The 69,927-nt window shown below is 56.6% G+C and overlaps 1 protein-coding gene across 1 annotated transcript; it reads left to right on the top strand.

Annotated features, from left to right (window-relative positions):
- The first annotated feature begins 19,840 nt into the window (after positions 1-19,840).
- SLC15A1 (solute carrier family 15 member 1) lies at positions 19,841-44,019 on the top strand. The gene is made up of 22 exons (XM_055127717.1): positions 19,841-19,846; positions 20,785-20,866; positions 20,950-21,091; positions 22,831-22,947; positions 23,768-23,867; positions 23,985-24,075; positions 28,050-28,133; positions 28,897-28,979; positions 30,519-30,605; positions 31,273-31,362; positions 32,818-32,862; positions 33,009-33,041; positions 33,125-33,213; positions 33,752-33,833; positions 35,817-35,933; positions 37,067-37,216; positions 38,227-38,276; positions 39,223-39,330; positions 40,199-40,310; positions 40,933-41,073; positions 43,067-43,174; positions 43,828-44,019. The coding sequence occupies exons 1-22, from the start codon at positions 19,841-19,843 to the stop codon at positions 44,017-44,019; spliced, it is 2,109 nt and encodes a 702-aa protein (XP_054983692.1).
- Positions 44,020-69,927: the final 25,908 nt, after the last annotated feature.

Here is a 69,927-nt window from a genome sequence, read left to right as displayed (position 1 = left end):
GGGTGGGGGTTTTAATTCTATTCTTTTTTGATTGAGTCCCTGTGAGATACAGTTACAAAGTTGCTTGTGATTGCAGACGTGCAATGTTCCAACGCCCGTCCAGTCGCCAGGGTACATTCCCCACCACCAACGGTCCCGGTTTCCCTCCTATCACCCAGTTTCCCTCCTATCACCTCCACCCCCGCCTGCCTTGATGGCAGGCACTTCTCTCCCTCTTTTTTTTTTTTTTTTTTGGTTTTTGGGTCACACCTGGCGATGCACGGGGGTTACTCCTGGCTCTGCACTCAGGAATTACTCCTGGCGGTGCTCAGGGGACCATATGGGATGCTGGGATTTGAACCCGGGTCGGCCGCGTGCAAGGCAAACGCCCTACCCGCTGTGCTATCACTCCAGCCCTGCCCTCTTTTATATATAAACTTTTTAATGGACTCACCGTGAGATATACCACTAGAGCTGTTCATGATTGGGTTTCAGTCAGACAATGTTCCAGCACCCAGCCCACCACCAGTGTCCCATTTCCTTCATGCCACCCCCCTCCCTACAGCCCGCCTCTGTGGTGGCAGGCACTCTCTCTCTCTCTCTCTCTCTCTCTCTCTCTCTCTCTTCCTCCCTCCCTCTGTTTCTGTCTCTCTGTCTCTGTCTCTGTCTCTGTCTCTATCTCTCTCTCTCAGTCCTTCTCTGTCTCTGTCTCTCTGTCTATCTCTCTCTTTTTCTCTTCCTCCCTCCCTCTGTTTCTGTCTCTCTCTGTCTCTCTGTCCCTCTGTCTCTATCTCTCTGTCTTTGTCTCTCTGTCTCTGTCTCTATCTCTCTCAGTCCTTCTCTGTCTCTGTCTCTCTATCTCTCTATCTCTCTCTCTCTCTGTCTTTCTCTCCTTTTGGGCATTATGAGTTACAACACAGCTACTGAAAGGTTATCATGTATATCCCTTTACCCACTTCACAAACTGCATTGTAAATCACGCCACCTCCATAAAATTAGGAAAAAGACATAGTGCCTCTGAACCTGACATTACCCCCGACCACAGGAAAGCGATCGCCAAAGAGGTAAGGGTGTGGGGAGACCAACCCCGGGTCCTCCCGGCAGTTGGGGGGCACCGCCAGGCAACTCCTCAAACAAGGAAGGGCCAAGCTTAGAGCTTGCACTACCAGGCCAGTGCGTGCGGCCAAACAGGGCACCTGCACCCCCAAATTATGCCCTTTGCTATTTTTTTTCCAGAGTTCGGTGCTAGTTGTTCTAGAACTTTCTGAAGCAGCCATGGTCAAGATGGGGCACCCATCTCCCTGTGTTTGGAGGGGTCTCCCAGGTTGGCTGCTGTAGGAAGCCATATTTCAATCCTGGCTCTTATCTTCAAGTAAGGCAGAGCCTGGCACTTCTCAAACAGGGGCCTAATTAAAACTTCTCTAACAAGGTCGCCGTTACTGACCTTACTGACCTTACCATTCCACTAGCTGACACCTGTGCCTGACATGATAGATGAACATGTCACAATCTGTGATTGACTACTGTTTGTACGGGGTCCGGGCACGCATACCACTACCTGCCTCCCAGCAGGCAAGTATAAAATGCTGTAGCTGCCAGTGAATAAAGCGCTCTCTCTCCTTTTCTCCTCCTCCCTCTGTCTCTGTGTCTGTTCATTCGGCTGCGTCCCCTCCTCAGCCCCACAAAGGGTCCTACCTGCTGGACAGGGCGGGGCCCTCACACCTGGCGCCCAACGTGGGGCAATAGGGGATCACCGAACACCCGGTCAAGTTCACTTTGGCCGACGGACTCACGAAGAAGTGAGTATCTCTGAGGGTCGCCTCTCTCTTGGCGCACACCCTGGTTTGGGACCGGGCTTGAATACAGTCTCGTCACACCCTGGCATGAGACCAGACTTGACAGTATAGTGTTAAGGACGAGACGGTCACTGGCGGAAAGTCTTGAATTCCCTTGTCTTGTGTGTGTGTGTGTGTGTGTGTGTGTGTGTGTGAGTGAGTGATTGTGCAGTCTTGGACGTCCTCGTCCTTGTACTGAGTCTGTGGCTCCACGACTTGGCATCCTTAAGATCCCTTTAAGGTTACGGAGTCCAAGTGGGCTGTCTGCGATTCCACGAGGAACATATGGTCTAGGGTGGTGCTGGTTTAGACACCGGCCGCAAGTCACATCTCAGGCTGATCCACTATGGCTAAGTTCCTCACTGGCCAGACATGCATCTGAGTGGTTTGTTATGAGTGCCCCCGTCCCCCCCCCACCCTTCTTGTGCCTTTTGTGCTTTCATTTCCGCCGAGTTAGAGAAACAGCCTGCCAGTGACCATTTCTTTCTGTACTTTAATTTCTGTCGAGTTAGCTCAGAAACAGCCTACCAGTGAAGATAGCCACTGGTGGAAGGCTTGAATCTCTTTGTCCTATGCTTTCATTTCTGTCTAGTTGGCAGAAACAGCCTCCCAGTGAAGACAGTCACTGGTGGAAGGTTGAATCTCTTTGTCCTATGTTCTCATTTCTGTCTAGTTGGCAGAAACAGCCTCCCAGTGAAGACAGTCACTGGTGGAAGCTTGAATCTCTTTGTCCTATGTTTTCATTTCTGTCTAGTTGGCAGAAACAGCCTCCCAGTGAAGACAGTAACTGGTGGAAGCTTGAATCCCTTTCTCCTGTGTTCTCATTTCTGTCGAGTTGGCAGAAACAGCCTCCCAGTGCCCCTTTCTTTTTTCTCTTCTTGTTTTATGGCCTGCTTATCTTCTGTTTCCTTCGTCTGTGTTCACCCCTGGGAAATCCCTGTTATTTGCATCGTTTTTCTCACTATCCTTATTTTTATTACTATTTGCATTTTCGAAAGGTGCTTTTCCCGCTGATAAAGATAAATTCCACTCCCTTACTTCCTAAAATTATGGGACAAACACTCTCTAAAAAGGAGCCCTTTGTCAAAGCCCTGAAAAACTTCCTTAAAGACCGTGGAGTAAAAGTAAAGAAAAAAGACCTAGTGCAATTTTTTCTCTTTATAGAAGATATTTGGCCCTGGTTCCCTCAGGAGGGGATTATTAGTGAAAAGAATTGGGCCAGAGTAGGTGATTGTATGGAAAATTATTATGAACAGTATGGTCCTGAAAAAATCCCTACTTCTGCCTTTTCTTATTGGAACTTAATAAATGAGACTCTTAAGAGGCAACAAAGACAGCCAGAGACTCAGCACCTTGTTTCCGAATGTGAGACTTTTTTGAGGAAAAGGTATAAGAGTTCTAAGGCTCCCTCAGTCTGTAGGAATGAGCCCCCCCCAATGCAGGAGGCTGACTCCTCAAATTCCACCACTATAGACTCTGACCATCCTGCTCCCCTATCTGAGCCCTCCCAAGCAAAGGCGCCTCCGAGACTTTATCCTGTGATTTCTGGCATCTCTGATCCCCCCCCTCCAGAATCCGAATTCCTGCCCCCGGAGGATGGGGCTATCCTGGAAAATGAGGTGGCGAGGTATCAGCCCTCAGCCCCTTGGCCCCCATCAGGAAAACAGCCACCCCCTTATCTGTCCCACGCCACTGCCTTTTTTAATTCCTCCTATGACACCAGTGAGACAGTCCGCCAGCTTGCCCGGGACACTGCTGCTTTACGCGCAGTTCTCCAACAGAAGCAGGAGTATGTCCAACTTTTGACTCAAATAAGGCAGCTGGATAAGGAACTTGTGAGTGCCCTGCAGCCTTCTACTCTCTCTCGAGGACCTAGCCTTTCTCAAGGGCCTAGTAAGAAAAGCTCAGTCTCTCCTTCACCCCGCCACACTCTAGTTTTAAAACCCGTGGCTGCCTTCCCAGTTACCAGGTCCCATTCTCAGGCCCTCAATTACCCCACCTCCTTCACGGCTCGACCCGATGATGATTCCTCAGATAGAGAAGCTGAGGAGGCCTATCAGCCTGAGGAAGGGGCACATCCTGAAGAGGTAAATCCCCCTCAGGACGTAACTCCTCAAGCACCAATCCGCCAAAGCTACAATAGATTAAAATTCGGGGACCTGAAAGATTTAAAGGCTGCTGTCTCTTCTTGCGGCCCCACTGCTCCTTTTACGCTTGGCCTCTTGGACTCCCTTAGTGAGGGATGGCTCACGCTAAACGACTGGTTCTCAGTCGCTAAGGCTGTCCTGAGTAGAGGAGACTATCTCTTGTGGAAAACAGATTATTCTGATCAATGCCAAGACATGGCACGCAGCAATGTCACGGCAGGAGGCTCTTCCTCATCCTGGGTCTTTGCTAAACTTCAGGGCCAAGCACCCTTCGATTCTAATGAGGTGCAGGCTCAATTTCCCCCAGGGCTACTTGCCCAGATACAAACGGCTGCCCTCCGGGCCTGGAGGAGGCTTCCCTCTAAAGGGTCAGTCGTAACATCCCTAGCTAAGGTTCTTCAGGGAGCTAATGAGCCCTATAGTGATTTCATAGGGCGCCTCACGGAGGCAGCTGAAAAACTTATGGGAAGCGAAGAGACAGATAATGAGTTGATCCGCCACCTGGCCTATGAGAATGCTAACTCCACCTGCCAGGCCGCACTCCGCCCCCATAAGCGTGGGAAGACTCTTTCAGAATACATCCGGCTATGCTCAGATGTTGATCCCACCACCCAAAAAATAGGGCTTGCTATAGGGGCTGCTTTCAAACAACTTGCCATTCAACCAGCGAACAGCCAGAACAAGCTGTGCTTTGGCTGTCAGCAGCCTGGACATTTTTCAAAAAACTGCCCCAATAAAAAACCGCAGCCCAGACCTAAAACTCCTTGTCCTGTGTGTAAACAGGGTTTCCACTGGATGTCAGAGTGCTGCCAGAGGGCCGGGCCGGGAAACTGGATTCGGGGCCAGCCCCAGGGCCCCCAATCTGCTCCCCCTCCCATGACTGGGGCTCCTCAAAATCATGGGCCGTTCAGCCTATCGGCGTCCAATCCATTTGCAGAGCCATCCCCTACTCAGCCGGATTGGACCTCTGTGCCACATCCCGCACAATATTAAAGAACAGGGCCCGAGAATCCCTAGTTCTCATAGAAAAGGCGATTGAAAATCATTTTTTTTTTTTTTTTTGCTCTCTAGATTACCAGCAACCCCATTGTCAGGGGGATAAGACCAAAGATAATGTGGACATCTGTAGGGCAGGTTCAGGAATCTCAGTGTGAATGTGGTGAGTGGGGTGTGCTCCCGCGTGAAAGAAGGACCCGTCCGAGCAAGTGCAGGAGTGTGCTTTGTGTGTGTGCCTTTAATGCTTGTATTTGTCTCATTATCTTTCTCTTAGTTCTGCTTATTATTATCAGCAGAGAAGGTAGGAAAATGTAAGATTATGTGGTTAAGTGTTTAATAATATCAGGAATGAAAAAGTATATCACTAAGGTAGCCTATCCCCAAGTTTGATAAGAAAATACTAGTTCCCCACCTCAGAACTAATCTTGACCAAGAAAGAAAAATGCTAGCATCTGACCACCTTAGGTTTCAACAATTTTGAAAAGGTTTTGCCGGCTTATATAAACAAAAGCGCTTTCTAGACCCATTTTTAACAGGCAGGGAACTGGCTGGTCAGGCAGGGAAACGGGGAGCAATGTTCCCAATCGGCCGACAGGGCTTAACTTTGCCCTGGGGACTGCTCCTTCCTTTCTCAGTCTGTCAGTTTTCTCCCTGCCATTTCTGAAGGGTCAAATCGATTGATCAACTGCAGACGTGTGCACATGTACGTGTGGTGTTTTTAGTGAACTTACTGTCTGTCTGTTTGTCTGTCTGTGGAACACTTGAGTGTTAGAGCTAGTTTGAAGCCAGTAATTATTAGACCTGGGCAGACAAAATCAAGGGAGATCAGAGTGATATGAAGCCCAGCAATTTAAAAGATCTAGGTATCTTTGGAACTTGTTAGATCAGGTTAAACAAAGATTTCTAATTAGAATGTGGCGCCTACAACGAAATTGAAATTTTTAGTCTAAATTTCTTATTGGAAGAACATTAATAGTTATTAACAGTTGAAATTCTTTTGAATTCCAGTATCTGTACTATCTAGAAAAAGCTACAGAACTAGAGCCAGAAAACTAAAAAGTGAAATAAGAATTCAGAGAGTGCAAGGCTTTATCTTACAAGCCTCAGTCAATTTTAATGAGGAATTTAGCTGTTTTTCAAGCAACAGAGGTACAGAAACCCTCAAAATAAATAAAGTTTTCTTATGTTTCCATAAACATTGACAGTCCAAATGTTTTTTTCTATGCTATTATCAAAGTTTGGTTAAAAAATATATATATATATACCCAAAGGGCTCTTTCTGTGTTTTAAAGCATGTTTGTATTGTAGAATTGTTAAAGTTAGAAAGCTCATGATTTGAACTAAAGTACAAAAACTATCAAAATTAAGTCAAATTAGTTTTTACCGTGTTTCACAAAAATTGATGGTCCAAAAGTCTTATGCTATTATACCAATGTATGTATTTATATCTGCACTGGATTAGAATTATTTGACCTAGAGAATCTTGTGAGTTGAAATAATTGTGATCTATGAAAACAGGTTCAAAGAATAATGCTTCAGTTTAAAATATTATTTTCTAGAGTTGCAGAATTGGTTGAAAAACTTATTGTACCTGTGTTTTATTTGATCTCTGAGACTTCTGGTAACTAAAATTTTTAAAGCTACTTAGCTCAGGATTATAAGGGGTTAATCTCAGTTGTCACTTTGGGAATTTTTAAAGATTTTCCCTGGATCCACCCATCCCCCTGCATTCCCAGCTCAGCAAGCTCTGCCTCCGTCAGACTGGATATGCAGACCCTCCCTAACCTCAACAGTGAATTCTTTTTTTTTTTTTTTTTTTTTTTTTTTTTGCTTTTTGGGTCACACCTGGCGATGCACAGGGGTTACTCCTGGCTCTGCACTCAGGAATCACCCCTGGCCGTGCTCAGGGGACCATATGGGATGCTGGGATTCGAACCCGGGTCGGCCGCGTGCAAGGCAAACGCCCTACCCGCTGTGCTATCGCTCCAGCCCCTCAACAGTGAATTCTAATCACACTTTTGCTCAGCAGATAAGACTTGCTAATTTACTTTGTTAACTCTTCTAGGTATCTGGCTCTTGCAACTTTGTAAATGAGAAAGGGCTTGGGAAACAACTGATCCTTATATTTGCATTAAAATCTGACGAACACACAAAAAAGAAATGGTGGGAAACCTCCTTGTAGGAGGAAAGGTCTCTGCTTATATTTTAACAGATGACAGACCTACTAATCCATTCTGGATCCTGCTACGGCCTCATCTGGAGTAAAATTCATCCTCCTGGCTCAGTCTCCAGACCACCTGAGACTCCAACACTCCAAACTTCAGCCCAGAGCAGATCTCAGCTGGAAGTCACAAGAAAATCTAAAGAAGACTCAGCAAAACAGAACCCAAATGGGGAAGCACAGGCTGAATTGGCTTGAGGACTTAGTCTGGGATTTACGGTACCAACCTAATCCTGAACTTCAGAGAATTTTGTACACCAGTGTAGAATCCTTACTGTTTCATGGTAATCTATGAGTGTTTTAATCTTAAAAAGTGTTCCTAGAAATCAGAATTCTAAAGATGTCTCCAGGTTAATATATGTTGTAAGAACTTTAGTTGTGAGTATCTTTAAAACTTTTTGAAAATCTATAAGAACCGATATAATGTTTGTGACTACAGAGTAGTTTTGCCATGTTAAATAAGATGATTGTCAACTTGTGTCCAAACTTGTGAGATCATGTTGTACCAATTTCAGTGAGTTTAAACTTGTGGGATGACTATAGATGTATGTCTTAAGTCAGAAAGATAATGTATGGAGATATCATCAGTGAAAAGTAGAAAAGCAAAGTGTAATTGTTTTTTTTTTTTTTGGCTTTTTGGGTCACACCTGGCGATGCACAGGGGTTACTCCTGGCTCTGCACTCAGGAATTACCCCTGGCTGTGCTCAGGGGACCATATGGGATGCTGGGATTTGAACCCGGGTCGGCCACGTGCAAGGCAAACGCCCTACCCGCTGTGCTATCTCTCCAGCCCCCAAGTGTAATTGTTTTTGAAATGGAAAAGTTACAGGATGTAATGGATGTAAAGGAAGTTTGAGGTTGTGTTTTGAGGAAAAGAAACTAATCAATCTATATTATTGTAAAAACTGTTTAAATATATCTGCAGAATTGTTCTAGTACCAAGACTCCTGTTACAGTGCTCTTAGATCATGGAAAAATCAATGTTTTCAACATGGAACTATATAAATTTTATGTGATGGTCACTGTACTTCCCTGAATCCTATACTATGAAGGAGATTCTTTATCCCCACAGGTAACCCATCATCCCATTCAGGAGAGGAAGGTGATATCCACTCTAACCATAGCCACGCTGTTTGGAACTGGACTGGCAGGAGCTGGGACTGGTATCAATTCACTCACAACCCAACGGAGCAGATTCTCATCCCTTCGAACAGCTACTGATGAGGACCTGGAGAGGATCGAAACCCCATCAGTCATCTCGAGACATCCCCCAGTTCCTGTCTGAAGTGGTGTTGCAGAACAGGAGAGGACTGGACTTATTATTGTTGCAACAGGGGAGGATTATGTGCTGCCCTAGGGGAGGAATGCTGTTTTAATGCTGTTTTTTAGTTTTTTTTTTTTTGCAGATCACACAGGAGTGGTCAGCGATTCCATGACTAGCTTAGAGTAGGATTTAAGGTTACTTACTCCCCTTGTTGGGTCCACTGTCAGCTGTATCATTGTTAGTTACTGTTGGCCCTTGCATTTTTAATCAAATCTTGGCTTTTATTAGACAACAAATTCAGCAACTAGAAGCCAAGCCTATACAGGTTCGTTATCATTGGCTTTGATTTGCAGAACACTGACGCCTCTGTTCAGATTCATACCTCATCTTCCCCCAGTTCTCTACCTTGAAGGATGCCGGGCTCCCAAGGATTTCTTCTAGTGGATCAGGTTGCCAGGCAAAGCACTGCAAGGGAGGGCTGATACCCGGGCCCGGCTCCCTGTGAGGTATTCCGGTATAGCATAGAGGTTACTCCAAGACTAGGGACTGATGGGGCCTTTGAGGAGCCCCCTGCATAGACCCGATCATCCCTTCCCTCCTCTCCCTGCAAAAATGGAGTTTTTTTGTCACAAGGGATACCGGACAATGCCTCCCCTGACCACAGTTAATTTAAAACAAAACAGGGGGAGATGTAGGAAGCCATATTTCAATCCTGGCTCTTATCTTCAAGTAAGGCAGAGCCTGGCACTTCTCAAACAGGGGCCTAATTAAAACTTCTCTAACAAGGTCGCCGTTACTGACCTTACTGACCTTACCATTCCACTAGCCGATACCCGTGCCTGACATGATAGATGAACATGTCACGATCTGTGATTGACTACTGTTTGTACGGGGTCCGGGCACGCATACCACTACCTGCCTCCCAGCAGGCAAGTATAAAATGCTGTAGCTGCTAGTGAATAAAGTGCTCTCTCTCCTTTTCTCCTCCTCCCTCTGTCTCTGTGTCTGTTCATTCGGCTGCGTCCCCTCCTCAGCCCCACAAAGGGTCCTACCTGCTGGACAGGGCGGGGCCCTCACAGGCTGCAGGGTCAGTCCTTGGCCTCTGTGTCCGAGGACCCCTGCAGCTTGGGGGTGACCCATGCCGTGCTCTGCCGTGCGGTGCGGTGCGGGGCTGACTAGGTGGAGCCATGTCTCGCATCAGCTCCTAGCTGCAGGAGGACAGTTGGTTGCCACCGTGGGATTTCTGGGCTGTCGGGTGTGGGAAGGGCTGGAAAGAGGAGGTGACGGTGTGTGACGCGAGAGGGGCCATCTGTTCTAGGTCAGATAGCACCAGACTTCCAGAGGCCAGCCCCGTCCTGCCGAGGCCCCTGTGTGTGTGTGGGGGGAGGTTTCCTGCCGCCTCCTTTGACCTTCACCCTGTGCAAGGGATCCCGCCAGGCTTCCAGAGAGCTGACGGCACATGTTCAAGTTTGCAACTCCCCACACGCCCAGTCGGTGGGGGGTCCTGTCCTCGAGAGGCAGAATGCCACTGGAAAGCTTATCCGGGTCAATTCCATCACTTCTCTACAGCATGCATGCACCCTGGGCTTTTTTTTTTTTTTTTTGGAAGGAGGGAGGCTAGGAGTTTGGGGCCACATGTGTCCGTGCTTAGGGATCACTCCTGGCAGTGCTCAAGGAGCTATGCAGCACCCCCCCCCCCCCCGTCAGCCAAACCTGGGGTCGGCTGCCTTGTCAGGCAAATGCCTTAACCCTGGTCCTATCTCCCGGCCCCAGTATAAGTTCTTTTGCAAGACACCTGATTTTTTTTTTTTGCTTTTTGGGTCACATCTGGTGATTTTCAGGGGTTACTCCTGGCGTTGCACTCAGGAATCACTCCTGGCCGTGCTCAGGAGACCATATGGGATGCTGGGAATTGAACCCGGGTCAGCTGCGTGCAAGGCAAATACCCTACCTGCTGTGCTATCGCCCCTGCCCCGATACCTGACTATTGAATCCGTTAAATGTCCGGACATTTATTTAAATGACTTAGTAAGGCTTGGAAGTGACTCCGTGGCAAAGCATCTGTCTTTCATGTGTAAGGCCCTGGGTTTGATCCCCAGCACTGTGGAACCACCACCATCACCAAAACCAAAGCCAGACCTACTTCCTGTCTTGGTAAATGATCAATTTCAGTGCTGGAACAAGAGGAACAGAAGAACACTGTGTTTTTTCATTTAAAATGGTTTTTTTACTACTTTTTGATTGAATCACAGTGAGATACAGAGTTACAAAGTTGTTCCTGATTAGATTTCAGGCATACAAGGTTCCAACACCCGTCCCTTTACCAGTGCACATTTCCCACCACCGATATCCCCAGTTTCCCTCCTGCCTGCCTCCCCACAGCCTGTGCCCGAACACTACATTTTTTTTTTAAGTAAAATAGTTTTATTTAGAAAATAGGTGAGAGAGAGAGAAGAGGAAGCACATAAATCAATGGAAGTTCTCAATTTCCAAAACAGAATGCTCCTGAACATGTGTTCTTTTTGTGTTGCTTGTGGTTTTTATTGGGGGAGGGGGCACTACTCCTGGCTCTGCACTCGGGGGTTACTCCTGGCAGAGCTCAAGGACCCTGTGGGATGCTGGGGATCGATCCCAGGGCGGCCGCGTGCAAGGCAAACCCCTCCCTGCTATCATTTGCTGCAGCCCCCAAACCCCGTGTTCTTGCAGTGGCGGTTTCTGGGGGACCTAGCCCTCTCCCCAATTCATGTCACAGGGCTGACGCCCAACTCCCGCCCTCCCACTTGTCAGCTGGGTGAACCGGGTCATTCCATCACCTCCCAGACCTTCCCACCCTGATGGCAATTCTGCATGCTCAATTCTAGACTGGGGGTCATTTGGGGAAACTGGGTCCGTGTACCCCTACCCACCTTGTCCGCCTGAACACAGGGCGTGCGACCACATTTGAAAAGGGGCCTTTGCAGGGGGAGGTAAGGAAAGGCTCTTGGGGTGAAATCATCCCGGACCTTCAAGCCAGTATCCGGTGTCCTTCTGAACAAAGGGGAGGTGGCCCCATGGAAGCCCAGAGGAGGGGGTTGGGGGACAGGAATGCTGGGAGCCCCCGGATAGTGAGGAGGCTTCTCCCCCATTGACTCTGGAGCACTGAACCACCAGTAGCTCCTGAGCACTGCAGGGTGTACTCCCCCACAAAAAAATGACAGAACAATCCATCCAAATTCACCTTTTTTTCCCCCTCTTCCCTTAATGTGGGGGGGGGGTGTTGCACTCACTTCCTGGCCCCTCTTAATGTTCCTCTCCCTCTTTCCAGAGAACAGCCTTGCACAGCTCCCCACGCCCCCAAATGAGACAAGTGAGGGGGCACCCCACTCCTCCAAAGCCCGCCCTGCAGCACTCTGGGCACCCCCTCCCCACGTCCCGCCCTGCCCCTGTTCTGAGATAACGAATCAGGGCTCCAGAAACGCTCTGGGTCTCCCACAGACCCCCACCGCCCCGCCCCCCAGTTCCCTCCCGACGCAGAAGCGCTTCCCCAGCGCGGGCCTTTCCAAACCGAGGGTCCGGGGAGGGCTCCCGGCAGCCGCACCCCTAGGGGCCTGTTACAAATGCAAATGCCCTCCGGAATCGGCGAGTTGGGGGTAGGGGCGCGCGGGGGAACCCGCCTTCGAACCGGCCTGGCCGGTTGGCTCCTCTGCCGGCTGGCCCCGGGGCAGAACAGCCCGCGGTGACCGGGGCGGTGGCCGCGACAGGTGTCCCCTCGCCAGGGCGCAAGGGGCGCTGACCTCAGCAGGTGCCCCCGCCTCGGAGGGTGGAGCCGGGCCCCGCCCGCACACCTTAGGCTCCCAGGTGCGGGCCGGCGCCGGGAGACCCAGCCGGACGCGCGCCACGTCGGGTCCCCTGCGGGAGCTCCGGGAGCGGCGCGCCATGGGTAGGTCGGGGACGGGCGGGCCGCGCGCTCTCCGGGAGCATAGCCCACGTGGGGACGCGCCAGGCGGGCGCTCCGTGCCGCCGCGGCCCCGGGTGCCCGCGGACGGGGGTGGCCGCCTCCTGCCGCCGCGTCGTGGCCGCGCGGGTGCCCCCCGGGGGGCGGGCGCGGGGCCGTGAGCGGCCAGGCGGGACCCCAGAACCTTTGGCACCCGCAGCCGCGGCACCCCGAGTTTGGGAGGGAGCGGGGGTGGCGCGTCGGAGAAAAAATGAGATTTCCCCACACACACACCCGTCCATCTACCATGTCCGCGGGAGAGAGGCTGGGATCCTGCCGAGGGCCAGGGTCCCCGGGGAAGCAATGCGACTTAAGTCCCCGGGCGCCTGGAAGTACCGAGCTCGAGCCCGAGGAAATCTCTGCACCCCGCCCTTGGATGGTGAAAGAGGGGGCGGCGCCCCTAGCCTTCTTCCTGCTGTCATTCTGGAAAGGGGCTCAGCGGGGAGGCCCAGAACGTGCTTACGGACCCTGCAGAGTTCAGCCAATGGCTGGCTGGTCCCCCAACACACACACACACACACACACACACACACACACACACACACACACACACACACTCAGGGACCAATCTACCAATCGCAAGGAGCCAGTCCATTCTGGACCAGGTTCCTCTAGCCAGCGCTGAGCTCATTGACTCACAGGTTCATTCACAACAACCTTCCCCCTCCCCCACTGCATCCCTGCTAGAGTTCCCAGCACCTGCGAGGGACCACCACCGAGGGACCACCGCCGGCTTAGCAGGATGGGGGGGGGCCTCTGGAGACCAACACCAGGAATGCGAAGCTGCTCCCTCCCGGGAACTTTAGAGAGGAACAAGTGAATAGAACAGGGGTGGTGTGTGTGTGTGTGTGTGTGTGTGTGTGTGTGTGTGTGTGTGTGGTGTAGCTTTGTGTGAACTCAGCGTGTGTTGCTCGGGTCCTGAATAGGCAACATCTGTGGTGAGAGTCCAGGACAGAAACCACGGGGTATGGGCTTAAGGGCAGGGGAGATGATTCCAAGGATAGGAGCAGAAGCCCCTGTGGTCCCCAAACCATGGCTGGGAGTGACCGGCGAGCACTGACCTAAGTGGAAGTGGGACACCCCACTTCCTAACTGTCGCCGGGAATGGAGGGGCGGGAATGGAGGGGCGGTCTGTGACTGAGCAGCAGGGTTCACAGTAAGAGGAAACTCTGGCCTGTGGGGCATTTCTCAGCTGTGGTCACACGAGTGAGCAGCACCCACAAAAACGAATGGCCCTGAACGTCCTATTTGGGGGGACGGCCCCATGTCTGCTTAGAACCTGGGACCACAAACCCTTGCTTTACAGGGAGGACCCCCTCCTTTCCCACAGAGGACCAGGGCGCCAATTATTTCCCGCTTGGGGGACCCTACCTTCAGGGGGAGTGTTTAATTCCCGAGGTGCCGTTTGAAGCAGTAAATGAATGTCCCAGTCAGATGCTTCACGGAAACTGGAATTCCACATAACCACCTGGACCAGAAAGCCTTGGGAATTCTTTCCACAGTCCTTTAAGGAATGTAAAAAACTTGAGGCTGGAGCCTTAGTCCAGCGGGAAGGGTATGTGCCTTGCTTGTGGCTGGCCCAGGTTCCGGCATCCCCGGCATCCCATGGGGTCCCCCGAGCACCACCAGGAGTAATTCCTGAGTGCAGAGCCAGCGTAATGCCTGAGCATCGCCGGGTGTGATTCAAACACAAGCCAAAAAAAAAAAAAGTGAAAAGCTTTAGATGGTGCTTATCTTGCTTTTCTATGACTGACTGAACTTTGGTCCTTTGGCACCCCGTAGGGTCCTCCGAGTGCCACCAAGAGTGATCCCCGGGCACAGAGTCAGGGGTTAGTCCTAGCATTCAGGTGCGGCCCAACAAACAAACAAACAAACAAGCAAGTCAGAACGGCTCTTAGCCTGCAAACTGGACAATAGCAGGTGGCGGGCTGGACCTGAGCCAGAAGCAGCAGACCCAGCACTCAAGGCAGTGCTCAGGGCTTGCTCCTGACTCTGTGCTCAGAGGCCACTCCTGGCGGTGCTCAGGGCACTTATGGGGTGCCCGGGACGGAACCGTTTGGAGGTGTGCAAGGCCAGCGCCCTACGTGCCGTCCTGTTGCCCCAGCCCCCTGTGGATATATACCTCGAAATAGTCAGCAACTCCACAGGGAAGAGGCCCCCTCTGAGGTCATGGGTGGAGGGGGATGCGTCAACACTCTCCAGCATCTGGTCTCTCCGCCCCTTCTGTTCTCCCCGAGCACCAGAGGATGGAGTAACCTTAAGGTGGCTTCGAATCTGACCATTAGAAAGTCCTTGCACCCACTGCCTTTTCTTTCTAGAAGCTTCCGGGAAACTGAAGGTCCACGCTGGCATCCAGGGGAAGAGGCTGGCCTTCCTCCCCAAGGCTGTGGGTTTGAGCTACACCTGGTGGCCTTGGGCCTCTGGCCTTTGGGACAAACTTCTCCCTCCTAGAGAGCACGGAGAATGTTCTCTCACCCGGAGAGTGTTCTCTCACCCAACCTTCTCTCAACCTGGGGATGGGGTGGGGTGGGGGTCGGGCGGTGGGGGGCAGCCTCAGGCTCTGCCCCCGCATGGCCCGGGCCCCGGCTTGTCCATGACGATAGGTTAGGTCACTTCCTAGCGAGAGTTGACACAAGCTGGATGAGGCTCATTGGCGGGCGAGACTGGGGCTAAAGCTGGGTCTTGCCTATGTGAGACCCTGAGCCACATCGGGCCCTGGCTCTCTTCACGAGCCAGCTGATGGGCCCGAGAGACAGACCAAGGCGGGAGACACTCGCCCTGCCTCTGACCAGCCGGGGTTTGATTCCCAGCCCTGCATGACTTAACGAGCTCTGCCCTGCGTGTCCCAACTCCCTCCCCTCCAAAAGGGATCAAAGTAACCAGAGCCAGTGGCAGGGACAGGCTGCACTGGCCACAATGTATCACAATGTATCGCTGGCCACAATGTATCACACTGTATCGTCTGGCTGCAAGAGGCTACTGAATTCCTGCCTTCCGGAGCCTGGTCTCCAGGGCTTGGGGAATCAACGAAGCCAGCCTTGAACCCACCCCCGTTCTCCGTGCCCCGTTCTGATCGGGGAGGATAAAGATAAAGACCGCTGAGTTCAGAGCCTGCTGCAGCCCCCGCCACCCCGGCTGACTCCTTCACAGGCCCATCATCCTTCGTCCTTGCTCTGTCCACTTGTCGGTTACAAGTTGCGCGGGGTTGGAGAATGATGACTCACTTGGCCGGTAGCTCCCAGGAGTGTTCCCAAGCCTCAGACGTCCTGTTCTCGGGTGGGGCCAGGACTGCCCGGGCTAGCTGAGGTGTGGGGTGGGGCAGGGGGGGGGTGGCCCTCCCGGACAGGACACAATCACATCTTGGTTCGAGCCTGGCAGGAGGGAAAGTGGGCAGGAGCCCGGGGGAGCTGATAAGGAAATAAAAACAAGGGAGGCGGGGAGGAGAAGGCGGCGGTGTTCTCCCCGCCGAGGGGAAAGAATGGGCACAGTGTTGGCACGGGCACGCGGCCCCCTGAGTCATCCGCGGGGGTGCCACCATCGGGGACCCGGGAGGCTGCTCTGGCGTCACCCCGGCCCCGGGGGGTGCGGGGCTGCACTCGGCTCCCTGAGACGCCTGCACGCCCGGGTGAGGTGGAGCCACAGGGCAGGGCAGACGGCCACGGGTCGCTGCCACGGAAGCACCATTCAGTGTCCAGTGGCTGCAGGGCCCCGCAGGTCACGGGAGGGGAGCAGAGGGGAGGGTCACCAGACTCCTAAGGAACAAGATCTCCTCCTCCCACGGGGCAGCCTCGGAGGGTGGTCTTGTCTCCCTGGGGGACATGAGTGGGCGGGCCTGTGCCCACCGGTTGGGAGGTCAGGGGTAGAACCTGGGCCAGCTGCGTGCGAGGCCAGCGCCCTCCCCACTGTACCACCGCTCCGGCCCCTAGGGCTGGGTTCCTGAGGTCACCCTCAGCCTGAGTTGCTCCTCGGAGTGGGGAGGGGGGGTCTCCTGGACATTGCTCCAATCTGAGAATCTACTTTCCTCTCTACCCGGTGGTCCTCAGGGCCGACTCTGGCCCTGTGCTCAGGGGTCCCTCCTGGCAGGACTGAGGATTGATGGAACAGGGTGCAGCGGCTCATACAGGAAGCACCCGAATCCCTCAACTCCCCCTCCCGCCCTGCCCTGTCCCGGGATCGTTCATAAACAGAATAGGATTGTGGAAAACATCCCTCTCTTAGTGACTCTGTGAATCAGCCGTGACCCCGCGGTGCCACGGCCATGCGTGATTTCACTCTGATGAACTCAAAAGCTCGTGACGGTCTGAGCTTTGTGGATCATGTTCTGTGACAATATGTGTGATGTTTCCGGGCAATTTTGACCACCAAGAGCAGCTAACTTTTCTTTTTCTTTTTTTTTTTCCTTGTCGTTTCTTCCTTCCATCTTCATCTAAAGTTACAGACTCTCCCCCGCCCTCACCCCCCCCCAAAAAAAGCACCTCACAGCTCTATGGAGAATTGTTCGGCCGTATCTAACCACACACAAAGTGAACATAATAGCTGACCAGCCTTCTAGAAATTTCTTTGGTGGACAGGGAGTTTGGACCGTCGAAGCCAGGTCTTACCCCTGGGTCTATGTTCAGGCCTCTCTCCCGGCACTGCTCGGGGGGACGTCAGAGATTTTCTGAAGCCACAGGGGGAATTTCAGCAGCCTCCTGCCTGCCCCTCCTCAGTCTCTCAGGGGAGCAGGGCCTGGCTGTGCCCGCCCGAAGCCCACCCTTGTGCTGTCGCAGCCCGGTGCGGGCCGGAATCTGGAGCTGCACTTCTCCTGGTGCCAAGAGAAAACAGAACCCAGGGCCAAAGGGATGGTACCTGGGGCTGAGCACGGGCTCTGGAGGCCAGAGACCCGGTCCTGACCCCAGCAGCTCATGGTCCCCTGAGCACTGGCAGGAGCAATCCCTGAACACAGAGGCTGGGAGGGGCGTGGCCCCTAAACACGGCTTAGAGCAAAATGATTGAAAGGGTGTTTTCTTTGTTTGTTTTTCTTTGGGTCACACTTGGCGATGCTCAGGGGTTCCTCCCGGCTCATCACTGAGGAATCACTCCTGGTGGTGCTCGGGGGGACCATCTGGGATGCCGGGGATCGAACCCAGGTCGGCCACGTGCAAGGCAAATGCCCTCCCCACTGTACTATCGCTCAGGCCTCTGAAAGTGTTTATCCAACAAGTAAGGCCTGGTAGGAAGTTCGAGTCTAGGACGCATGTGGAGGGCGGGCAGGGCACATACTTACTCCGGCCAGGGTGCCCCCGGCTTGCATGCTCCCTTCGCCACTTGGTCCGCAGCTGCACACCGCACTGGGATTTCGTCTTCTGATTCTAGAATGTTCTCTGGGCTGAGCTGTCAGAGTAGGGCTTTTTACTGTTGTCTCCCAGAGCTGACATTCACGGAAACGTGCGAGGTGCTCTTGTCTTAGCTCTTTAGCAAGAAAGTTCAGGGGGATTCTGTGGTGGGGGAGGGGCACTGTGTTTAACCAAACCTGCTTATATTTGTATTTGACCAACGCCTCAGATGTGTAAAAGTCTAATCCAACTAACACATTTCTCTTCACGTCTCCTGGGTCCAGGCAGTAAATACGGCCTCGCTTTCCGTCCACGAGGCTGTCAGCCTCCCGACCCCATGCTTTACGCTCTTGTTTCTGTCTCTTTTTTTTTTTTTTTTTTTGGTTTCTGGGTCACACCGGGCGATGCACAGGGGTTACTTCTGGCTCTTCACTCTGGAATTACCCCTGGCGGTGCTCAGGGGACCATATGGGATGCTGGGAATTGAATCCGGTTCGGCCGCGTGCAAGGCAAACGCCCTACCCGCTGTGCTATCGCTCCAGCCCCTCTGTCTCTTTTCTTAACCCTCCCGGTGCCCCTGCTCCATGGCCAAAGGAAAGCCAGAGCGTTTCTGGACGGAGCGTAGCCGGGAGGGAGCCGCCCAGGTCAGGAGGGTCACAGGCCTGTTATCTGGGCCGCTCCAGCAGGACGATTAGATTTACGAGCCCCCGAGATTACCGTCCCGTGACAGCTGAAGTTCAAGAGCTTTCTAAGAACGCAGCCTCAGCGACACGGGAGCCACCGGGACCTGCTGACCACAGCTTTCGCCCTGGACTCCCTGCGGCGACCTGTGCCCTAGTGACAATGGTCAGCCTCTGCGCCCACGCGTGCCTTCAGAGCCGTGGAGCAGGGCCAGGCTCGCGCTGCGCCCGTGTGAACCTCCGTGTCTTCCCGGCACTTCCTGCTGGGGCTGGCGAGGGGAGGGCCCTTTCCTCTCTCCCGCCTCAGACCTAGATAAGCCCTGCCATTAGCCTTCCCGCACAATCAGTGCCGCGTACCTGGCAGCCAGGAGATCAGAGGTGCTGCCCGGAGGGCAATGGTTTGCCTCCAGAGACAAACTTCTGAGAAGCAGGAGATAGTGGGGTTCCTGGGTATTTCTAGGGTGTGTATGGGGGAGGGAAGGGCCATAAATGCCTCCTGCTGTTCTCGAGAAAGTCCAGTGCCAGGTCAGGGAATGAGCTTGTGTGCTTGTCTGCGTGGAATGTTCCAGAAGGCCATGTCCTCACTGGGTAGCCACACTCTTCACGGCCTGAAGATTAAAAAAAAAAAAAAAAAAAAAAAAACCAGGCTGGTGGGCCCTGTGCATGCTCTGGAGACTAGGAGGTTAGAGAAGGCTCCATGAAGGAGCATGGAGTACTCCTGACAGGGAGTATTCGTGGTGGCAGGGAGTATTCCTGACAGGGAGTATTCGTGGTGGCAGGGAGTATTCCTGACAGGGAGTATTCGTGGTGGCAGGGAGTATTCCTGACAGGTAGTATTTGTGGTGGCAGGGAGTATTTGTGGTGGCAGGGAGTATTCGTGGTGGCAGGGAGTATTCCTGACAGGGAATATTCCTGATAGGGAGTATTTGTGATGGCAGTGACTATCTGTGATGGCAGGGTGTATTCCTGACAGAGAGTATTCATGATGGCAGGGAGTATTCCTGAGAGGGAGTATTTGTGATAACAGGGGTATTTTGACAGAGAGTATTTCTGATGACAGAGAGTATTAACCCAGGCACCAGGTAGGCCTAAGGGTGACTCCCTGACAGGGAGTATTTCTGATGATAGGGAGTTTTCCTGACAGAGGAGTAATCTTAATGATAAGGGAGTCTTCCTGACCGGGTTCTCAGTTAAGACAAACCCCTGGAAACCCAGTGTGTCTAGCAGTTGCCTGTGAGGGATGGGGGAGCCCAGGTACCAGGTGGCCCAGGCACTAGTTGGGCCCAGGTACCGGTTGGACCCAGGCACAAGTTGGGCCCAGGTACCAGGTGGGCCCAGGTATCAGATTACCCAGGTACCAAGTGGGTCCAGGCAACAGGTGGGCACAGATACCAGTGGGCCAGGCACAAGGTGGGCCCAGGTACCGGTGATGCAGGTACCAGGTGACCTAGGTACCAGGTGACCCAGGTACCAGGTGGGCCAGGTACCAGGTGACCCAGGTACCAGGTGATCCAGGCACCAGGTGGGCCCAGGCACCAGATGACCCAGGTACCAGATGGGCCCAGGTACCAGGTGACCCAGGTACCAGGTGACCCATGTACCAGATGGGATGGGCTCAGGTACCAAGTGACCCAGGTACCAGTTGACCCACATACCAGGTGTCCCAGGCACCAGGTGTCCCAGGTACCATATGGACCTGGTGCGTGGGTGCCCCTGGTGCCACCCTCCAACACTTCCTGTGCCCTCGTGGACCCCTGACCAAAGCCCCAGGACGATGGCCACTGGCAGGGCCAGCAGGACGCAGGCTGGCGGGGGAAGTGGTTAGGGCCTGCCTTCCCAGCGGGTTCCCCGTCCAGCGGCTCGTGGACTCCCCGGGAGCGCATCCCCAAGCACACAGGTGCTGTTCCACACGCCGTTCTGCAGAAGTGGGGCGCGGGGCTGGGCCGGGGTGGCACGGGTGCCGCCTGCTGGGGTGGCCAGCTCTAACCCTGGCCTCTGGTTTCCTTGCAGGGTCGTCCAAGTCACGCGTGAGTGTCTCACTGTCCTCGCAGCGCCCGTGTGCAGCCCCTCTGCCAGCCCTGCTCCGGAGGCCCGATGCTCTGTTCATGCTCGTCCCCAGCCCCTGTGGTGCCCCCGACCCCAGGGAGGGCCCCCCAAGATCCCGTGCGGTCCACCCTTGCCGAGGGGCTGCTACATGGAGACCACCTGGGCCACGGGGCCCAGCCCTGGCTCCAATTCACGGGGTCTCTGTGCCAGGTTGGAAATCCAGACCGTGGCGTCCCCGCGGTGCCTCCGGGCTCCACACCATGTGCTCCCTGCCTGCCCCTTCCCTGCGGGGCGCCAGGCTGAGCCCCGCCTGTCTGTCCCCCGCAGAGTTGCCTCGGGTACCCCCTGAGCATCTTCTTCATCGTCATCAATGAGTTCTGCGAGAGGTTCTCCTACTATGGCATGCGAGGTGAGTGCCCACACCGGCCCGTGTCTCGGGGGGTGCGGCCACTTCCCTGCCCGCCTGACTCCCGTGCGCCTCCCCCTGCCCAGCTCTGCTTATCCTGTACTTCCGGAACTTCCTCCTCTGGGACGACAACCTGTCCACGGCCATCTACCACACCTTCGTGGCCCTGTGCTACCTGACGCCCATCCTCGGGGCCCTCATTGCCGACTCCTGGCTGGGGAAGTTCATGTGAGTCGTGGCGTAGGCAGGAAGTGGGGGCGGGGGAGGGGCTTCCGGAGAGCGGGGTGCCGACAGGAGCTGGGGTCCCCGGAACCACGAGTGGAAGTATGAGAGCACGAGCGTGATGGCAAGTCGCAGGGACGGCTGCCCCTCCTCCAAACCACGCCCTTCGCCTGCCCTTAAAATAGCAGCGGGGGGCTGGAGCAATAGCACAGTGGGTAGGGCGTTTGCCTTGCACGCGGCCGACCCGGGTTCGAATCCCAGCATCCCATATGGTCCCCTGAGCACAGCCAGGGGTAATTCCTGAGTGCAGAACCAGGAGTAACCCCTGTGCATCGCCGGGTGTGACCCAAAAAGCAAAAAAAAAATAAATAAAATAAATAAAATAAAATAGCAGCGGGGGCCCCGTCTGTCCCCGCTGATAGTGTGTGAGGCCAGAGTCAGGGGCCAGGGGACCCCCAAGATGACCCCCAGACCTGTTCTGCAGAGAAAGCTCATGCTCCTCTCTGCCCGCTGCTGGGCCCTGTGGGAGTTGCTCCTCCCGGTCTGGGAGTTTCCGAGGACCGAGCGAGGGAAAGGAAGGTCCTTCTGGGCCAGAGGCATGACGCGGACGGCAGGAGAAATGGGCACGGTCTCGAAATAACATGACAGTGTTCGACAGGAAACCTGCCAAGGGTCCCCACAGGCTCCAGCGCTGGTGACCGTCCCTCTGCCTGCAGACCCAGCACCAGCGCTGTGGTCGGGCCCAGCAGGAGTCCTGCAGCCCAGCTCACCCCGCACCCTCTAAAGGCCCCCGCCCATACACACCCCGTATCTCTTAGGACCCAGCACTTCACTACTGACAGCACCCACCCTGTGACCAGTGAGGAGCCTGTGTTTTAGCTCCACATGGTGGATTTTCTTTCTCTTTTATGGGGGTCACACCTGGCGATGCTCAGGGGTTCCTCCCAGCTCTGCACTCAGAAATTACTCCTGGGGGCTGGAGCGATAGCACAGCGGGGAGGGCATTTGCCTTGCACACAGCCAACCCGGGTTCAATTTCCAGCATCCCATATGGTCCCCCGAGCACCGCCAGGAGTAATTCCTGAGTGCATGAGCCAGGAGTAACCCCTGAGCATCGCCAGGTGTGACCCAAAAAGCAAAAAAAAAAAAAGAGAGAGAGAGAGAGAGAAAGAAATTACTCCTGGAAGTGAACAGGGGACCCTGTGGAGTGCCGGGGATTGAACCCAGGAGCAAGACAAACGCCCTTCACGCTTTCCTGTCGCTCCGGCCCCCACATTGTGTCCCAAGCGTCCCCAGCCACGGGAGCCACAGCAGAGACCATGGTCGAAAAACCAGAGGGGAGAGAGCTGGGAGGGGGGATGGGGGCTGAATTGTCCAGTCCCCTGTTGACTAGACGGACCCGCAGTCCCACATCCGGCCTGTCTTCTGTGATGCAAAACCCCGTGGGCAGCATCTGTGTCACGACAGCCCCTAGACGTCCACCAGGGGCGTCCACATGGTCCGACGGGTCATCCACAGGCAGCGAAGTTGCCGCCATCTGGTTGCACTGTGGCTCTTTCCCGGCTGAGCCGGCTCCGTGGGCCCCCTCTGGCCCCTGCTCTGCTCTCCCAGCGGGCCAGCCCCCAGCTCTCCAGCAGACGCCTATGCTCTGGCTTTGAAATGGGAGATGGGGTCTTCGGGAGGTGCGGGGACCCCTCCATCCCTGCCCCCGCTCATCTGGACGCCTTGGACCCCTTTGACGGCAGGACAATCGTGTCACTCTCCATCGTCTACACCATCGGACAGGCCGTCACGGCGGTCAGCTCCATCATCGACCTCACTGGCACGACCAATAATCAGCCTAACAACCTTAACGTGCACGTGTGAGTGACCGCAGAGCCCGCCCTCTGCCACCTCTGCCCCCTCCCCCTGATCGTCCAGCTCCTGCCCTCCTCCCGACCGGCCCAGGCGTCCTTGGGACGCTTGGTCTCATCTCAGTGCCGCTGATGTGGCCTCACCGTGGCCCCGTCCCGAGTCCCCCCTGGAAAGTGCCGATGCCAAAGTCTCGTCCATGGTGACGTTCCCTTCCGCCACGGCCGCGTGGTCGGGCACCCCTGCGTGAAGAAGCTCTTTGCTGTTTCCTGTCCTTGCACACCCCCCAACACACACACACCCATCCCCGGGCGGGCCCAGCTGGGCTCCAGGCCTGGTGCGAAGGTTAAGGCGCTGGCCGCGCAGGCAGCTGTGACACGGGTCCAGTCCCGGCACCGCCTGTGGCCCCCTGAGCACAGCTGGGTGTGGCCCCCCCAACACCTTTCTTACTCGGAGACTCCTCTGATCGTGCCAGACAAAACTAAACCTTTCACCTGCTCATTCTTTTTGTTTATTGGGGGGCGGGCTTGGAGCAACCGGATGGGGTGCTGGGGATAGGGGCCGTGTGCAAGGGACGCGCCCTCCCGACTGCCACCTGCCGCCCTGGCCCCTCGCCTCCTGTCCGCTCACTGACTGAGGCTGTCCGCACACCCCAGACGGCAATCTGCATTCCCCGCCGGAGCTCTGCTTATCACTTGCAGCCCGGGTGTCCTGCAGGCGGCATTCCTGGGAGTTATCTGCTCCCTACACCCCCCCCCCTGCCTCCTTCACCTGGCTGGGTGCCCTGAGGGAGGCCCCGCTGTTTGCAGGAACGCCCCCTTCCTTCCCTAGGGCCCTCTCCATGATCGGCCTGATCCTCATCGCTCTCGGGACGGGCGGCATCAAGCCCTGCGTGTCGGCCTTTGGTGGGGACCAGTTTGAAGAGGGCCAGGTAAGATCCCGGCGCCCTAAAACCAACTGAGGGGCTGGAGGCCCCAGGACTCCCAGCGCCCGTGTCCGTGCCCCCGAGCCCCCTCCCTGACCTGAGGCCCGTCCCTTCGCTCGCCAGGAGAAGCAGAGGAATCGGTTCTTTTCCATCTTCTACTTGGCCATCAACGCCGGGAGCCTGCTGTCCACCATCATCACCCCCATGCTCAGAGGTGAGGGGCAATGGGAGGGGACCCCGGGAATCACCAGGGTGACCGGGGTGTCCCCGAAGCTTCAGAGGCTGAGTCGCCTCACACCCTCCGGCCCTCGCACAGGACCACCAGCCTGAGTGGCCGGGAGCCACCTTGGGGCTCGAAGGCCTCTGATACCCTATTTGGAGGCGCCTTCTCCCCCCCGCCCAGATGGCTGTAACCCCTGCACCCTGCACACGCCCCCCCCCTCCCTCCCCTGCCTCTAGCTTCTGCTGCGGTATGTCCTCTGCATGTTGCCGTGAAAGCATGTGTTTGGGGACAGGGAGGTGGCCCAGGGGACTGGTGCCTTGCATCAGGAGCCCCTGGCTTAGCTAGCGGACCTACCCTAGCCAGGAGAACCCCCAAGCACTGCCAGGCATGACCCCCGAACAAACGAAATATAACGTGTGCGAGGGCCGGAGGGATAACACAGCGGGTCGGGCACTTGCCTTGCATGCAGCTGACCCAGGTTCAATCCCCGGCACCCCAGAGTCCCCCAAGCCCCACCAAGGAAGGATCCCAGAGTGCAGGGCCAGGTGTGGCCTCCAAACTCCCAAAAACATTTTAAATAAGTAAATTAAAAATAATAGCATGCTGGGGCTGGAGCGAGAGCACTGTGGGTAGGGTGTTTGCCTTGCACGCGGCCGACCCGGGTTCGAATTCCAGCATCCCATATGGTCCCCTGAGCATGGCCAGGGGTAATTCCTGAGTGCAGAGCCAGGAGTAACCCCTGTGCATCGCTGGGTGTGACCCAAAAAGCTAATAATAATAATAATAATAATAATAATAATAATAGCGTGCTCAGGGGGTTATTTTTTGAAGTGAAATCCTGGCCGTCAAACAGATACGCCAAGTGTGAGCACATGCCACGGGGTCTACCTGATGCAGGCTCGGGCCATGAGACCCGCCCCTCCCGGCCACCCTGCCCGGGAGCCCGCTCGGCTGGGCATCACTGCCCACTGTGTGAAGGACACAAGGCGCTCCTCAAGCCCCGTCCTCCCAGTGGGCACTGCGAAACGGCCAGGGAAGCGAGTCCAAACCCCTTCCGGGGGGCTGGGCAGGTCGTCCAGCTTGCCTTGAGGGCAGCCCCCACGGCCAGCCCTTACCCCTGAGCCCAGAGCCTGCAGGGAGTCCCAAGCAAGGAAGCTTCTGGGTCAGGCTTCCCGGAGGCCCCAGGGTCCCACTGGAAGGATTTCCAGGAATCTCTCCCTGGAATTCCTTTGCTCTTGGTGCCAGCCCTGGAGAGTCTGAGCTTGCTGCGAGCCCAGGGCCAGGAACGGGCGACCTTTGCCATTGGCCACTCTCAGGACCCCAAACAAGAACTTTCTTTGTTTGATTTTTTGTTTGTTTGTTTCTTCTCTTTGTGTGTGTGTGTGTGTGTGGTGTGTTTTGAGTCATACCCGGCAATGCACAGGAGTTGCTCCTGGCTCTGCACTGAGGAATTACTCTGGCGGTGCTCAGGGGACCATATGGGATGCTGGGAATCGAACCCGGGTTGGCTCTGTGTAAGGCAAATGCCCTACCCGCTGTGCTATCACTCCAGCCCCTTTTTAATGACTATTTTTTAAAACGTTTTAATTGAATCACTGTGAGATAGACCCTTACAAAGCTGTTCATGATTGGGTTTCTGTCCTACAGTATTCCAACACCCATCCTTCTACCAGGGGGCATTTCCCAGTACCAATGTCCCCTCCCATCAACCCCCACCTGCCTCTATGGCAGGTGCTTTTCTTCTCTCTCTCTCTCTCTCTCTCTCTCTCTCTCTCTCTCTCTCTCTCTCTCTCTCTCTCTCTCTCTCTCTCTCTCTCTCTCTCCTTTTGTGCACTGTGGTTTGCAATACTGATAATGAAAGGTTATCAATACCCCTTCACCTACTTTTAACCCTCAGGCCCTGTCCCGCGTGGTCATCCCCAGCTGTTATTGTCATGGGTTCTCCTTACCTACCCTTTGGAGGATAAGAAAATCCTCAAAGGATGCGGGTACCTGCAAGCTTAGACCGGCCGCGGGCTGGGATCAGAAACTGTCTCCACCCCTTATCTCCGCTCTGGCTTGGGCTGTTCACCCCCAGCAGTGCTCAGGGGCGGGCGGCTCCCAGCTCTGTGCCCTGGGACCCTCCGGCCTTGCCTGGGGACGAGAGTCAGGCCTGCAGCATGCAAGACGGGCTCCGTGCTGAGAGTCCTTCCCTGGCCCGCCTGCTCTCGCTTTTATTTTTTACGTTTTCACTTTTAAGGTTGTTCATGATTCATCACATTCAACGTCCCAGCCCCAACCCGCCACCAGTGCACTTTCCTGCCACCATCATTTTCAATTTCCCCAGCCACCCCCAAGCCCGCCTCTAGAGCAGAACCTGAACAATTTATTTTATATTGCTTATTAGAATTCGCTAAAAACGAGGGCTGGAGCGATAGCACAGTGGGGAGGGCATTTGCCTTGCACGCGGCCAACCCAGGTTCGATTCCTAGCATCCCATATGGTCCCCCGAGCACCACCAGGGGTAATTCCTGAGTGCAGAGCCAGGAGTAACCCCTGTGCATCACCGGGTGTGACCCAAAAAGAAAAAGTAAATAAAAAAATAAAATGATCTTATTAAGAACAATGGACTAGAGCGATAGCACAGTGGCTAGGGCATTTGCCTTACACGTGGCCAACCTGGGTTCGATTCCTCCGCCCCTCTTGGAGAGCCTGGCAAGCTCCCCATGGCGTACTCGATATGCCAGAAACAGTAACAAGTCTCACAATGGAGACGTTACTGGTGCCTGCTTGAGCAAATCGATGAGCAATGGGATGACAGTGACAGTTCATTATTGAGGCTGGAGTGATAGCACAGCAGGTAGGACGTTTTGCCTTGCACTCAACCAACCCGAGTTCGATTCCCAGCATCCCAAATCTCCCCCGAGCACTGCCAGGGGTAATTCCTGAGTGCATGAACCAGGAGTAACCCATGTGCATCGCTGGGTGTGACCCAAAAAGAAAAAAAAAAAAGGTTTTCATTATTGAATTGGATTTCAATCATGGGTTTCAATCATTATAAAACCCATCCCTCCACGGTGCACATTTCCCAGCACCAGTGTCCCCCAGTTCCCTCCCGTCACCCCCACCCCCTGCCTGCCTCTATGGCAGATATTCTTCCTCTCTTTCTCTCTCTCTCTCTCCCTCCCTCTCTTCCTCCTGCATCCCTCCCTTCCTCTCTCTCCCTCTCCCTCCTTCCCTCCATCCTTCCCGTCCCCTCTCTCTCACTCCCTCTCTCCCTCCCTCTCACTCACTATCTCTTCCTCTCTCTCCATCTCTCTCTCCCCCCCACCCCTGCTTCCGGGCACTATGGTCTGCAATATTGACACCGAAAGGCCTCCCAGAATACCCCTCTCCTATGTCTGTACCTGCCAGTCTTGCCCGCTTGCCTGCTGCATTACCTGACCCCTCTGCAGGGCGGCGCTGCTTCTCCGCCCCTTTTCACTCTTCCAGAAAAGCTGCTTGGCTCCGCAGGCAAAGACTTTTATGCGGCCAGTGGGGTGGGGACCCGGGAGATAGCTTGGGCCCCACCTGGACACTGTCCCCCACACCCCGCGGGTTGAGCAGCATCGCATCCTCAGGCCCTGGCCCCAAGCCCCCGGTCAGTTCAATGTCACCGGGCAGGATGCAGACCCCTCAGCAGCACTTGGGAGGACCCCCAAACCAATCAATCGATCGGCCAACAAGGAGTGTGGGCAGGAGGCTTAAACAGGATGGAGGGCAGGGTTTGCACGCAGGGACCCCAAGTTCCCTCACTGGCACCACACGGTCCCCTGAGCACCCTGGAAGGGACGCCCCAACACAGAGCCAGACGAGCCCTGATGCTGAGTCAGGAGGAGTCACATGATCCCGCCGAGATCTGTGCAGTTGCGGCTGTCCCTCCCCCCCCCCCCCGTTAGTTGCACGTGCCCGATGCCCCCTGATGGTCATCTGTCGTTTCTCCACAGTTCAAATGTGCGGGATCCACACTGAGCAGGCCTGCTACCCGCTGGCGTTCGGGGTGCCCGCGGCTCTCATGGCCGTGTCTCTGAGTAAGTAGGACCCCGTCGCCTTAGCCGGGATCGCGGGGAGCCCCTCTGCCGGCACAGTGGACGGGCAACAGCGGGCAGACCCAGGGGCAAGGGGCGAATGCTGTCTCTCGCCATCGCTGCCAGACTTTCGGCGGGAAAGTTCTCCGCTTCCCAACATGGGCACGGAGGAAATACTTGAAACCGCGGCAGGGAGCAGAGGCCAGGAGGGCTGGGCGCTCAGGGGGCCCTGGGCTGGAGACCCAGCACCGCAGGGGACCCCCAGCCCCTGGACACTGAGCAGGGAGTGGCCCAGGTGAGATTCCTACACAGACACACACACACACACACACACACACACACACACATACACACACGTGTGGAGGCGTGATTGCATAGAGGGAAGGGCGTTTGCCTTGTACGCGGCCGACCCTGGTTCAATCCCCAGCATCCCATAGGGTCCCCCGAGCACCGCCAGGAGTAATTCCTAAGCGCAGAGCCAGGAATAACCCCTGAGCATCACCGGGTGTGACCCAAAAGGGTGAGAAAAATAGACTAAGGATCGAATTTTGGCCCTTAAATAGTTCTACTGAGTATCTTAAAACTGGCCCACGGTTTAAGAAGTAGCGCTAAGTATCAACACAAAGTTCAACACCTCTGAAGGTTTTGGTCCCACACTTTCTAAGCGGGGGGGTCCCCACGCCCCCAGACAGGGTGAGAGCACCAGCGGAAGCCTCTTCCCGGGCCCGCACCCTCCCCGCTGACTCCGCTCCTTCCCCCTGCACAGTCGTGTTTGTGGTCGGCAGCCCCTTGTACAAGAAGACGCAGCCCCAGGGCAACATCATGGGCAAGGTCGTCAAGTGCATCGGCGTGAGTATCCCAGCGCCTGCCCGCACACCCGGGGCCTCTCCCGCTTCCGTGCGAAGGTCCAGTCAGGTGCCGGCTCGCCTGGAAGCAGCGTAGCCACGCGCTGGGCTCCAGTGACTGCCGAGGCCTCTGCCGGGAGCAAAGGGTGCGGAACTCACCAAGGAAGGAGGAGAAATGACCCTTGGGTTCATGAAGTAAAGCCAGTAGTCAGGGACGAGATCAGCGGGGGCCAGGAGATAGCACAGTGCTAGGGCTATGTTTGATTCCAGGAGGGAGGGAAGGAAGGAGGGAGGGAGGGAGGGAGGGAAGGATGGGAAGGAGGGAGGAGGAAGGAAGGAAGGAAGGAGGAAAGGAGGAAAGGAAGGAAGGAAGGAAGGAAGGAAGGAAGGAAGGAAGGAAGGAAGGAAGGAAGGAAGGAAGGAAGGAAGGAAGGAAGGAGGGAAGGAAGGAAGGAAAGAAAGGGAAGGAGGGAGGGAAGGAAGGAAGGAAGGAAGGAAGGAAGGAAGGAAGGAAGGAAGGAAGGAAGGAAGGAAGGAAGGAAGGGAGGGAGGAAGGGAGGGAGGAAGGGAGGGGAAGGAAGGAAGGAAGGAAGGAAGGAAGGAAGGAAGGAAGGAAGGAAGGAAGGAAGGAAGGAAGGAAGGAAGGAAGGAAGGAAGGAAGGAAGGGGAAGGAGGGAAGGAGGGAGGGAGGGAGGGAGGGAGGGAGGGAGGGAGGGAGGCGAGCAGAGACCCTCCCGTGATGAAGGTCAGTAGGAGGCCTGAGCAGGGAGCAAGGCTAAGTACTGGGTCTCAGGCAGCCACTGCCCAGGGTGCCTGTTGAATGTCCACACCCGACTCAGTGCAACTAGGAAACAGGATTTTAAGTTGGGCTTCATTCAAATTAGTTTTCATTGTGTCATCTCCTCTAAATATATTTCTATAGCGCCTATATTCCACTTCCTGGTAAACTTGAATTTCTTGCTGTAGCCAGCTGCCCCGTCTCGTGTTGATGTGTTGATTCCCGGTGTCAGGACTCGGGGGCGCTGTTTTAGATGAGGTTCTCTCCTATTCTCTTCTGGCTCCCGGTTGCAGGTGGTGATGAAACAGATCTGTGTGTGTGTGTGTTGATTCCGTCGCCTCCCGCTTTGCTTGTTGGCTTGTTGTTCCTAAGAGTTTGGTCTTGTTTTGTTTTTAAGGTGGAATCTTTCGGGTATCTGGGGTCTCCTATGTATATGCGCACAGTCTCCACAAGTTGTAATAGGCCAAATAGTGACGGTTTCACGGCCCCTTTCCCGGGAAAGGAACTGCTTTTGACTCCGAGCGTTAGGTACTTAACAGTGTGACTTTGCTTGCCCCCAACTCAAAACTCACAGGTCGAAAGAAATAAGAAGGAGCAAATGCTTGCTGTGTATTGCCATGTAGCCTCATGGTGCATTACAATTGATACTTCACCTCGCTCACAAACATACTTTTCCACAGAAACGTGTTTCCATGATAAAGCAGTTGATACTGAAAGTTTTATTTTATTTTTATAGAAAATATTGTTTTTTCTTGCTTCCTTCAGTTTGCCATCAAAAACAGGTTCCGGCATCGGAGCAAGCAGCACCCCAAGAGAGAGCACTGGCTGGACTGGGCTTCAGAGAAATACGACGTGAGTAACCTTGTCGCCCCACGGGTCCGAAAGGCTCCGCCAGAGGTGACCCCCACACGTGTCGGGCGCCTGGACTAGGCCACTCACCGTGTCTTCCAACTTTCTTAGCTTTTGTTGGTGGGGGGGTTGCTTTGTGGGGCCGCACGCAGCCGTGCCCAGGGCTGACCCCTAGCTCAGCACTCAGGAGTGAGCTCTAGTGGTGCCCGGGAGACCACATGGAATTCTGGGGATCAAACCCAGGTCCGCAGTGTGCTGGGCAAGTGCCCTACCCACTGTGCTATCTTCCCGGCCCCTTGTGAGCATTTTGAATGAGACCGTGAGAGTATTGGCGTCCTGTGGGAAAAGTCTGGGGGCGACATTACTGCTCCCGGTGTGGCCCCATCAGCCGTGCTCTGGTCACCTCGACCATCTGCAGCGGGCGAGTGAAGGGGCCGTGAGCAGCCGACCCCGGGTGGGATTCCCAGGTGACCCCGGCTTCTCCGCAGATGTTTTCACTCCCATTGGGAGGAGCCTCGAAGCTCTGGGGCTTCTAAAGAGACCCGGGCCTTTGGGGGCGACTCCTGCCCGCCCTCTAGTCTCCGGGCACCCATGTGGGCACTGGAAGGAGCCCTGCTGTGGGTCACGTGCCCCCGCGCCCCTGACCCCACCGTCCCTGTGCCCCCTGCAGGAGCGGCTCATCTGCCAGATCAAGATGGTCACCAGGGTGATGTTCCTGTACATCCCCCTCCCCATGTTCTGGGCCCTGTTCGACCAGCAGGTAACGGGAAGGCCTCTCTCCCCCTCCCTCTCCCTCCCTCCCTCCCTCTCTCTCCCTCCCTCTCCCTCCCTTTTTCTCCCTCTCCCTCCCTCTCCCTCCCTCCCTCTCTCTCCCTCCCTCTCCCTCCCTTTTTCTCCCTCTCCCTCCCTCTCCCTCCCTTCCTCTCCCTCCCTCCCTCTCCCTCCCTCTCTCTCCCTCCCTCTCCCTCCCTTCCTCTCCCTCTCCCTCCCTCCCCCTCTCTCCCTCCCTCTCTCTCCCTCTCTCTCCCTCCCTCTCCCTTCCTTCCTCACCCTCCCTCTCCCTCCCTCTCCCTCCCTCCCTTCCTCTCCCTCTCTCCGTTGCTCCCTCACCCTCTCTCTCTCCCTCCTTCCCTCTCCATCTCTCCCTTTTTCTCTCTTCTCTCTTCCTCTTCCTCCTTCCCTTTCCCTCTCTCCTTTTCTCTTCCTCTCTCCCTCTCTTTCTCCCTCTCTCTCTACCTCTGTCCCTCTCTTTCCCCCCCTCTCTCTCCCTCTCTCCCTTTCTCTCCCACTCTCTCTTTCTCCCTCTCTTCCTCTTATTCTCTCTCTCTCCCTCCCCGTCCTTCCGCACCGCCTCTGGGCACGAAGCTGACAGCTGCAGAAATGACTCCTGTGTTTCTGAACTGAAGTTTGATCTCCACCTGGCGCGTGGCCTCCTGACCCATAGGGAGGGGGAGCAGTGCAGGGTGGGGTTCATCTCCCCAGCAGAAAAGCACATGGGGCCGAGCGATAGTACAGCAGATAGTACGTCACGCGCCCTCTGCCTTGCACGCAGCTGACCTAGGTTCAATCCCAGCATCCCATGTGGTCCCGACGAGCACCGCCAGTAGTGAGTCCTGCATGCAGGGGCAGGAGTAACCCCTGAGCATCACCGGGTGTGGCCCAAAAATAAAATGAAAAAGAAAATGCAGACTGTTGGCCTCGTGCCCGAGAGGAGCAGGAAGCTGGGGCTGTCGGGAAATTGAATCCCAGACCCCGCCCAGCGGGTCTCTGGTTTCCTGGTTTGGTTTGGGGCCACACCGGGGATGCTCAGGGGTTTCTCCTGGCTCTGCGCTCAGGGATCACTCCTGACAGAGCTCAGGGGAGCATCCAACGGTCCAACTGATGGAGTCTTTGCTTGATACGTGACTGACCTGGGTTCGCTCCCCTCAGAGTTGGCAAAGACTCCCCAGGGACTTACAAAGCCTTGCAAAGGTGCCTCCCAGGGGCTGGAGCGATCGCACAGCTGGGAGGGCATTTGCCTTGCACGCGGCCGACCCGGGTTCGATTCCCAGCATCCTATAGGGTCCCCCGAGCACTACCAGGAGTGACTCCTGAGCGCAGAGCCAGGAGTAACCCCTGAGCATCGCTGGGTGTGACCCAAAAGCAAAATAAAGACAGAGAGAGAGAGAAAGAAACTGTGTCCCTGAGTGACACGGTTGGTGTGCTTGTCCCAAAGGGCTCCCGGTGGACACTGCAGGCAACGACCATGAGCGGCACAATGGTGAGTTGGGGGCACGGGGGTCGTCACGCGCCCTCTGCCTTAGCCCCCCCCCCGTTTCCTTCCCTTTGGTGACATTGCCAACCCCTCACCCCACACACGATCACACGTGGGAATTTATCAGTGTGACTCGGCCACCTCTCTTCCAGGGCGCGATTCAGATCCAGCCAGACCAGATGCAGGTAGGAGAGACTGCCCCTGGCTGCCCCGGGGCCCAGGGGTGCAGGAGCCCCGAGACCACACTCAGGGCCTCTCTCGTCTGCAGACTGTCAACGCCATCCTCATCGTCATCATGGTGCCCATCATGGATGCCGTGGTGTACCCCCTGATCGCAAAATGTGGCATCAATTTCACGTAGGTGATGGAGGGTGGGGGCATGGGCTGGGTAGACAGACCACCTCCCTCCAGCCCACATGCAGTACCTCCTCCCTCCAGCCTGCATGCAGTACCTCCTCCCTCCAGCCTGCATGCAGTACCTCCTCCCTCCGGTCCACATGCAGTACTTCCTCCCTCCAGCCTGCACGCAGTACCTCCAGAATGGGGCCATGCCCCCTCCCCATCACCCGCTGTGTGTGGAGGTGGGGTGCTAGGGAGACATCTGAACTAGATGTCTAATTGTGCGCCCTGTGTCCAAAAGAGGGTCCTGGCAGTCACTGCCAACCCTGGAAAGCCTCCAGGGAAGGTCCAGGTGCTCTGTCCATACTGCTGACCGCCCCGCACTATCCAGCACCGGCTCTCAGCCTCCGAGTTGATCCACCCGCCCCCCGTGTCTCTCCCCACTGCCCCATCACTGGGCAGGAGCCAGGGCCATGGGGGAGGGGACAGGTCTTCACCTCGTGTTTGGGGGGCTCTGGGGGGCCTGGAGTGAGCCCGGCCCCCTGCTCACCTGCAGCTCCCTGAGGAAGATGACGGTGGGGATGTTCCTGGCCGCCATGGCCTTCGTGGCGGCGGCCATCGTGCAAGTGCAAATCGATGTAAGTGTCCCCGTGTCCCCACGTTCCCGCTGTCACCACCCACCCTGCCCTGGTCAGCCGCTTCTCTGGGGCTCTGCAGGGCGGAGAGGGAGGAAGCGAGGTCTAGGCGATGGCTTGGTAATGGGGTGGGGGCTGGGACCACCCTCCCCAGGGCAAGGGACGGGGAGAGCAGGTCTGGGACCCGTGCTGGCCGCCGGAACCGTAGGCGTGGGTCAGGGCTCAGCATGCGCGGGGGGGGGGGGGGGGCCAAAGGGCGGAGCCTGTGTCTGGGTACAGCCCACGTGGTCCCCCTGCTTGTCCCAAAGGGCTCCCGGTGGACAACCCCGGGAGCACCCCCAGAAGCAAGTCGGGAACAGCTCCCGAGAGGCCCCCAAAGTGCCCGCCTCCCCTGAATGAGTCCATCATCCCTGTGGCGGGGAAGTGTCCCCTCTGTCCCCGCCCGGACGCTGGCGAGCCTTAGCTCCTCTGCGTGTCTGTCTGCTCTGCTCTGGGGGCCACCCTGGGTCTTCACAGGCTACCCCAACTCTAGGCTTGGGATGAGGGCGTCCCTCCCAGGGGTGCCGGGGCTCAAACCCGGGCATCTCACAGGCAGAGTCTGAGCTCGGCCCGTGGAGCCACGCACAGCCCTGACCAGGCAGAGAACAGCCCCCACTCCGTCTGCCGCCCCTCCCCGCCCTCCCCCGTGCCCCCCACACCGCCTCCCTCCCTCTCCCGCTGTATGTTTGGGGTCACACTGAGCGGTGCAGGGCCCAGGCACTGAGCTCTATTTGCAGCCCGTCTTCATGGTTTCAACTATTTTTCATCGGGGCCAGAGCAAGAGTCCGGCAAGGAGGATGTCTGCCTTGTGCACAGCCAGCCTGGGTTCGAGCCCTGACATCTCACAGGGTCCCCCGAGCACTCCTGGGAGGGATTCCTGAGCACAGAGCCTGGAGTCAGCCGGAGCACCACCCGGTGTTCCCAACCCGCAAACCTAGTCTTTGTTTTTGTTTCTTGCTTTTTGGGTCACACCCGGCAATGCTCAGGGGTGACTCCTGGCTCTGCACTCAGGAATTACTCCTGGCGGTTCTCGGGGGACCCTACAGGATGCTGGGAATTGAACCCGGTCGGCCGTGTGCAAGGCAAACGCCCTCCCCACTGTACTATCGCTCCAGCCCCCAATCCTAGTCTTAATCACTGTAAAACAGGGGAGATAGAAGAGTCAGCACTGGGGCTGGAGCGATAGCACATCGGGTAGGGCGTTTGCCTTGCACACGGTTGACCCGGGTTCGATTCCCAGCATCCCATATGGTCCCCTGAGCACCGCCAGGAGTCATTCCTGAGTGCAGAGCCAGGAGTAACCCCTCTGCATCACCGGGTGTGACCCAAAAAAAAAAAAAAGCAAAAAAAAAAAAGAAGAGTCAGCACTGGGCGAGGGGATGGGGCAGTGGGCGGGGCACTTGCCTTGCAGGCAGCCAACCCGGGTTCGATCCCCAGCACCCCACAGGGTCCCCTGAGCACTTCCAGGAGGGATCCCTGAGTGCAGAGCCAGGAGTCAGGGCTGAGCACGGCCAGGTGGGGCTCACCCAACACCCCCACCCCCGCAACACACACACAAAATTACCATTTTGGGGAAAGGGGCATAAAAGGGTATCCAGCAAGGCGGGAAGAAGGGAGGGTCTCCCTCCCTCCACAGCTCTCCGGCCATACGTGAAAATATGAACGGATGAAAGAGCACCGCCAGCATGGCGCTTGGGTGGCAATGCCCGCAGGCCCGGTGCCCGCCTGCCGTGAGCCTCACCACCACAGCCTGGGGCCCGACGGAGGCCGGGGGGAAACCGCTGCTCCCTGCTCCCTCCGACGCCGCCTTGCTCTGTGCCAACACTGTCTCAGTGTCACGCTCAGAGGCGCCAGGGACGGGGGCTGTCTGGGAGAGAGGGGTGCAGAGACTCGCCCCTGCCCCACCCACGCCCGCCCGCCCGCCCTCACCACTCTTGTCACACGCAGAAAACACTGCCGGACTTCCCGTCCGCCAACCAAGTCCAGGTGAAGGTGCTGAACACCCACTCGGAGTCCTTGAACATCATCTTCCCCACAGGATCGAAAGAGATTGGCCCATTCAGAGTAAGTGCGGCCCCGCCCTGGCCCTGCCCTCTCAGCCCCCCGAGGGCAGCTGCCTCTTTTCCCGGCAAAGCCTCAATGTGGCCTCCCGCCTGTGACCATGATGCCACAATGGCAAAACCCCAACATGGCCTCCCGTCTGAGGTCATAGTGCCACAGCAGCCAAGCCTTCGGTGGCCTCCCATTTGTGGCCAAGGTGCCACGGCAACAAAGCCCCCACGTGGCCTCCCATCCGTGGCCGCAGGGCCATGGCAACCAAACCTTCATGTAGCCTCCCGCTCACGGCCGCGGTGCCACAGTGACAAAGCCCCAGGTGGCTGCAGGCCCCTGCTCGCCCAGGCGCCCCTCTGAGCACATGCTGGCGTCACCTGGGAGCTCTGGGCTGTCCTGAGTAGTTGGTTCCAAAGCCCAAGACCCGCTTTGAGAATTCCTCCCTTCACTCTGGCCGAGCGGACAGGCTGGCCGGGAGGAAGACGTCACCCCTACACACACACACACACACACACACACACACACACCGGCCTGCGGGCCAGCCCGGCTCAGGGCTCAGCAGGGCGGCTGCTCTGCCTGGTGCTTTGCTCGAAGGTAGAAACGGTTCCCAGAGCCATGAACGAAGTTAAGGCACTAGCCCTGCCCAGGCCTCCCTGGGGCCAGCCCCCAGCACCACATAAAAGTCGCTGAGCACTGCCAGGAAAGAGCTCCGAGTGCAGAGCCAGGAGTAAGCCCTGAGCCCTGCCAGGCATGACCCAAAATCAAAAAGGAGAAATGATGTTCTTAGCGTCTCTCTGTGTCCAGTGAAATGCTAGTAGAGTGCTGCATGAAGACCAGCGCGCTGGTGGAAGTCTGAATCGGGCCCATTTGGGGCCGGAGTGATTAATGCACGTGACTGTCCCAGGTTCCATCCCCGGCATCCCACAGGGTCCCCTGAGCACCACCAGCCAGGAGTAACCTATGGGCATCGCCGGCTGTGGCCCCCAAACTAATAAACCAATGAATAAATATATCGGGTCCCCTGGGCTGGGCAAGGAGCTGAGCCACGCCATGCCGGCCCCCCTCGGCGTGCCCAGGACTCCCCGTGACAGGGCACTAGTGCCGGGCCCAGTGTGCCTCAGGCAGTGACACTTCTCCCGTGACAGGAACTCGATTATCAGACTTCTGACGCGGACAAGATGACCCTCAGCATCGCAAGTACCAACAACACCATACTCACGCCTGTTACTCAGGAGTTCGAGAAGGGCCAGCGCCATACTCTCGTGGTTTGGAGCCCCCCCAACACTTACCTTCTGGTAAGCATGTGTGTGTGTGTGTGTGTGTGTGTGTGTGCGCGCGCGCGCGCGCGCATATGTACATGCATGTGCCCATGCACGAGTCATGGTGCATTCCCGTGTGCTTCCAGGAATTTTCTTTTTGTTTGGTTGTTTTTTTGTTTGGGGTCACACCTGACTCTGCTCAGGGGTCACTACTGACTCTGCACTCAAGAATTACTCCTGGTGGTGCCCGGGGACTGTATGGGGTACTGGGGATGGAACCCGAGTTGGCCACATGCAAGGCAAACACCTCACCCGCTGTCCTATTGCTCCGACCCCCGCATTTCTTTTTAGGGAGCTCTCTGAGTAAACCTCCAGTAGCATTCACTTAAAACTTTCCACTGAGTGGTTAAAAAGCTAGAGCTGTAGCTGGCGAAACTAGAGTGGCTCTCATAATTTAAAAAGATCTCAGGACGTGGGCAGGGTGCTTGCCTGGTGCACAGCCGACCCAGGTTCAATCCCCAAGGACCCTACATATCCCCGAGCCACACCAGTACTGACCCCTAAGCACAGAGCCAAGGGTTACCCCTGAGCACCACCACAAGCGGCCCCCAAAACGAAACGATGTCATAATCATGACAAACATGTAGGTGTCCAGATCGGCCATACAGCTGAGAAAGGAAATGCAGAAATATGGTCAAAATATCACTGAAGTCACAGGTACTTTGTCAGGGGAATTTTTTGTGGGGGTTGCTCATCCAGCAGTGCTCAGAGTCTACTCCTGACTCAGGGGCACACAGGTCTGATCCCCAGTACCACATGGTCCCCCGAGCACCACCAGGCTTGGCCCTCTTGAGTAAAGAGCTGGAAACAGTCCCCCCGAGCACTGTCACATGCGGCCCCCCACAGGGGAAGGGGAAGTAATAGAGGTTCGTGGGACCGTGTGGCCCTTTGTCCTTAGAAATACTGGCACGGCCCTCTTTCCCAAGGGCTGAGACGCTCCCCGGACTCCGCGTCACGGGTTCCATGTGAGATGTTTTCTTTCTCAGATCAAGGATGGCCTGACCCAGAAGCCAGAAAAAGGAGAGAATGGAATCAGGTGTGTACGCTCATCCAGCAGTGCTCAGAGTCTACTCCTGACGGGCCGCCTCCTGCAGAGGAAGGGCCAGCGGGGCGCAGCGCACGCGGGCGGGGGTCTCGAGCGGGGAGAAAGCGCAGTTTCCCCCAGGAATGGAAGGCTGGCTCGTGTGCCGCGGCCGTCGGGAAACAGGGGCCGCTGTCTTAGAGCACGAACGAGGAAACGGCACGGGGCCAGCCGGGGACTGGACGGGGACCTCAGAAGGCCGGGCTAGGGGCCGGAGTGACAGCCCAGCGGGGAGGGCGTCTGCCTTGCACGCGGCCGACCTGGGTTCGATCCTCCGCATCCCTTTTGGTCCCCCGAGCACCGCCAGGAGTGATTCCTGAGTGCAGAGCCAGGGGTAACCCCTGAGCTGGGTGTGACCCAGAAAGCATAAAAACAAAACCCCAAACCAGGAGACCAGGCTCCGCTGCTTCCCCCGAGCTCCCTCCCTCCCTGGGCTCCTCTTGGCGTGGGGCAGCAAGCGGGCATCCACCCCGGCCTCCGGAAGGGCTGGACACTCTTTTAGGACCTGGGCAGTGTCTGCTTTGGGGCGTGGCCTGTGGGCCCCGCCCCTTCCTGAGGGAGGGGCATGCCAGGGCGTGGTCTGTGGGACCGCCCCTTCCGGAGGGAGGGGCATGCCAGGGCGCAGCTGCCTCTAGCAAGGGACCGTGGCCACGTGCTCCCCTCGGTGACCGAGCGCCCCCGAGTCACAGGGCTCGCGTTTGCCACGTACCTGCTCCCCACGTGGACTCGGTGTGTGAGCCCCGAGGTGCATTTTCCCAAGTGAACGACGGGGGTGACGCCTGGGCTTGCTGGTGGCCTCCTGCCCCCTCCAGAAAGCTTCCCAGGGGTGCGCGAGGTGTGTGCTGTGACTCGGAGCCAGTGTCCGTGGTCCCGTGGCCAACCAGCGGTGTTTCCCTTTCAGGTTCATCAATGCGTATGGAGGTGACCTGACCGTCGTCATGGACTCCAAGACCTTTGCCAACATCATCTATCGAAACAGCAGCGAGTATCAGTTTTTCCCCTCGGGCGTGTAAGTGCCTAAGATCAGGCGCTTTGCTCTGAATTTGGAAGTTTCGGTGTCGTCTTCTGCCTGATCGTTATTGTTGACATCCGTGCTCCCGGGCCACGCCCAGCGATGCTAGGGAGCAGCTTCCTGCTCTGTGCTCTCTCCGGGGGGGAGCTGGCATCTCTGGGCCTGACCCCCCCCTCCCGCATGCAGAACGGGGACCATGCGGTGCAGAGGGGGAGGACCCCCGCCTTCAGCAGCTGACCCAGCTCCTTGAGCCTCTGGGCCCAGAAGTCTTATGTCTTTAAACAATAGATCAAAGCTTTTTTAAAAAAAATTTATTTTATTTTATTCTTCTTAAGTAGTTCACAATATTTGATTACCTTTCATACTCGAACACCCATCCCGCCACCACGACACCTTCCCACCACCATATTTCAGATGTTTCCATCCTGATCCCCAACCTTGCCCCAAAGCAGAACGGAAATAATTTATTTTGTATTGTTATGAGTAAACCGCTGAAAATGCTCCAAAAAACTTTCCTTAGAGGAGAGTGTATGGAGATTGTTGTATTTCACCCAAGGGCCATTAAGCCCTTCTCTAAGACATTACTAATATGTTGCTAAAGGTTGAGCCTTAAAATATATAAATATATATTCACACACATATATCTGTAAAACTATATTTCCTGCTACTCTTTGAGTGTGACTGGTGTGAGGTTTGAGTCGTCGCGTGGCTCAGGGATATTCGTGGGTGTGGAGAGGGGCTGTGAGCATGGTGGCAGTTGAGCTCTGGAGGTTTCCTGCTGCCAGGGCTGGGTCCTGTGGGGCGGGGAGGAGAGCCAAACTTTTATTATCAGGAATTGTTAGCCAATATTCTTTCTTTTTTCTAGGAAAGATATCACACTGAACTCGACGGAGATTCCAGCTGGTTGTAAGATCGACTTCAAGTCTCTCGACCTCGGATTTGGCAGCGCCTACACCTACGTGATCTCCAAGGATGCGGTAATTCCCCCCGCAGTGCCGGCACAGGCGCAGAGCCATGCATAGCACAGCGGGCAGGGCGCTGGCTTTCCATGCCGCAGACCCGGGTTCGATCCCCATCACCGTCCCCTCCAAGTACTGCCAGGAGTGATCCCTGAGCACATTGCCAGGAGTCAGCCCTGAGCACCACCAGGTATGGGTCCAAACACAAGACCAAGTCCGGGAACTCGGACTTGACAGTTGGTTGAGTCAGGTTTCTCTGTCACGGCAAGTTGCACACGTGTGATGTGCGGGGCTGTCGGGGGAGCTTAGGAGGAAATCAGCACCTGCTCCCCTCCCCCCCCCATTCATGACGGGCGTGGCCGGCCACCGGAGTGGCCAGCACAGATTGGCTTGGTCTGACCCGGTCCCGGAGCTAAGACTGGAGGGTCCCATCCACCCCGACCTGCAGACCCAACCTCCCACCCTGCGCTCTCGGGGCTGGAGGGGGACATGCCGGTGTGGACACTCCCCAGCCCCAGAGCGCCCTGGGTCACCCTGCACTGGGCCCGGGCAGCCTCCGGGCAGGAATTGGGCTATGGGTTGGGGCGGCGCGGGTTCCAGAAGCTTCCTCACTCTCCTCGCCTCTGCCTGTTCTCCCCAGAACGACTGCCCGAATCTGACGGAGTTCAGAGACATCGCCCCGAACTCGGTGAACATGGCACTGCAGATCCCGCAGTACTTCCTGCTGACCTGCGGGGAGGTGGTCTTCTCCGTGACCGGGCTGGAGTTCTCCTACTCGCAGGTTCCTCTCGCTCTGGGTCTTACCCCCACTTCCTCTGCCTGCAAAGCAGCGCTGCTGGGGGGTGCGGGTGGGGGGGAGGGTTAACGCCTGGCTGATTGTCGATGCCAGCATGGAACATTCTAGAAAGTTGAGGAAGCCAGCGAGATCCTCCATGGGTGAGACACTTGCCGTGCATGTGGTTGACCTGACCCCGGGTTTGAATGCCCAGTATACCACCCGCCTAGGGTCTCCCAAACCCTGCCAGGGGTGATCCCTGAGCACAGAGCCAGGACTCAGCCCTGAGCATCGCTCTCTGTGGCCGCAAAGCTGAAAAGCAAAACAAATTCTAGAAAGCACTCACTCCACAGAACGTGAGTCGGAGATCCTGAGTCTCGTTCCTGTTGAGGAAGAATGTCGCTCTGGTTAGCTGGGTGACTCCATGATCCCTGCACCACGCACTAAACTTTCCAGTCCTGATTAGAACAAATGCAATATGTGGCTGGAGTCACCTGGTTCAGGCCCTGAGTTCTGAAACAGCCAAGTGCTGTCAACCTCTCCTCGGCGTGTCATCCCCAGGTCTGCGTCCTTCCAGGGACCCCGGGGGCTGGAGTGACCAGGACACACAGTAGTACAGTGGGGAGGCGGCTGCATGCGGCTGACCCGGGTTCTAGTCCTGGGACCACATGTGGTCTCCCAGTGATCCCTGAGCACAAAGCCAGGAGTAAGACCTGAGCATTGCTGGGTGTGGCACAAACAAAACAAACAAGCACAGTAAAAAAAAAAAAAAAACCCCAATGATTGAAAGTCAAAAAGAGGGCCGGAGAGTTAGTGCAGTGGGTAGGACACCTGCCTTTGTGCAGCCAACCCCGGGGTCACATACACCCCAGCACTGCTTGGAGGAGAGCCAGGAGCAGCCCTGAGCAGCGCTGGGTGTGGCCCCAAAACACAAACACAAAAAAGTCAAAAACAGAGGCTGGAGCAATAGCACAGCGGGTAGGGCATTTGCCTTGCATGCGGCCGACCTGGGTTCGATGAGCACCGTCAGGAGTAATTCCTGAGTGCAGAGCCAGGAGTAACCCCTGTGCATTGCTGGGTGTGACCCAAAAAGCAAAAAAACAAAAGTCAGAAACAGTCACACTGGGCTGGGAGAGCACTGGAGGCCTGAGCTCTGTGTGTGAAGCCGAGGGGAGCCTGGGCACTGCTGGCTACGGCCCCCCACCCAAACCCAAACTACGTTAGTTGGGGGGGCGGGCAGAGGAACAGCACAGAGGAGCTTGCACTGCACACAGCCATCCCGGGTTGCTCCCCGGCACCCCACACGCCCTCGATCCCGTCAGGAGTGATCCCCGAGCAGCGCCAACCAACCCCCACCCGCCCCCAGCCGTGTCTCTTTCGTGACCACCGGGGTCCACAGGGCCCCTCTCTGCTGACTCGCCGCCCACAGGGCCGTTTCTGAAATTCTCTTTGCCAAACTCCCGCTGCCAGTGGTCGTGTCGCTGCTACGCCTTGTCCTGTCAGGTTTTCCAGGAAAGATGACAGATTGGAGTTGGACAGTCCCTCTTGGGGGGGGCCTTCCACGTGTACGCACGGGCACACACACATGCACGCACACATGTGCACACGCATGCGCACATAGGCATGCACGCACATGCATACACAAGCATGCACACATGTGCACATGCACACACAGGTGTGCGTACACGTGCATGCACAGGCACACATGCACACATGCATGCACACACGTGCATTCACAGGCACATATGCACACACAGAGGCATGCACGCACACTCACGCATGCACATGCACATGCACATGCACACACGCGCACGCACACGTGCAGGGGTCAATCTTGAGCACACCCCGGGGCGTGGGGCTGGTGGAGCTCATGGACACGGTTCACCTGCCCTGCACACCTGCCCCGGAGCCTTCCCTGGAGCGCCCCTGGCTGGCAGAGAGGACCCACCCCCAGTCGGGCAGCAGGGGGCACTCTGACCGGCTCTCTCCGCTTCCCCAGGCACCTTCCAACATGAAGTCCGTGCTGCAGGCCGGCTGGCTGCTGACCGTGGCCGTGGGCAACATCATCGTGCTCATCGTGGCGGGGGCCGGCCAGTTCAGCGAGCAGGTAGGGCCTGCGCGTGCCCGCTGCCCGCCCACCAGGCCCACCCCGGGGACCCTCCCTCTCTCCGTCCACACCCACGGTCACCGGCTCGCTGCTACACAGCAGGGAGTGGACAGGCCAAGAGGCCCCGTGAGGCCACTGTGTGTCGGGACCCCTCCCCCCCACACACAGGCACACTCGGGTCTTGGAGACCTGCCCGTTAAGTGTGTCTGCGGCCCAGCGTGTGCGAGAATGAGCCACACGGGGCCCCTGAGCACCGACAGGCCTGTCCCCGCCCACCCTCAGGGAGAGAGGGATGAGGGGGAGAGACAGACAGACAGAGGGGAGAGAGAAAGGGAGAAGAGAGAGAGGGAGAAAGAGACAGGGAGAGAGAGAGGAGAGGGGAGGGAGAAAGGGAGAAGAGGGAGAGGGAGAAAGAGACAGGGAGGGAGAGAGGAGAGGGGAAGGAGCAAGGGAGAAGAGGGAGAGGGAGAAAGAGACAGGGAGGGAGAGAGGAGAGAGGGGAGGGAGGAAGGGAGGAAGAAGAGGGAGAGAGAGGGAGGGGGAGGGAGGGATAGCGGGAGAGTCTTTCCGGGCCCTTGGTCTGGTAGCCATGTCCCAGGGCCCCTGCACGTGCCCCCCCTGACCTGTCCCCGCTGTCCTGACCGTCCCTGCAGTGGGCCGAGTACGTCCTGTTCGCCGGCCTACTGCTAGTCGTCTGCGTGATCTTCGCCATCATGGCACGGTTCTACACCTACATCAACCCTGCAGAGATTGAGGCTCAGTTCGACGAGGACGAGAAGAAAAAGGACTTGGGTGCCGGGGCCGCGTCCCCCACCGCCCCAACCCTCACCCAGACGAGTTTGTGAAGGTCAGAGGCCCCCACGGGGCCCAGGACAAGCCCTGCCCGAGGCCGAGGCCGGCTGAGGGGAGGAGGCGGGACTGTGCCAACCCAGAACAGGCCTCTGCGGCCAGCGACGCACCTCCACCTCCCAGTCTTGTTTTTAAATAAACCTTATTTAAAACACACGCACACACGCACACACGCACACTTTCTGGACACGTTCTCTGATGCCAACAGCGGACTCCACATTTCAATCCTTCCTGCAATAAATGAAGTCATACATTTGGGGGAAAGAGATCAAGTTTCCGTCTGTGTCCCAGTGCTCTAGGAGGGCGACGCCCGGGAGATAGTACGGGGTGGAAGGCACCGGCCCCAGGTCCCAGCCCCAGCATGGCCAGGACTCGCTCCTGAGCACAGAGCCAGGACTCGCTCCTGAGCACAGAGCCAGGACTCGCTCCTGAGCACAGAGCCAGGAGTAGCTCCTGAGCACAGAGCCAGGAGTAGCTCCTGAGCACAGAGCCAGGAGTAGCTCCTGAGCACTGCCGGGTGTGGCCCGGCCCTCCCCCCCCCAAATAATGCATAAACAAACAAATAAATAGGCCACAGGGCCCGTGTGAATGCACGTTTGGGCCGTCTATCTTCAACTGCTCTCAGCTAAAGCCTGCACTGTTGTGGGGGGGGTCCCCTCCCCCAGCCCCCGCCCCTTTCTCAATGGGCCAGAGCAATGGTACTGTTGGGAGGGTCTTTGCCTTGTGCACGACCCCCGGCACCCCCTAGGGTCCCCCGAGCACTGCCAGGAGTGATTCCTGAGTGCAGAGCCAGGAGGAGCCCCTGAGCATCGCCAGGTGTGACCCCCCCACCTCGAAGAATAAATAAATAAATAAACAAACGCTTTTAAGATGAGGTGCAAGTCAGCAGACCACCAGGGGAAGGCCAGTGATCCCTTTTTGGCCAGTCAATGGCACAAAAGAAGCTGTCGAAGGGAGCGCGCGCGTGTCCTTGGGCAGGGGGAGAAATGGGCCCTGCTTCTGCCCAGGAAAGCTCCAGCCGCGCGTGCCCCCGCCATCCTGGGACGCTGCCCCCAGCAGGGCCCACCTCCGGGCAGTGCCGGGCAGCCCCGGGGCCTGCTCTGTCCACGCCCTTTTTCCGGGCATCTGGGATGCAGCCACCCTTGCCTGCTTCATGTCATCTCCCGGTGGCTCTGTGGAGAGTCATGAACGGTTTCCTGCGGGAACGAAGATGCTCGAGAGCGTGGCCGATACTCAGTGCTCGCTTCCGTTCCATTCCGGAGCGCCTTCTCCCCCGGAGGCCCCGTGAGCAACAAGCGAGGGTTCTTAGAGAAATGGGCACAGCCCTGGTGCCTGGGGGACCTCCAAGTGGGGCCTCCGAGAGCTTCTGTGTAGCTCATCGCTGTCCCATGGACCGTGAGTGGGTGCAGGCATGTTTGCACATGTGTAAATGTGCAAGTGTATGCATGTGTGTGCATGTGTATATGCATGTGTACATGTGTGTGCATATGTGTACGCATGTGTGTATATGTGTGCATGCATGTGTATATGCATGTGTACATGTGCGTGCGTATATGCGTGTGTGCATATGTATATGCATGTGTACATGTGTGTATGGATGTGTGTGCGTGTGTGTATGCATGTGTGTGCGTGTGTGTACATGTGTGTATGCATGTGTGTATGCATGTGTGTGCATGTGTGTATATGCGTGTGTGTATGGATGTGTGTGCGTGTGTGCGCAAAGGAGGGGGAGAGTCAGTGCAGAGAAGCACAGATGGGCTGAGCAAGAGCCTTTCCTGCTCAAAGATGAAGTGATGAAATTTGCATCTAGGTGGATCAACATGGAAAGTATCATGTTAAGTGAAAAGAGTCAGAAAGAGAGGGACAGACACAGAAAGACTGCGCTCATCTGTGGAATGTAAAGTAACAGGATGGGAGACTAACACCCAAGAACAGTAGAGATAAGGACCAGGAGGTTTACTGCACAGCGTGGAAGCCGGCCTCACGTGCTGGGAGGAAAAGCAGCTCAGATGGAGAAAGGACCGCCAAGCAAAGGGTGCTAGGTGGGCCCACTCGGGATGGGAGACACGGGCTGAAAGTAGACTATAGACTGAACACAGTGCCTGCTTAATACCTCTACTGCAAACCACAACACCCAAAAGGAAAGAGAGAGAGCAAAAGGGAATGCCCTGCCACAGAGGCAGGGTGGGGTGGTAGGAGGGATGCTGGGACCACTGGTGGTGGAGAGTGGGCACTGGTGGAGGGATGGGCACTCGATCATTGTATGACTGAAATGCAGCACAAGAGTTTGTAAGTTTGTAACTATCTCACGGTGATTCACTAATAAAATTTTTAAATTAATTAATTAATTAAATAGTGCCTGCTCAGGGAGCCGGCTGAGGGGGGGGGAGTGGGGAGGGTGATGGGAAGGACACACTGGTGGTAGGATGGTGTTGAAGTATCGAATACCTGAAACAACCGTATTGGGAACAACTCTGAATCACGGTGTTTACATAAAATTTTTAAGTCTCAAAAAAATGAAAAAGAGCCTTTCCTGCCCTCAGGTCAAGGCCCCCGTCCCTAAGGAGCACTCACCTCGTCCTCCCTCCCCTCCCGCCCTCCCGCCCTCCTTCCTTTCTTTTTCTTATGGGGGGCACACCTGGTGGTACTCAGGGATCCTCCAGGCAGTGCTCAGGGTTCTGGTGCCAGGGGTGGAACCCGGGCCAGCTGCAGGCACGGCAAGTGCCCTCCCCACTGTCCTACCTCTCCGGCCTGCCGGCCTGTCTGTCCCCTGGCTCTTGCCCAGTGAGGGCGGGTCAGCGGCTCTGGCCCCTGCGCTGTCCCAGGCTCTGTCCTTCCGCCCACTCAAGCAACCGAGAGTTGCTTCCCGCCCCGGAGAACACAGGGTCTCGCGCCCAGGCGCCAAGCTCACTCGCCCCTCCTTCCTCTGGGCAGGAGGGGGTGGCCGCATCCCCTCCACTCCTCTGTCCGCTCTCTCCCCACGCAGCAGGAAAGTGGCATTCATTCATTCACTCATTCATTCATTCATTCATTCATTCCGCGTCTCTCCACGCAGCAGGAAGACAGCATTAATTTATTCACTTGTTCATTCATTCATTCATTCATTCCCTCTGCGTCTCCCTGCAGCAGGAAGAGGCATTCATTCACTTGTTCATTCATTCATTCATTCCCTCTGCATCTCCCAGCTGGAAGGGGGCATTCACTCATTCACTCGTTCACTCATTCCTTCATCTCCGTTCTCCCTGCCTCTCCAATCGCAGGAGCCCCGATCTGCCTTTCAGGAGAGCGCCTGGAACCAGCGTCCAGGGCTGGTCACAGGCAGCGGCTGCGTGACCCAGGCCCGCAGGGACAAGTCCCCTGGTGGGTCCGTGGGCCGGTGCCCGTTGGGTCTGGGTTGGCAGAAAGCTCTAGAAGCCACAGCCCTGCCTGTTCCGAGCCAGCTGCTCCGCGGGGCGACCATCCCGGGCCGGGTTCGGGCACCGGGTGTCCGGCGGGAGCACAGAGGGGGCGTGGGGGCCGGCTGGACCGGCTGTCCTCGAGGACGCCACCAGGCCCCGAAGTCCCTCCTGTGTCCGAGACGCTGGAGCGTGAGGCCGGGCAGCGCCAGGGCGGGGTCAAGTGACCGCGGGCGTCTGGCCCAAGGGCTGCAGCTGCCCCCGTGGCCAGGCGAGGTCGCGCGAGCACCAGCCGGGCCGGGAAGTTCCCCAATCCGGCCACGCGGTGGCAACACAGTCCGTCCTGGGGAAAGTCGGGGGGCGGGGCACCCGGAGCTGGGGGGCCGCATTTCTTTTCTTCTTTTTCTTAAAGAAATTTTAATTTATTTAGTTTTGTTTGGGAGAGGGGTCACACCAGCGACGCTCAGGGGTTCCTCCTGACTCTGCACTCAGGAATCACTCCTGCCCGCGCTTGGGGGGACCCTATGGGGTGCTGGGAATCGAACCCGGGTCAGCGGCGTGCAAGGCAACCGCCCTCCCCGCTGGCTGTTGCGTCCAGCAGAGTGACTGATCTCAGGCTCGCACCAGCCCACGGGGCTGGGGGGGGGCCGTGCCAGCTTTCTGTGCCCGACCTGCTGCCCTTTGCAGGGGTCTCTCTGAGGGGGGATTGCTCGGGGACTTCTTCCAGCAGGGGTGGGGGACCAGGTGCTTCTGGGCCGTCCAACCGGGCTCCCCAGGGGCTAAGCCTGTGCTCTGAGCCATCTCAGCAGCGCGGCCTTAGTTTATCTAACCCCCCTGCGTCACCGACTCACTCCTCCGTGACCACCGCCTCTGCCCGCCTGCAGACTGCCCCCGCCCCAGTGCAGCCAGGGGTGGACAGTGCATTTCCACCTGTCTGATGCCGGCCCAGCACCCGGTGTGGGGGGTGAAGGCCACTGAAATACTGATTTTGCTTCAGATGCTTTTCAAGCGCTGATGTGGCCGGGTGAAGAGGCTCAGATTCAGGCCCCAGGGAGAGCACAGCGGGGAGGGCGTTCGCCTTGCAGGCGGCTGACCGGGGTTCGGTCCCCGGCACCCCATAGCAGTACCAGAAGTGGTTCCTGGGTGCAGAGCCAGGAGAAACCCCTGATCATCCACCAGGTGTGACCCAAACAAACAAACAAACAGAAAAGGCCTAGAATAAAATAAGCCAGAGTAAAGGGGCAGAGAACCAGAGGCTGGCTTTTTTTTTTTTTATAATTTATTTATTTATTTATTTTTGCTTTTTGGATCACACCCGGTGATGCACAGGGGTTACTCCTGACTTTGCACTCAGGAATTACTCCTGGCGGTGCTCAGGGGACCCTATGGGATGCTGGGAATCCAACCCCGGTCGGCTGAGTGCAAAGCAAACGCCCTACCCGCTGTGCTATCGCTCCAGCCCCTGGCATTTGATTTTGTGTTATCCACCTCTTGTTTGGGGTGGGGGTGTTTGAGCTGACCAGCTGTGCTCAGTGCTTAGGGATCATACATGATTCTGGGGATCAAATAAGAAAGTTCCTTACCATCTAATATCACCAGGGACAACTTTGTAAACCACAGTGCTTAGATAAAGTGTAAGGGAAGAGGGGTTGGAGCGATAGCACAGTGGGTAGGGCATTTGCCTTGCATGTGGCCAACTCGGATTCGATCCCCAGCATCCCATAGGGTCCCCTGAGCACTGCCAGTAGTAATTCCTGAGTGCAGAGCCAGGAGTAACCCCTGAGCATCGCCGAGTGTGACCCAAAAAGAAAATAAATAAATAAAGTGTAAGGGGAAAATAACATTTTGAAAAGCCAGTTTGTGATCATTCTATGATTTGACCTATGTAAATAGGAAAATTAAAATCATTTAATACCATATAATAAAATGCCTATTCTCATTTAAGTATATAAGATTTCAACTCTGAAATCTAAAGTATATTACATTAAATTTTATTTTATCCTTGGATCTTATTATGGTAATAATCATGTCTCACCTGTCATTAATAAAACTTTTAAAATCAAAAAGAAAAAAGAAACGCACCTTACCCCTGTACCAGTTTTCCAGTGTTTTGTTTTTGTTTTTGTTTCATTATCTTTTCAAGGGGCTGGAGCGATAGCGCAGTGGGTAAGGCATTTGCCTTGCACGCGTCCGACCTGGGTTCGATTCCCTGTATCCCATATGGTCCCCTGAGCACTGCCGGGGTGATTCCTGATTGCAGAGCCAGGAGTGACCCAAAAAGAAAAAAAAAATTATCTTTTCAAGAAAATTTATTTCCTTTGAATAGAGCCAGTAATGGGACTTCTGGGATCCCACTGAATCCCGCTGTATTCCTATGGTAATTATATTTACAACCTTTTACATTTTATTATTATTATTATTATTTTGCTTTTTGGGTCACACCTGGCAATGCACAGGGGTTCCTCCTGGCTCTGCACTCAGGAATTACTCCTGGTGGTGCTCAGGGGACCATATGGGATGCTGGGAATCGAACCTGGGTAGAGCACATGTAAGGCAAATGCTCTACCTGCTGTGCTATCGCTCTGGTTGGTCCCTTGAGTTTTCTTACGTTAAAGAGAAGTTTTAGGAGACAGAAGAGACAATACAGCAGGTAGGGAGATGCTTGCCTCGCACATGGCTGACCCGGGTTCGATCCCCAGCATCCCATATGGTCCCCCGAGCACCACCAGGAGTAACTCCTGAGTGCAGAGCCAGTAGTGACCCCTGATCATCGCTGGGTGTGACCCAAAACAAATAAAATACTATTTTAATATGAAGTCACCGTCATCGAGAGTTGTGTGTGGTTGTGCTTCAGGCACAGTGCTGCAGCACATTCATTCACCTCAGCCTCAGCCTCCCTCCACCCATGTCCCCAGCATCCCCCACCCACCCACCAGCATGTTTGTTTTGCTTGTTTGTTTGTTTGGAGGTTGTTTTTGTTGTTGTTGTTTTTTTAGGGGGTGGGGTGGGGATTACACCTGGGATCAAACCCAGGCTGGCACCAGCTGGTATTTTAGATGGGAAGGCCCAGGAGGGCTTCTCAGAGGAGGTGGCACTTGAGCAGGGAGAAAGGGAGTGGGACAGGAAAATGCGGAGGGAAAGAAAGAACCTTCCAGAAGGGGTCCAAGCAAGGGCAGAGGCCCTACTATGATGGGGGTGTGGCTGGCTGTTTGGATACCCCACAGAGCACTGGGAACCGTGTCGGGAGAGGGGACGCAGACTGCCCACGGGTGGGGGTGGGGCCCGCGGGGTCCCGCCTTACGGGTGTGCCGGCAGCTGCCGGAGCAGCCCCTGACCCCAGCTGTCTCTCAGCCGCCGGCCGCTGGGAGGTCAGCGCTCGGCTCTAACGGCTGCTGGGCCTCTACCCGGCGCCCGGGGTGAAACCTTTCCCTCCGTGAGAAGCTCCCTGCGCCACCCCCACCCCCCAAGGCTCTGGGTGGGGGGAGGGGGCGGGCGAGGGGAGGCACGGCACGCTTTGCAGCTTTGCAGGGGTGAGTGTCCCCCGAGGGTCTTGCACACATGCAGGTCATTGATGCAGTGAATTACGCCACGATCTCAAGTCAGGGCCGGCTCGGCCGATGGAGCAGTGCTCAGGCCTGGCTCCTGGCTCGGTGCTCAGGGCTCACTCCTGGCCACCGTACACCCCTGCTCCGTCTCCGTTGGCTGCGCCTGAGAGAATCTTCTCCGAGGTAAGAACGGGGCTTTCTTCCTGGTGCTGCGCCTAATGCTCGCAAATGCAAGTTTGCGTTTGTGAGAGAGAGGGAGGAGGCGCCTGGCCCTGCCCTGCCCCACCCCCCTCCCTCCAGCCTGCTCTCTGCAGCCCACCCGACAGCCCGGGGGTGGGGGGCAGGGTGCTCACTTGGCAGTGTGGCGGCGTCTCTAACCCGAGCCCCTCAAACTGTGGGTGCAGCAGAAGGGGGAGGTGTCCCCCCAAAATCTTGGAACGAGCGGAAGGTTTTTCAGGTGCCACAACCAAGACTGAATCCAACCTCCAGGGCACCGGGACGGCGGAGAGCTTGGCAGAACTCACCGCCTGCATTTCTCGTTTCTTGAGAGGAAAAGGGCCAAGAAGTTTGGGAGACGGGTAGTGCGGGAGACCCAGCCTAAGCCACACCCACCAATGAACTAGCCCTGCGCCCCTTGTTTGATATCTCTTTAAAATTGTTGTTTGCAGTGGAATACTATGCAGCACAGAAAAAGGGAAGTCACCCATGGATGGGCGAGGAGAGAGTCTCACTGAGTGAACGAGCCAGAAGGAGAGGGACAGACTTGAAATGAATGCACCCATGTGTGGGATATAAAACACGTAGTTTGAAGCTGAGATCCAGGGACAGTAGAAACAGGGGCCATAATGGTTTGCAGTGCAGACACTGGAAGGTTACACGCATACCCCTTACCTCCTCTCAGCTCCCAGTTCTTGTCCACAGTGATCATTTCCAACTATCACCGCCATGGTGGGCCCTTCTCTGTCCCAACTGCCCTCCCCGCCTCCCCACTGTGGCAAGCTTCCAAGTGTGGACCAATCCTCCTGGCCCCTGTTTCTACTGTCCTTGAATATATGATGGAATTGGGTGTGCCTCAGGGGCACTGTTGTGGGAGTAGCTCCCTGAGGGAGGAGCATGGACAACCCAGTGTTATCTAACAGGCAACCTTGGTCCAATCTCCAACACCCCGTATAATCCCCAGCACCCCATATAATTCCCCCAGTACCCCGTATAATCCCCCAGCACCCCGTATAATTCCCCCAGCACCCCGTATAGTCCCCCGATCATCACAAGGTGTGCCTCCCCCACCCAGAAACTCATATCTTTGAATGAAGCAAATACCCAAATTTTCATGAAAAGTGGCAGCCTGCTCCCTCTCTCAGCTCTGATGTATGACCCGAACCCCCCAAGGACCCTGGGGGAATCTGAACTCCCGCACCCCCGAGCAGGTGGGGGACAGCGCTGGCTGTGTGCCTCCCACCTTTCTGAAAAGTGGGCTTTCCCTGCCCCTTCAAAACGATGTGGCAGGTCGGCGGGGAGACGCCCCGAGGATGGGTCTGACTCGTCTGTGACCGTGACCCCGGTAGTCAGTTCAATGAACCCACGTTCAATCGGTGTCTGATCAAGCCCGTTCCTGCACTGGAAGGATTATCCCAGCATCCTCCACACGCAGATTCCTACAGGGCAAAGTGGCTGGGAGACTTTTCCTTCCAAAGTCAAGAAGATACAGGAGGGCTGGAGCGATAGCACAGTGGGGAGGGCGTTTGCCTTGACGCGGCTGACCCGGGTTCAATCCCCGGCATCCCATATGGTCCCTGAGCACCGCCAGGAGTCATTCCTGAGTGCAGAGCCAGGAGTGACCCCTGAGCATCACCGGGTGTGACCTAAAAAAGCAAATAATAATAACAATAACATTTTGAAAAATGAAGAAGATACAGGATGCTCGGGTGCTCAGGAGGGTGTCGTGGAGAGACGTCACCTGTGGAGTGATGGTGACCCACAGCACGTGTGTGGGGCCCTGCCTGGGGGAGGGGCCAGTGGTGATGCCCCTGGAAGGAGCCTGACCCAGGGCTGGGCGTCCCTCTCTGCCCCACACCCCAGACTCAGGGCCAGACCACACCTGTGGTCCGTGGACTCGGCCGGTCGGCTGGGAAATGTGTCCCAATGCCCAGGCGCCCAGGTACCCACAGTGCCCACGCATGGGGCGGTGAGCCCAGGCTTCTGGGTGCTGCTGACAGATTTCCAGGGGTGGGGGCACAGCCAGGCTCTGTGCTCAGGGCTCACACTCCTGGCGGGCTCGGAAGACCACATAGAGTACCGGAGATCGAACCCAGGTTGGCTGTGTGCCAGGCAAATGCCCTCTCCGCGGGAACATGCTTTCTTGCAACAACTACTGAGTTCCCATCCACACACACACTGTGTGTCTTTGGGCCAGTGGCTTGACTTCTCTGTTTCTCGCTTTCTTCACCTGGACTGTAGGGATGACGGTCTCCACCCTGGAGCGTTTCTGAGTCCAGAGAGACAGAGCAGGGCTTAAAGCTCTCACCTTGACTTTAACTGACCCAAGTGTTTGCTCGCCAGCACACCGCTGAGCACTGAGCCAGGAGTAACTCCTGAGCACTGCGGGATGTGGCCCATAGAACAAAACCAAGAAAGAACGCCCAAGAGTTGCTGAGCTGCTCGGATGAGAACATCTCAGCACCAGACGGGGACGGACAGCCTGCAATGTTTGGGATCGGATCTCAGGGCCCGTGCTGAGAGCCTGGGGGACAGGCAGACCGTGCGTCCCTGCTGAAGGCCAGCCCTTGGCGTCCCCCGCCCGCCCGAGTCCCCTCCAGCACCTGTGGGACCTGCGCTCATTAGCCGGCGTTCACGTCAGGGCTGTTTCTGGTGCCGGGCTGACAACCGTGAGAGTGGCGGGTTCTAACCAAGTGCCTCTCACATGCCACCTTCAGCTCCACCCCAGCCACGTCTGGGCGGCCCTGTTTAGGGACTTTCGAACCTTTCCTTTGCAGACACCTTCTGCTGTTTCTTTTTTTTTTTCTTTTGCTTTTTGGGTCACACCCGGCGATGCACAGGGGTTACTCCTGGCTCATGCACTCAGGAATCACCCCTGGCTGTGCTCAGGGGACCATATGGGATGCTGGGAATTGAACCCAGGTCAGCCGCGTGCAAGGCAAACGTGCTACCCGCTGTGCCATCGCTCCAGTCCATTTTGTTTTTGTTTGAGGGCCACACCCGGCGACGCTCAGGGCTGACTCCTGGCTCAGCACTCAGGAATCACTCCTGGCAGTGCTCAGAGGACCCTATGAGGTGCTGGGGATCGAACCTGAGTCGTCCGCGTACCAGGCAAGCGAGTACCCTCCCCGCCGTGCTGTCGCTCAGGCCCCGCCCTTCGCTGTATCGTGCCTGTAGACATCGCCTCGTGATTTGTCTGGGGACGTGCCTGGCAGTCAAGGCTTACTCCGCGCCCAGGCACCGTCCAGGGGGCTGGGACTGAACAGGGCCGAGCAGCGCCCGAGCCTCTGCACTCTCCTTCCTACCCCCGGGCATTGTGCTTAGGACGTGACTCTATTGCGCTCTGTTTTTTTTTTTTTTTTCCTTTTGGGTCACACCCAGTGATGCTCAGGGGTTACTCCTGGCTCTGCACTCAGGAATGACTCCTGGCAGTGCTCAGGGGACCATATGGGATGCTGGAAATTGAACCCGGGCCGGCCATGTGCAAGGCAAACGCCCTCCCCGCTGTGCTATCGCTCCAGCCCCTCCGTCACTCTCTTGTCCAACTACAGTGGCAGAACTGCTCCTTGGACCGGGAACCCAGGAGGATTCAGGCATGTCGCTTGACTCCACTTTCCTTTCCTTTGGTGTGGCCCTCCAGAACCGAGCCTTGGGTCTGGGAACTCGCCCAGCCTACGTGCTTGGGGCAGGGCATGTGGCCACGGGACCACTGGGCAGCGGATAACAGACTGCAGAGAGGCCGAGAGCTCGGTTAGCGCGTCGTGTGGTACCGGGCATCGAACTCGTGACCTGGCGCTTGCACAGAGCTCTGGGCCACTGATGCTTCCTGGGGGCCTCCCGCCTTCCCTGTCTTCACGGGAGAGACACAGGCAGCCCCTCTGCCTGCGGGGGGCTTTTTCCTCACGGCTTTCTCCCTCCCTGACCCTGCCTTCCTCTCCTGGTTAATCACCTCCGAGCTGCCAATCACCTCGGAGAAGAAATCAGGAACTGTGTGTCCCCTGGGTGGGGTCCACCTGGCTGGGCCTGCTCCTCCCCGTGCCACCTTCCTGCCACCTCTGGTGTCCCCGCCCGCCCGGGGCCTTGACCTTGCGTCTCTGTGATTGCTGATGGAGGAGGAGGGGATATCGGTGGAGGAACGGGTTTGGCAGGAGGCTGGCTGCCGGCCCCAGTGCTGGGCTCTGCCCCTGGAATGCGGGTCAGGGCTGGGTTCCGGGCAGAGTCCCACTCCCAGGGCACAGGTGAGAGATGACAGGAGGGCAGGCCCTGGCGTCCCTGTGGACTTCAGTCTCTTCACAGGTCAGTGCCGAGGAGGCCCCACCCCGCCTTCCCTCCAGCCTCCTGACTGCTGCTCACTCCTTGGCAGGAAGGGGAGGGGGCGCGCGGGGAGGGGCTGGAAGGGGTTTGGGGGAGGGGGCTGTGCCAGTCACTGGCCCAGATCAGGGGCACCTGCAGGATGTCAAAAACCTCCTAATGGAGGGGCTGGAGTGATAGTACAGAGGGGAGGGCGTTTGCCTTGCATGAGGCTGACCCGGGTTCGATTCCCAGCATCCCATAGGGTCCCCTGAGCACCGCCAGGGGTAATTCCTGAGTGCAGAGCCAGGAGTAACCCCTGTGCAATGCCGGGTGTGGCCCAAAAAGCAAAAACCAAAAACCAAACAAACAAACAAAAACCTCCCAATGGAGCTTTGTGGTATGAATGTCACGTATAAAATATTGCACATAAAAGTTGGTATTAATATCCCAATAGCCCTGCGTGCATCAGGACATTGATGAATATCATTTATCAGGGCATTGATAAACCTCCTGGACATGTGTCCTGGGGGCCCGGGTTCAGAACCACAAACCCCGGCTGTTTTGATTTCGGGGCCACACCCGCCTGTGCTCAGGGCTGACTCCTGGCAAGCTCGGGTCCATCTGGGGTGCCGGGGAACAAACCCAGCTCAGCCCGGCACAGCAAGGCGAGTGCGACGCCCGCTGCACTGTGCCGCCCTGGCCCCGAGCCTGGCCTCTCTGAATCCCAGGTCAGGAGGGACCCTTCACTGCAGGGTGCAGAGAGAGCAAGAAAGCCGCAGACCCGAGAGGCCCGGGGTGCGAGGGCCAGAAGGAGAGTGACAGACTCCGGGCGATGTTGTCGGAGGGCGGAGGGGGGAGGAGTGGACGGGGAGGTGCAGTAACCAGCGACCAAGGGCAACGACATATCTGAGCACTGGCCTTCAGAGGGAGCCTAGGAGGCAGGGGGGTCTGGGGGAAATGAGGTGGGGGCCCTGGAGCCCCGGGAGGGCAGTGGACACCGAGGGGGAGTACGGGCGGGAGTTTTTATGCACAAACCTGCATTCACAGCTTCGTTCTGGGGCTGGAGAGAGGATACAGCGATGAAGGCGTTTGCTCTGCCCGCCCCCAAACTGGGTTCGAGCCCCGGCATCCCATAGGGTCCCACGAGCACTGTCAGGGGTGATTCCTAAGTGCGGAGCCAGGAGTGAGCGTGAGCATTGCCAGAAGGGACTCAAAAATTTTAAAACACACACACACACACACACACACACACACACACACACACACACACACACACACACACCCCAAAAACTATATGTCAAGTGTCAAGTTCCCAACTTGTAGAAAAACATTGGTTTGTGCTTTCTCCTCTGCCACAGGGAGCTTAGGTATCCTGAGTGCCACCCATCACAGTGCTCCCTGAGCACTCCCGTTTCCTAGGCATTCATCTTTAACTTCTCTGTGCTCTGCTTTCTCTACCTGTTAATCACTCATTTCTCCTAGGCACTATCTGTGACTTGTAAAGTCAAATTCCTCAGAGATCTCTGGATTTGTATTTGTAGTGAAATGCTACTTTTTCTCCTTCCCTAAGCCCTTTTGCTAGTTTACTTTAGAGCAATGTCCTTTTTGTAGAGACACAGGAAGACAGTTAATTACTATGCTTTTGTAATTTTATTTATTTATGTATTTATTTACTTATTTTGCTTTTTCGGTCACAACCAGCGATACACAGGGGTTAGTCCTGGCTCTGCACTCAGGAATTACTCCTGGCGGTGCTCAGGGGACCCTATGGGATGCTGGGATTCGAACCTGGGTTGGCCACGTACAGGGCAAATGCTCTCCCTGCTGTGCTATCTCTCCAGTTCCAATGTTATGCTTTTGTAATTTGGGAGTTAATTGACTCCAAATAATATTCACTCCTGAGCATCTGTTTAATTGACTTAAGCCTCAGTTGCCCTTAGTTCCTGGCACCCCAAAAGCGGGGTCCCGACGAGGGACTGAATGGACCCAGGGCAAGCTGTGAGCTACCCTGGCATCGAAATGAGCCAGGCCAAGGCCATAATACCTAACTATAAGTTAGGGGCACGGTCATGGACAAATTCTGTCATGATCCAATGAGTTGCAATAAAATTAGGACCCGCTAGGGTTAGGAAAGACTAATCTGGCTGAGCACTGTAGTCTGGGATCTATAGCGAGATGTTTCTAGGAGAGCCACCCTACGAGCTCAATGTATCTCTTCCTGTGTTCATGCAAAATGACTAATATTAAGAAGAAGAAATAAGATGAATGTTTAAATGGTCGTTGGACTAAGGAAAGGAGAAACACGCCCCTAGACAATATTTGGCCCTAGAGCGGATCTCTTAGAAAAGCTTCCTTGGAAGGAAGGGCCTTGGGGGCTGGAGCGATAGCACAGCGGGTAGGGCGTTTGCCTTGCATGTGGCTGACCCGGGTTCGATTCCCAGCATCCCATAGGGTCCCCTGAGCACCGCCAGGGGTGATTCCTGAGTGCAGAGCAGGAGTAACCCTGTGCATCGCTGGGTGTGACCCACAAAGAAAAAAAAAAAGAAGGAAGAGCCTTTACAGACGTTGGTAGTGCTGCTGCCTCACCTGTGTGGTTGCTGCCCTGAAAGCTTGGATCGGAGGGTGGGGAGGGACCAAGGCGGCAAGAAAACAAGCGCGGAGAGATGAGCGGGGGGGGGGGGGGGGGGGGGGGGGCGGGGACGGGAGGAGACGGGACAGAGGGCCGGTGTGAGCCTGGGATGGGGACTTGGCGAGACGGGAACAGGCGAGCGGGGAGAATGGAGTAACCGGCATCTGGTCACCCACCAGCCTGGCGGCCCTGTTCCCTCCCTCACGCGTCTGTTGGCGGCGGCTGCTGGCCGGGCCGGGGTGAGGAAGCGGCTCACGGCCACCAAATGCGCGTGGTGGGCGAGAGAGACCATGCCACCTCCGCCGTGCTCACTTATTTATTCTTTGGATACACACAACTCAGAATACATCGTGGATACATTTTTTAAAATTTGTTTGTTTGTTTGTTTTTTGCTTTTTGGGTCACACCCAGCGATGCACAGGGGTTACTCCTGGCTCTGCACTCAGGAATTACCCCTGGCCGTGCTCAGGGGACCATATGGGATGCTGGGAATCGAACCCGGGTCGGCCGCGTGCAAGGCAAACGCCCTACCCTCTGTGCTATTGCTCCAGCCCCAATACATTTTTTTTAAAAAGTGAAGAAAACAAGTTGTGACCAAAACGCAGAGGGCTCTGCCTCACCTCCTCCTCTCAGACACGCACATCTGTGGCACGTCCACAAACGCGCCCCGAGTGGCTCTGCCCCGTGGAGACTCTGGCCACTCCGGGCCTCGAGCCCACCATGCTGGACTCACCGGGGCAGGCTCGTCACTTCCTGTCTCCTCGCCTTGCCTTGTGATGCCCAGAGCCGTCCCTGGACCTTGGTGCTTGCAGCTGCTCGGGTCTCAGTGCTCACCTCGGGAGGGGGGTGGCACTGGGTGCTGGTGGCCTGGTGGCCATGGCACTGGGTGCCCAGATAACGGTGTGACTCCTGGGCACGCACGTGGCGTGCAGGCGGGTGCCAGGGGCCCGACTCTGGGCCTCCCGCCTGCGGGTCCTCTACCAAGAGGGCCAGCGCCAGCCCCGGGAAACACCCCGCTGTTGCGTTCCGCCCCTTCCCCGCCCCGGGGTGGCTATTCTCTGGCTGTTGCAGGGGTCGTGGAGCTGACTGGGCTTTGCACAGCTGGTGGCAGAGGCCGCAGGCCTGGCCGTGGCACTCGTGTGGTGGGGGGGGTCCACAGTCCTATGGATGAAGTGCTCGCACAGTGCTCCCGGGAGCACTCTGTGGTCATGGAGTTTGAGCGGGGCAAGGAGGGGGCTGTGTCCCACTCCCAGCTGTGGGTCACCGGCGAACCCACCCTCAGGGTCAGCTCTGAGGGGTCCCGAAGGGCAAAGTTGCTGGAACTAAGGTGAGCATATGTGAGCGGGGTGGGAATCGAACTCAGGGCCTCATGTTTGTAAGGTCAGCATTTTTGCCACTGACCCGTCCTGAAAATGTTTTTGAAAACAGAATAAGTCTCGGGTCAGGGACACGGCTCCAAGGGCTAATCTGCCGGCTTTGGAGGCAGGAGCCCAGTTTTAATCCCTGACACCTCTGGGTCCCCAGGTACCACTTGGGGATGACGCCCACCACCAGCACAAAAAAAGAAAAAAAAAAACAAAACTTTACTCTTGAAGTTTCCCACCAGGCCCTCAGCGGTGCTGCTTCAGTAACACACAATGTGAATTTTTTATGTGCAAGGGCAAGAGGTCCTCACCTGGCAGTGCTCAGAGGTGACTCCTGACTCTGTGCTCAAGTTTCACTCCCGGCACAACTCAGGGGACCAAATGTTCCAAGGCCTGAGGCGAGGTGGTCCATGACCTGCTCTGCTACCTCCCGATGCCCTCACGGGCCCCCAGAGAGGAGAGGAGAATCCTTCGCTCGTGCTGCCTCCTGCCACGCCTCCTCCATTCCTCCCTCTCCTCCTCCTTCCCACCCCGATGGTGTGGGTTCCCGGTTTCCTCCCTCGTAAACTCACGCAGGGGCAGCACCAGGGAACCGGGTAGGACCACAAAGCATTTTCTGTTGCTGTTGAGTTGATTTGGTGGGTCACACCTGCCAGTACGGGAGCTTACTCCTATTTCAGTGCTCCGGGGTTGCATTTGGCAGTGTCTGGAGCCGGGGGGGGGAGGGGTGGTCCCGGGGAGCAAACCCATGCGTAACATTCAAAGCAAGTGCTCAGCCCTTTGTCCCCTCGCTCCTGTTCCCCAGGAAGAGACAGCCCAGGGTGGAGGGGTCGGGCCGGAAGTTCCAGTCCGGCACCCTGGCCCCGAGCACTTCTGGGGGATGGAGCGGCTGGGCCCTCACAGGCCAGAAACGAACCAGCCAGCCAACCAACCAACCAACCAACCAAGTTATCGGGCACGAAGCTGCCTCGGTGGCCGGCAAGGTGTGAGCGTCCCGGTCCCGCTGTGGTCGCTGCGGCGTGGAGGCCTCTGGAAGGACAGTGGCTGCTCTGGTCACCCCCGAGTGTGCCCAGCACTCTGGGAACGGGGAACTTGGAACGAACAGTGACCTTAGGAATCACGCAGCGAGCCCGCCTGAGAGATAAGGTCCTCGTGACCCGGTGGACGGGTGCGACCAAGATAACACGCGGTAACGCCTGGCCGGAAGCACCCCCCCAGCCAGTGCCCCCGCCCAGGACGCCCCCTTCCTGACTGCAGGGGGCGGAACTCGGCGGAGGAAAGGTTCAAATAAGGAAGCCCAGGCTGGCGGGCGAACTCAGCAGGCCTCAGCGGCACACCCTAGGTGTGAGCACTCCAGGCATCCTGTCACAGATATTACTCAGATCCAGCATGAGAAAGTCTCCCCAGGGGCTGGAGAGATTTGCACTGCCTCACACGCGGCCGACCCCGGTTCGATTCCCCGGCATCCCATAGGGTCCCCCAAGCCCCGTAGGAGTGATCCCTGAGCACAGAGCCAGGAGCAAGCTCTGAGCGCCGCCAAACAAGCAAACAAAAAATAGGAATACTAGGGCTAGAGAGATAGTACAGCAGGTAGGGTACCTGCTTTGCACACGGCCAACCAGGGTTCGGTCCCCAGCGTCCCATCTGATCCCCTGAGCCCCGCCAGGAGTGATCCCTGAGTGCAGAGCCGGGATTAAACCATGAGCACTGCTGGGTGTGGCCCCAAAACAAAAACCCCCAAACATCAGGAATAAGGAGTTATAAAAAAAAAAAAAAAAGGTCTCTCCCAGGGTAATCTCACCGAGGGCCAAGACCCAAAGACCCTGCCCAGGTATGCGGGACCCTGACTGAGATCTCCAAGCTCGCTCGGTGCAGAAATGGGCTTCCTCCCCCCAGCTCCCCAGTTTTCCAGTAGCTTGGAAGTCACACCCACAAACTGCCCCAGGTGTGCCGTATAATCTCATCAACGCCAAGAAGAGAGCCACACAGGCCTTCCCCACGAGTGAAGCTGCTCTGTAATCATATTCTAAATCTCAGAATTCCTGGACCTCTTGCACTCTAGACCACTGGTGTACCAAAAGTGGCACACATGCTTGTAATCTCCTATACCAGGGCTTCATGGCTCCAGGATGAAATGCAACAATCTTCATATACTTTCCTCTTATGATTGTGGGAAGGTGCACGGTGGTGGGATTGGTGTTTGAGTATTAAATGTGATGAACTATTGTGAACAACTTTATAAAAAGAAAAGAGAAGAAAAGGAAAGGAAAGAAAAGAAAAAAAGGGAAAAGGGCCTCTCTGTTATGGACCTAAGCAGGAAAGAGGGGTGGGTCCGTGCAGTGCTCTGGGTCTGCTCCGTGGAACAGAGGGAACGCGAATCCTCCTATCCTCCCCAAGAGGCACAGCCAAGTGTGGCAATAAATAACTTTTTCAGTCAGAGAGAGAGAGAGAGAGAGAGAGAGAGAGAGAGAGAGAGAGAGAGAGAGAGAAAGAGAGAAAGAGAGAAAGAGAGCCTGCTTTGCACAGGCCGGCCAGACCCTCTGCTCATCTCAGGATCTGCTGTTGGTTCTCATCTGCCTCACGGGCGCACAGAGGGCCCAGACTGGCTGGGCGTGCTGGGTGGAAGGCCCCGGCATTAGCAGGGAGAGAGAGAGACAGAGACAGAGACAGCAACAGAGCCAGAGAGATAGAGAGACAGAGCCAGAGCCAGAGAGATAGAGAGACAGAGAGAGATAGAGAGACAGAGACAGAGAGGTAGAGAAAGAGCCAGAGACAGAGAGATAGAGAGACAGAGACAGAGAGGTAGAGAGACAGAGACAGAGACAGAGAGGTAGAGAAAGAGCCAGAGACGGAGAGATAGAGAGACAGAGACAGAGACAGAGACAGAGAGATAGAGAGACAGAGACAGAGAGACAGAGAGATAGAGAGACAGAGACAGAGAGGTAGAGAAAGAGCCAGAGACAGCGCTAGAGAAGAGACAGAAAGGAGAGAGGCGGGAAGGAGGGAGCGAGAGAGGGGGAGCACTCTTTCTCCGAAGAGCTCCAGTTGCAGGAAAGCTAGGAGGGGGCAAGGCATCCTTTGCGTAAAGGACCCCCCAACTGTCTCTGAGCACAGGGGGGAGTGGGGGGAGCAGGAGCCCTCCCCCGGCTGAGTGGGGGCTGGAAGCAAGCACCCCTGCGAAGCATCTGTCACAGAGGCTGGGCTCCAGTGACCGCCCTGGGGGATCCGAGGAGGGGAATGGCTTCCAGGGAAGGGCTCAGGGCTCAGAGCCTGCCTGCACCCCTGCGCCCCTGAGCTCAGTCCTGGCAGTTCAGCGGGGCCGGCCGGGTGATGGGGGCTGCAGCACAGCCGCAAAGGGGCCCCTAGGTCCCACCGCAGAACCCCGTGACCTGGCCGCCAGCGAGCCCCCCGGCCCGGCAGGTGTGTGCCCAGGTACAGTGCCAGCAGCGGCAGTGCCAGCCTCACAGAGCTCAGTGCCTGCAGATGGCCGCCTTGAACCAGGAAGGCCAGGAGGGTACTTGGCTAAGTACTTCATTTCACTCACCTGAAACTGTAATTCTGTTAGTTTAGCTTTTGACTTTCGGGCCACGCCTGGAGATGCTCAGGGGTTACTGACCCCTGGCTCTGCACTCAGGGGTTACTCCTGGGGGTGCTCGGGGGTCCACATGGGATGCCGGGGATTGAACCCCGGTCGGCCGTGTGCAGGGAAGTGCCTTTCCCGCAGTACTATGGCTCCAGCCCCAGCCCCATTATTTTTATTACAAAAAAGGGTGGGGTGGGGCTGGAGCAATAGCACAGCAGGTAGGGTGTTTGCCTTGCACACAGCCGACCCGGGTTCGATTCCCAGCATCCCATATGGTCCCCTGAGCACCTCCAGGGGTAATTCCTGAGTGCAGAGCCAGGAGTAACCCAAAAAGCAAAAAAAAAAAAAAAAAAAAGGAGGGGGGAAAGGTGTGCTACTGCCCCTCTCCTCCCTTCTCCGAGAGGCTGGCACTGCAGCTGCCCCGGGTGTGCAGAGCTTCCCAGCACAGAGCTGGCACGGTCCCGCCTGCCGCCACGGCGACCTGACCTTCAGACAATCAGCAGCTGCAAGCAGCGTCCAGCTCCGCTGCTCAGTTACAGCTGAGGCGGGCTCAGGCCCCTGAGGCCCCACGAGCCCCGCCCACCCCGCCCTGCCCCGCCCCCAACCTTGGCCTTTGGAAGAATTGAGCACAGCACGGCTGCACAGACAGACAGACAGACAGACAGACAGGCCAGCGGGAGGCGCTGTGCTCTCCGCTCTCGCCCCACGTGTCTGGGCTGCTCCCCACGGCTCCTCTCACTCGGCCTTCAGGTCTAGCTGGATCCAGCTCCCAGCTTGCCCCTCTGACCCGTTGCTGGTCCCGGGTGCTCCCTGATGCTCTCACGTGCCTCTTTCACGCACACGAAGAACGTTTTGCCGTGGGGTTGGGCGTCTGCAGGATGAAGTCTGGGGTGTGTCAGAGGCCCTGCCGCCCTGGGCCAACTCACCTCCGGGGAATTCCCAGAGCTTCCTTCTCTCCCGGTGCTGCGTGGGGTCAGGCTTGTGCTCTGACACTTGTTTCTGGGCCCCTCGAAGGAGCACGGGTGGTGCTTAGGAGTGATGGAGCTCGATACCCAGGCACAGAGCCAACAACGCTGGGGTCACCAGACCCACACGTGGACGACTGATCTCAGAAAGGTGCCGTCGGGACGGGGCAGGCTGGGGCGGGAGGAAGAGGGACTCTGAGGACACCGGCCGGGGGACACTGGCCCTGCGGGTGGGATCAGGGCCAGGCCCTTGTATGTCCACAGCCCAGCTGCGGGGTTCAAAGTGACAGACAGCTGGCGGGGTGTTTGCCTTTGATCCGCCGCATCCCATAGGGCCCCCCAAGTCCCACCAGGAGTCATTCCTGAGGCCAGAGCCAGGAGTGACCCCTGAGCATTGCCCGGGGTGACCCCCCCAAAGCAACATAAATAAAAACACAACTATGACTAACTTTGTAAATCACGCTGCTCTCATAAAATGAAAAGTCTCAAGAGCTAAATATACATTCCATCGATTCATCGCCAAACACGTGGAGGCAACAATGTCTATGTAATTGTGTGTGTCACTCTTGCTTTAGAACAAATCCTTCATTTGAGAGATTTAAAAATCTATATTAATGGAATGTGTTCCTGTCCTTTGCCCTTTTTTTAAAAAAAAAAAATTCAAGTGTCTATTTATACCAGAGGGGAAAAAAAAAGAACCCAAGTTTATGTCCCTTATTTGGCATTTGTTTTTTTTTCCACGGTAGCTGGACTCACAGAGATATTTTTGTTGCTGAGGTGGAGGGTTTGGGTTTACTTAAGGTTCTTCCCCCAAAAGCCAGGCGTTTCTTTATTCCTACATGACTTATCAAATTCTTTCTTTTTTTTCTTTTTGCTTTTTTGGGTCACACCCAAGAATACACAGGGGTCACTCCTGGCTCTGCACTCAGGAACCACTCCTGGCGGTGCTCAGGGGACCAAATGGGATGCTGGGAATCGAACCCGGGTCAGCTGCATGCAAGGCAAACACCCTACTCTCTGTGCTATCACTCCAGCCCCTCAAATTATTTCTTACTGCAATGGAAAGTAGTATTGTTTGATCAGTTCCATGCCACCATATTAACTATTTCCACTGTCTTGTGAACTCAGTGACACACTGAGAAAATCAAGAAAGAGCGGGGGTGGGGCTGGAGAGATAGCGTGGGAGGGAGGGTGTATGCCTTGCACAAGGCCCATCCTTGCACACGGCCGACCCCACCTGGTGTGGGGTGTGACCCAAAAAGCACTGTAGCACTGTAGCACTGTCGTCCGTTTGTTCATCCATTTGCTCAAGCAGGCACCAGTAACGTCTCTATTGTGAGACTTGTTGTTACTGCTTTTGGCATATCAAGTACGCCACGGGTAGCTTGCCAGGCTCTGCCATGCGGAAGGGATACTCTCGGTAGCTTGCTGGGCTCTCCGAGAGGGACAGAAGAATTGAACCTGGGTCAGCCGTGTGCAAGGCGAACGCCCTACCTGCTGTGCTATTGCAAAAAAAAAAAAAAAAAGAGAGAGAGAAGGAGCATCACTTGGGCTTTCTGGGGTCCCCCACCTAAGCCCACTCCCCTCCGAGGCTGCTCTTGGCTGCTGAATGCGACCATGAGGCAGGTGAGCTAGCCCAGGGTCCTCAGGCCTCCCAGGCAATGGGAGGAGGGTCCCCACACACTCAGAGAGGCCCTCAGCCCCCCAAGCTCCTGCCCCTTCCTGCCTCCTCTCCGGGTGCCCTGTGCTCTCAGCTGTTCTCTAGCCCCCTGGTAGTTTCCCGCCTCCACACACAGGCGCCAGGCTGGGAGGTGTCGCCCAGATGGTGCCCTGGCTGGGTTCCGCTGAATGTGAGCGTGAGGACAGAGGGTCCCGCTGTGGCTTCCGTGGCTTCCCGACCTGCCTGCTCAGGGCCTGAATCCAAGGTTGACCCCAAGAGCATATCCAGAACCCCCCGTGCACGGGATGGCCCTCACTCTGGGGTCACTCGTGGCAGTGCTCTGGAGTCCATCTGTGTGTCAGGAATCAAACGTGGGCTAGCTGCACGCCAGCAAGTGCTGTCCCCTCTATTCTGCTTCTCTGGCCCTGTGAGAGTGGCTGGTTTGAGGCTGTTTCATTTGGGGTGTCCCGGAGGGGGGGGCGGGTGAGGCCTTTCCCCGCCCCAGGGGACCCAGCCCCAGCAGAGAAAACCTCCAGAACTCACCCGCTGCCCTGCTCAGGGCTGCTCCCCGCACGCCCGGGCTGAGCCTCACCCATGGGTGAACCTGTTCCCGGACACTTCATAGAACACACCGCCCGTACTCCAAGAGTACCGCGCCACATTGGTGGGGTTTAAAGCAGGAGGTGGGGGTGGGGGGAGGGATGCTGGGACCATTGGTGCTGGAAAATGGGCACGGGTGGAGGGATGGGCACTCGACCATTGTATGACTGAAGCGTAAGCATGAAAACCTGCAAGTCTGTAACTTTGTCTCACGGTGATTCACTAGTAAAAAAGAAAAATTAAATAAATAAATAACTTACCAAATAAATTCATTTTGAAAACAGAAAAAAATAAATAAAAAAGTAGGAGGTGACCAATCTTAGAGAGAAATATATATATTTTTACATATATAGTTATATAAGCACACAAGGCTCAGCCTTTAACATGCTAGTGATCTCTTATAGAAGGCCTTAATGGCCTCTGGTGAAATGCAACTATCTTCACACTCTTTCCTCTAAGGCAACTTTTCTCCTAGCATTTTCAGCGAATTTTCATAACAAACAATACAAAATAAATTATTTCGGTCTTGCTTTGGGACAGGGGTTGGGGTTCAGGATGGAAACATCCCAAATATGGTGTTGGGAAGGTGTCATGGTGGTGGGATTGGTGTTCGAATATTAAATGTAACCAAATACTGTGAGCTCCTATATAAAATTTTCAAATATTTAAAAAAATAAAAAAGAGTGGCTGATTTAGGGGCCGGAGCGATAGTACAACAGGGAGGGCGCTTGCCTTGCACACAGCCAACCCGGGTTCAGTCCCTGGTGTCTCATGTGGTCCCCTGAGCACTAAAACAATGTTCTAAGGGCCACAGCTGATACATGGAAAGACTAAATTGTTTGTTGGCTTGGGTTTGGGCTTGGGGCCACACCCAGCAGGGCTCAGGGCCTGCTCCCAGCTCTGTGCTCAGGCATGGCCCCTGGGCAGCTCGGCCAGCTCTGTGCTTGCCTCTTTTTTTTTTTTTCTGCTTTTTTGGGTCACACCCAGCATTGCTTCAGGGGTCACTCCTGGCTCTGCACTCAGGAATTACCCCTGGCGGTGCTCGGGGAACCCAATGGGATGCTGGGAATCGAACCTGGGTTGGACCGCGCGCGTGCCAGGCAAACACCCTCCCCACTGTGTTATCGCTCCAGCTCTGCACTTGCCTCTTGGGATGCCTGCCTCTGGGCAGACACGGCTTCTCTGGGCACGGCGGTATGTCCCCAGAAGGACACCGTCTCCGTGATCCCACTGCTGGCGGGTCCCGGTGCCATGACAACTGCTCTCTAGACAGCCCTCAGAGCGCCCTGACTGAGCGCCAGCCCTTCCACAGGCCCCTCTCTGAGCCTCTCCCGCCCCAGGGCTCCAGACGTTCGCAGCGTCTTTGGTATTTTCCATGCTCCAGCTCGCCCTGGCTCCTTTTTTGGTTTGTTTTTGGAGGGGGTGGGGGGATCACACCCAGCCGTGTTCAGGCATTACTCCTGACCTCAGGAATCACTCCTGCCGGGGCTGGGGGGTCCCTACAGGATGCCGGGGGTCGAACCCGGGCCTGGAGCATGCAAGGCAAACACCCTCCCCGCTGTGCTGTCGGGGGTCCCCAGGGCCCTGGCTCCTTTCAGCAGAGAGGGGGGTCTTAGGAACCAGGAATTGTGGGGGGGGGTGCTGCGGACACAGCACAAGGGGGTGAGGGGCTTCCCAGCCTGGGGCCCGGTTCTTGCCTGGCACCCCATGGCGTGACTGATGGCTGTGCAGCTGCCAGGAGGAAGCCCTGAGGAAGCCTCACCAGGTGTGGCCGAAACACGAAAATTAAAGTGAATGGCGCGGGAGGAGCCAGTTTCTTCTGCCACTCCCCTCGCCCCGCCACCCCCCTCAGTCCGCCAGCTACAGGGTCCGTTTCCTGGGTCAGCGGCTGCACCCCCACTGGACCTCTGGTGCCATGGGGCGGTTCTGCCCAGGGAGGGGAGTGGGGGTGAGGCGCCCCCGCTCTCCGGCGTGGGGGTGGGTGCTAATTCTGAGGCAGGTGGGGCTCAGCTTGTCAGGAGGGTCCAGTGGGACCTGCTGATCACAGTGCACCCCTAGTGGCTCCCTCTGCCCCCTGCCCCCTCCTGATCATCCTGCTCAGACCGGGAAAGTGTCCTGTCCATGTGCGGGTCCCGGCTGTTTGTGTGCGTGGGAGAGCACCAGAGGCCTTGTGGCATTGCGTGTGGATCAGATCAGATTTTCTTCAGCAGGGGGCATAAGGCTTCCCCCCCCACACCCACCCCACGGGGCCCCAGCCCGTCCAAGGGGCCACAGGTGAAAATTGCGTAAATACGGGGCCGGAGCAATAGTACAGCGGGGAGGGCGTTTGCCTTGCACGAGGCCAACCCAGGTTCAATCCCCAGCACCCAGCACCGAATATAGTCCCCCGAGCACCGCCAGGAGTAATTCCTGAGCGCAGAGCCGGGAGTCACCCCTGAGCATCGCCGGGTGTGACCCAAAAAGCCAAAAAAAAAAACAAGAAAAAAGAAAAAAAAGTCGAGTAGAGAGGCCACAGCTTTGAACCCAGCAGTACGGGAGGTGGGGCGGCCGTGCAGAAGTTGGGGGGCCGCGGGTGGGGGAGGACGGAGGTTACTGGGGAGGGGCCGGGCAGCGTGGCAGAGATGAGGACCCGGGCTCCGGAAAGTCCCCTCTGACCAGCGCCCCTTCTCCCCTCCCCTGCAGGGCGGGTATTTCAACCTCGCCCACGCTGAAATGTGGGCGCTTTGGCCTCTGCTGCTCGCGTAGGGGTGGTCTAAAGGGTCTCTCTCGCATCTGCCCGGTGCGGAGGGCACAGGGGAGTCAGTCTGAGCATGGGCCACGTGTCAGGCAAACACATCCTTGAAGGTGGCTGCCAGATGGCGCCGGGGGGGTTAGACTGGAGCGGGCCGGGCACGGGCAGTGACCGTCACTTCCTGTCTGTCTCTGTCCCACTCTCGGACGTTCCTGGGGCAGAGCTGACATCGGATATCAATCTCACAGGTATCAATCTCCTGCAATGCATCGTGGGTGAGGTGCCAGGGAGGTGGGCGGGCGGGGTGGGGGGCCGCCTGCCTCGTTCAGTTCCCAGCCCCGAATATGGTCCCCCCAAGCACCGCCAGGAGGGATCCGTGAGCACAGAGCCAGGAGTACATCAGTGTGGACCCATCCCGGCCTCCCCCACATGCACCAGGTGAAGTTTGTTCGGTGGTGACTTAGCTGTGAGAAAGGGAGTGAAGGGCGACAGGAACGTGAGACCCAGAGCCCTGAGGTCAGCTGAGGGAGAGCCTGCAGGGCTGCAGGTGAGAGGAAGGACCCTGAGGCGGGCAGAGACCCTCCCGAGCAGGCAGGGGTGGGAGGGCAGAGACCCTCCCGAGCAGGCAGGGGCGGGAGGGAGTGCACGCCGCCCCCCTTGCCAGTATTTCAGGGGGAAACCGGCTCAAACCTTAATATCTTAATAAGACGTCTCCTCCAGTAGCTTAGTGTAAATTTGCAGCAAATCCTCTGTAATCAGAGGAAATTCTATTTCTCACGCCACCATTCCCGGGCCCTGTGGCTTCCACAGATTAGGCGGATGGCTGTGGATTAGCAGAGTAAGAACTGGATCAAGGATGTCATGTTCGGGGTGGGGTTGGGGGGGCGTGACTCAGAGGGATGCAGCGCACTTTGCTTATATGT

This window comes from Sorex araneus, chromosome 1 (genome assembly GCF_027595985.1).
Source record: "Sorex araneus isolate mSorAra2 chromosome 1, mSorAra2.pri, whole genome shotgun sequence".
In the NCBI taxonomy this organism is placed as follows: domain Eukaryota; kingdom Metazoa; phylum Chordata; class Mammalia; order Eulipotyphla; family Soricidae; genus Sorex; species Sorex araneus.
This window is presented reverse-complemented; position numbering and strand designations above follow the sequence as displayed.

Excerpts from the sequence above, each read along its gene's own strand:
- SLC15A1 (XM_055127717.1), top strand. Across the intron at positions 22,948-23,767 it reads AACAACCTTAACGTGCACGT|GGCCCTCTCCATGATCGGCC; the intron begins GTGAGTGACCGC and ends TTCCTTCCCTAG. Across the intron at positions 38,277-39,222 it reads AAAGGAGAGAATGGAATCAG|GTTCATCAATGCGTATGGAG; the intron begins GTGTGTACGCTC and ends TTTCCCTTTCAG.